General features: G+C 40.2%; 2 protein-coding genes across 2 annotated transcripts; both read right to left on the reverse strand.

The window, feature by feature from the left end:
• Window positions 1-243: 243 nt before the first annotated feature.
• On the reverse strand, window positions 244-41,193 carry LOC141009673 (neurotrypsin). Its single transcript, XM_073482366.1, has 14 exons — window positions 41,122-41,193; window positions 25,718-25,760; window positions 21,507-21,749; window positions 18,140-18,278; window positions 17,411-17,586; window positions 15,894-16,041; window positions 14,775-14,953; window positions 11,056-11,197; window positions 10,277-10,491; window positions 9,937-10,078; window positions 8,430-8,708; window positions 8,220-8,342; window positions 4,618-4,898; window positions 244-1,662 (listed from the first exon to the last, which is right to left on the reverse strand). Exons 1-14 carry the CDS (start codon window positions 41,191-41,193, stop codon window positions 1,343-1,345), a joined length of 2,502 nt encoding a protein of 833 aa, XP_073338467.1. The 3' UTR covers window positions 244-1,342.
• A 6,111-nt stretch (window positions 41,194-47,304) lies between these two features.
• Window positions 47,305-55,251, reverse strand: chchd1 (coiled-coil-helix-coiled-coil-helix domain containing 1). The gene is made up of 3 exons (XM_073482039.1): window positions 54,918-55,251; window positions 53,560-53,678; window positions 47,305-47,607 (listed from the first exon to the last, which is right to left on the reverse strand). Exons 1-3 carry the CDS (start codon window positions 55,054-55,056, stop codon window positions 47,497-47,499), a joined length of 369 nt encoding a protein of 122 aa, XP_073338140.1. The 5' UTR covers window positions 55,057-55,251; the 3' UTR covers window positions 47,305-47,496.
• Between the last annotated feature and the right edge of the window lie 16,838 nt (window positions 55,252-72,089).

Below are 72,089 nucleotides of genomic sequence, written 5' to 3' on the forward strand. Positions count from 1 at the left end.
TGGTTACATGTCACTATAAGTGGTCATTGACTTAAGTCATTAAGTAAAGCGAAAAAACATACGATTAAGACAATGCAAGAACTGCATGCCAAACTCTGTGACATGTATTTTTTTTAACAGGTACTAACATACAATGAATGAAAACAGTTATCTATTATACTAATGTTTATAATGCATTATAGACAATAGTTTATTAATGAGTTATGCTTATTGTTATAATATTAACAGTAATTGATTGTCATTATATTGATGGGTGCTCATAACTATGATTGTAGGGCACTATATGCACATTATAACGCATTATAAGTATGTTGATAATGCGTGAAAATGCATCATAGACATAGGCTTAGTAGTTACCCCACCACCACCACTGGTGTGTTGAGTCCATTTGGGGGATCCTTTACCATGCGTGGCTTCATTTCCCCCTTACACAACGAGCTCCTCCTGATTGAACTTACTTTTTCCAGGAATTTGCCTAAAAGACGTTCATTGGCAACAATGATGACCTTAATGGTTAGAATAATGATGAATAATGGACCTTTGGTTTTGGTTCAGAAATGTACACTTGGAATGTTAATAAGACAAATAAAATGTACAAATTCAGTATTATACATGACGCATCATTTGGCAAAGGCATTTGTTTTTTCCTCATTACTCTCATTCTTTCACTGGCTCTGACCTGCTGATTGTAAGGCATGCATTTTAGTGCAATGTCATTCAACTTTTCACAAGACTGGGTAAGTATAGCATTATTTAACTGTGCCATGTGCACCAAGAGGTCTTCATGGGTCCACTTCTTTACAGGTAGCGGGATCTCAGGTGTGTCAATGTGTTTTTGTCTATTCCAGTAGTATAGTATTTATACTGTTCTCCACCCACAGCACAGCTAACTTTGTAAGGGCAGATCAGTTCTAAATACCCTTTTGTGAATGTGGAATGAAAGAAGAAGCAGCCATTGAGCTGGTTAGATGAAGAGGTGCAAGAAACAGGCACATATTACAGTTTGGGCGAACATCAAATCTACAATAAATCATTGAAGTAAGAAACTCTTACCACTTCCTGTTTGCCCATCACTGGCTCTGATCAAAGTTCCTTGACGTATATAACAACTCAGGTGTCCCCTACTGTATGAGAATTTGGCATGAGTTCACTCTGTGTCACACCTAACATGCTACTTACAGTGATGTGGAAAAAAAAAGAAATGATCTTAAGAGCTCAGTGTAGAAGGCACCACACAGAAGCAGTGGCCAGCAGGCTTCAATCTTACACACTTCCTTTCACAAGTCCTGATGCCACTTAATAACATTGGTTTTCTAGAGTTATTAAGTCTTATTCTCCATCGTTAGTTCTTGTAGGGTTTGTTGATGACCTTGTCAATCCATCGCAGGAACCTGCTAACACGCGTGTACACTCCAGGGAAAGAGGGGTTACCACAACCATGACCCCAGGAGATGACTCCTGTCAGCACCCAGCGGCCCCCCTCCCCCTGGCAAACCAGTGGACCCCCACTGTCGCCCTGGCAACTGTCCACACGGTGGTGCTCTGACAGGCTCCCAGCACACAGCATGCGGCTGGTAAAACGATCACCGTATCTTTTCTTACACTTCCAGGCTGGAAGCAGGGGGACCCAGGCCTGGAGTAGAGTCCGGGAGTACTCTGAATCTGACAGCAGAAAGGAGACAGGACAAAGAAACAGTGAGGACAGTAATGTGAAAGCATTAAGTAGAAGATGTCCAATAGCAATAAAACCAATGAAGCAAATGCTTAAAAAAAAGTTGCAGCCTCCACGCACCAGCAAAGCCTACGGACAAAGAGTGTGGTCAAACCCCAGCAATCCAGTAACTGGGATTACTGATGTTTTTGTGGCTCAGGCTTTTATGACAGGTTAAAAGAATGTGCAATAAGTCAGAGAGACATATTAGATCACTCCACTGTCCACTTAAAATTACATTTAGATAGCAGACATAAAACGACACCATGGAGATTAAATATTAGTGCTAATTAACCCTGGGTTCAAGGATAAAATAAAAAATGAGCTAAAAGGAGGATAATGATGATGGGAATGTAAACCCAGTGATACTGTGGGACGCAGCCAAGGCAGTTCTGAGGGAAAAAATTATATTTAAAACTGCTAGAAAGGTAAAAGCCCAAAGACTCTTACACCTGCATAAACAACGTTTAGGTCTTGAACAACAAGATAGTAAAAATAAGGATCCACAATTACTCCAGCAAATGAGACCAATTAAACAAGAAATTGATAACATTTTATGTGATGAAGTGGAGAAAAAGCTTAGATTTACAAAACAGAGCTATTATGAGGCAGGCTCTAAAGCCTCTAAGAGAGGCCACCATCTCGGTACCAAGGGTAAGGACTTAAAAGAATGTGGGGCATACAGACTCATCAGTGTCCTGAATCAGGATTATAAAATATATGCAGCTATTTTAACAAAAAGAAAGGAAGGACATTATGCCCTTTTTGATCGATGGGGACCAATAAGGATTTATTCAATGTAGTCAGACTAAGGACAATATAAGGAGGACCCTACACACCACTGAATATATAAAAACGGAAAAACTTGGGTATTCCGTATGGATGCAGAAAAAGCGTTCAACTCAGTGGGGTGGGAGTTCCTCTATAAAGTATTGGCAAAAAAATTTGGTTTCCATTTGAAGTTCATTCAGAGCATTAAAACATTATATACACCGATCAGCCACAACTTTAAAACCACTGACAGGTGACGTGAATAACATTGATCATCTCAACACAATGCGATGTTCTGCTGGGAAACCTTGAGTGCTGTCATTCATGTGAATGCCACTTGACACGCACCACCCATCCAAACACTGTTGTGGACCAAGTACACCCCCTCATCACAACAACACTACTCGATGGCAGTGGCCCCCCAGCAGGACAATGTGCCCTGACACACTGCAAACACTGCTCAGGAACAGCTCGAGGAACACAATAAAGGGCCCAAGGTGTTGACCAGGCCTCCAAATTCCCCAGATCCCAATCTGATCGAGCATCTGTAAGATGTGGTAGAGCAGGTCTGATCCATGGAGGCCCCACCCCCCAACATACAGGACCCAGAGGATCCACTATAAAACGCCCTGGTGCCAGACACCACAGAAAAGAACATTTGTTTATTATTAGCGTACTTATTATAATCTCTCCAGTCCAATGTAAAAACTGACAATATTGTTGAAATATTATAGAATTGTACTTTATTTAATATGACAGTCAGTTGTTGACCATATACAAACATCGATACAACTACTAGGCTTCCTCAAAATACTATGTATGGGAGTGAATCACAAGTTAGACATTATGATGTTCTGGTCCTTTGCTTGAGGACATTTTCTTGAACTGGACCTTACTGAATTTTAATTGAATACTCATGCTTGATATGTACATCACTGGGACAAAAGGACACAGTGTTTTTTAGACAAGAAAGAACTTCATGTTTAACATTTGCCGAACTTTCAAGAAGGCCTAAATGGTCAAGAATTTGTTGCAGAAAGCATTTCAGAAAGTTAAATAAGTAAAATTTCTCCTAACTCAACAACTCACAAAACTGAGCAGTTTCTGGGGAGTCTGGGGACATTCTCAATGGGAAACACAGAAGTAGCCTATTTTATTGATGGTAAAGTAAACAATTTAACGTATTTACCATCAATACAATGCTGTCTTCATCAATGCTGTTTGAACACAAACAGCTGCTAAATGTTGTTTAGACCCAGAAGCAGACAGGCTGGTACAGCATCACCATTACAAAGCTGAGACTTTTAACAAGGAAAGGAACAACTTCATGTATTGCCTTTAATGCAGAATTTACAAGAGGGCACTAATGATTTAGAATTTGCTGGGGATATTGAGGTTACTAATTCAGAGGTTAAATCAGTTGAAACAGACAGTGTGTTCAGATACATCACACATCATATGTATTGCCGTCTTGTTGTTTCGCAAATGAAGTCAGTTGGCGTCCTGTTACCATGCAACCTTGTCAGGGACGCATCAGGATGCATTAGCGTTTACACTACAGAATACGTGTGGTCAAATGCGACCAAGAGCTGTCCACTTGTGCGTAGATCCCCCAAGATAGATGTTAATGGCAGGTATAAACCACCTCTCAGTGTCTTGTGGACATGTGGACAGGAGAAGGTGGCGATCGCACTGCCAACCCTGTGATCAGTGGATGACCAGCTCTACCTTCTGAACCACAGCTGCCCATAGCAGACATTGGACATGCTGCATAATAGGACACACAGTATACCACAGGTATATGTATTCTACTAGAGGTATATGTATGCTGATACTCAAACCCTTATTAAAGGGACAGTTCTCAAAAAACAGAGCATGTGTAGACTTACTTGGCCAATAAAGCCAAATCTGATTTTAACATTTAGAAATACTGAACCAATGAGAAATAGTATGGGGAAATATGGTGGTTGGTTAAATATTGAAAATGTAATGTTTCTGTCTGTGGTTGAAATCAGTGACTGACTTTTAAATGTTTTTTTTTCTGTATCTCTGTACTGGACATACAATAATGAAGCTGTTATCTGTTCATCTGACTCTGGGTTGAAAGCAAACTGGCATTTGAGCAGTGAGGTTACCTGTGATGCCCCAGCCAGTGATCACACAGGCAGCAGGCCTCTTCTCCCACTTGTTACCTGGCTCCGGCAGACACACTGCACCAGTGTGAGGATTAAATGCCACACAGTTACCCTCTGTGCCTTTGAGCCGCAGCAGGGCGATGTCGTACTCCCAGCCTTGATTGTGATACTTTCTGTGGATAACGATGCGTTCAGGGGACATGGTCCGTTCAAAATCATCCTGCTCCTCAGTGTGGTAGTCCCCCAGGCGCAACACATAGCGGGACGGGTCTCTGCCAAATCTGAAAGAGCAAAGGAAATGATGGTCTTAAAGGCATATTATGCAGGATTTGTCGGTTTCTGTGCAAACACATCATTTAAAGCTGCAGTAAGCAATTCTGGAGAAAGATAGTTTATTGCTGAGTCAAATGTCAACACTTGGGTTGGTAGCTCGGCAATGCCAAGTGTTAGTATTTGACGTCCTGAACACAACTAAATAATTAGAAAACAGAGGGGGCAGAGGGCAGGGTCTATGCAGACACCACCGTACACTTCTAGTGGCTCATTAGTGATGGTCGAGAGGGATTATTTTTGTCTGAATCTATACATTTTTGGGACAATCCTAAGTATAAGGTATGCCCAACGTTTTATGTAACATGCATTATTACATACAGTGGATGGCATCATTCAGCGATTTTAGGCTTTTTTTAGGGGTGCTCAAGTGCACTTATATTTAATGTCAGCACCCATTAAAAATTATGATTATTATACATTTTTATTTACTATATTCCCCACCGTCCTGAAAGAAAGAAAAAATATGTATTTATGTTATTAACCTCATTAACGAGAACTCTTTCAACACAGTATGAGAGTCTTTACTGTGTTTTGCTGTATTTTACTGTGGCACTCTTCTTTCTGTTATGTACTGCAGGTGTACAGCTGACACATTGTGGAGGTGGGTCTGGCTATGTGAGACTCCTGTGGACCGGGCTCCTCACACACACAGCGGACTGGACCCGGGGAGAGACAGGTGAAGTTAAGATGACTCAAGTTGATGACAACTAACTATGTTACGTCTTGTTACGTCTCATTACATGTCTCTGTTTCGTTCTGTTTAAGATCCGACATGAATTTGAGGCAGTAAAGACCTTGGCTATGCTAAAGCTATTTCAATTTCATATAGTCCCCTCCAAAACTATTGGAACAGCAAGGTCAATTCCTTTATTTTGGCTGTACACTGAAAACATTTGGTTTTGACATCAAAATATGAGTATGAGACAAGAGATCAGCATTTCAGCTTTCATTTCCAGGTATTTACATCTAGATCTGTTTAAAAAACTTGGAAGATAGCATCATTTGTTATGGAACACCACATTTCTAGGTGAGCAAAAGTATAGGAACAGGTAGACTTAAAATAGATTAGAGTGAATAATACTTAATATCTTGCTTGCAATAACTGCATCAAGCCTGCGACCCACTGACATCAACAAACCTTTGCATTCTTCTTTTGTGATGCTTTTCCAGGCTTTCACCACAGCCTCTTTCAGTTGTTGTTTCTTTTGGGGGGTTTCTCTCTTCAGTCTCCTCTTTAGCAGGTAAAATGCATGCTCAGTAGGGTTTAAGTCTGGAGATTGACTTGGCCAGTCGAAAACCTTCAACTTCTTACCCCTGATGAACTCCTTGGTTGTTTTGGTAGTGTGTCCTGGGTCGTTGTCTTGCTGCATGGTGAAGGATCTCCCGATCAGTTTGGTTCTATCTCTCTTTAAATTGACAGACAAAATGTTTCTGTAGAGTTCTGAGTTTCTTTTGCTGCTGCCATCATGTGTTACATCATCAATGAAGATCAATAGCCCATCCCAGAAGATGCCATGCAAGCACAAGCCATGATATTACCTCCACCTTGTTTCACAGATGAGCTTGTGCGTTTGGGATCATGAGCAGATTCTTTCTTTCTCCACACATTAGCCTTTCCATCACTTTGGTAAAGGTTCATCTTTGTCTCATCAGTCCATAAAACTTTGTCCCAGAACTTAGTTTTCTGCGGATGGTGGATTGAGATACCTTCACTCCTGCCCTCTGGAGGTTGTTGGTGATGTCACTGACAGTTGTTTTAGGGTTTTTCTTTACAGCTCTCACAATGTTTTGTCATCAACTGCTGATGTTTTCCTTCGTCTACCAGTTTGACATCTGGTCCAAATGGTTGTACTGGCTATGGCCAATGTTTGTGCAATAGCTCTGATTGAGTTTCCATCTTCTCTCAGCTTCAAAATTGCTTGCTTTTCTCCCATAGACAGCTCTTTGGTCTTCATGTTGGTTACACCTTGCAAAAGCAAAACTCAAAGTTGAAACTGAGAGTAGACATTCAGCGCTATTTATTGTTTGAATAATCAATGTAATAGGACACACCTCCAATAATTTGTTTTTTAACAGATGTAGATGTAAATACCTGGAAATGGATGCTGACATACTGAGCTCTTGTCTCATATTCATCTTTTGGTGTCAAACCCAAATGCTTTCAGTGTACAGCAAAAATAAAGGAACTGGCCTCGCTGTTCCAATAGTTTTGGAGGGGACTGTATATGACTCCAAAGAAATGTCTTTCATAGATGGCTATAGGTTACAATTTTTTTTTCTCTGTAAAACAGTCAAGCTCAGGTGAGAGTAAGAATTTGATGTCACCTGACTACATTGCCCAGGAAGAGAGAGAGGGAAAGAGGGGGAGAGGGGGAGAGAGAGAAGGAGAGAGCAAAAACCAGGTGAGAAAGTGGACAGGTAGTGAAAAACACATGATGCTGATTTGCCCACATTTATTTCAGTGGACTCCTCAATGATTTCACATGAAGTAGTGTAGTGTGTACGTTTTCAAATATGGAACCTTTTCTGACATTTATTTACGTCTTAAATACTCTGTTTGCTTTATTTGTTATCAGATTATAATTAACCTTCTAGCTGCATACAGTATGTTTGTGTGTGATTGTCAGTTCAAAAGGGAAAGCCGAAGATGGAAGACCCAGGTGACAAAGTGGACAGATAATGAAGATTTATATAGAGGGGGAAAAAAACAATCAATTAATAAAATGTTAAATGTGTGAGCACCCCTATAGGTCTTATTCTAGAATCACCCATTGATGGCATGCATAACCCACAAAGCAGTGTCACTGACAACTCTGGAGGGATTTAGTTTTGATAAATACAAAGTACACAATACTGGCCATACATGGTAAAGACACTGAATGTAACATAAATAAAGTGAGTACATTTGATTTCTAATTACTTATACATTTGAGTGACTCTTATACTTGACTTTTATATTTGGTTGTGTGAGAGAAATTTACCAGGAAAAATGTGAAGTTTCATAATAACATTTACAGGGTAAGGAGCGGCAAATTTTCAAAGTTTTCACCAGTTTGAGGATTGACCAGATTCACAAATCCTGCAAAAGGGTTGTTTATATTTTGAAAACATTGTGTGACCCATTATGTGGTTATATAAAAGAATTACATTATTTATAAATCATAGCAGGTAAAAGACAATGTGACATGAAAGTGACGGACACCTCCTATTTTTAAGCTGTAAATGTTTCTAATGACAATAAGTGACCATTAGAGGGAAGTGTCTCCTACCTCTTGAAGCAGTGTGCAGCAGTCACAACCCAGCAGGGGTTGATGATTGATCCTCCACACAGAGGATGGTTTCCTTTAGACTGCGACCTGAGCCACACAGACACCTGCCAGGGCCATTCACCCCTGAAATCACATCCACACAAGTCAGACAGTGAATCAAATTCTGCTCTTTGTAAGTGAGGAGGCAGAGTGTTGTGTGTGTATGCTGACCTCAGTGACTTATCTCCTCCTATAATCCTGCGTCGACGACGCTGGTTATTGAGTCTCAGGCCACAGGTCTGCATTGCCATGGCACCGTCTCCCACAGGATCTAGGGTGTAATCACAGATGACGCCTGCATCCTCACTGTGCCGACAGTCATGGCCATCTTGACCCACAGCCGGGCACTGGCCTAAGGATGTCTCGGTGCCCAAGCATCGAATGTTGTCCAGATGGATGGGACCTTGACCCTCCCCAAAGTATGCCATGGATCGAGCTTTAGCCACACCGCTGGGAGGACAGCACACAAACACACACAGTAACATTATTATTTGATCCTTTTTGTTTTATAAATGTACATATACATTTAAACTTTTTTTTTCAAATTCACAATACATGTATAGCCAATTTTGTCTGCTGTCACTGTTAAAAACTGGCCATCACAAAATGTTCTTCAGTTAAACCCAGTTTATTGTAGAAGCTATTATCATGGGTCCAGACTCATTTGAACACATTTGAACACATTTCCCCCTATACAGTAGGTTCTCTGTCCTACTGCATTAACTCCTACTGTAGAAATGTAGGTGTTATCTTTGACAACAAGCTTGTAATTTTGACCAACATGAGATATCTGTTGTCCAATCTTGCTTCCTGCGAAGAACAAGGAAACTGTCATCCGTACCTATCACATCCTGGTGAGATTACTGCAACTTGTTCTATTCCAGTCTGAGCCACAACCTACCCAAGCTTCAAGTGGTCCAGAATGAAGAAAAAGATTATAGAAAAGATTAAGATGCTAATGATCACTTTTGAGGCATGTATGTGTTTGGCACCTGTCTGTATCTCTGACCTGCTAACCCCGTAAGGACCTGAGTACAGCCTGAGACCTAGTTCCTAGGTAAAGTTTTTCATTTTCCCCATTTTAGATTAGCATGTTTGCATGCTAACATTTGCTAATTATCAATTAATACAGCATACAGATGATTGCCAATAGTTTTTCAGGTGCTTTGGTCATAATAAACCAAAGTTTTAGACAAATCAAAAATTTCACCACATGATGGCATTGATCATCAGTAGTGAGGTATTGATGGCAAGCCATCCAATAGCTCAATCCAGACAAAAAATATTAACCTGCAGTGGGAGCAGAAAGTCATTAGGGCGGATCATCTGGGAACCAAGAATGTTTGCACCTAATTTGAATTTCATTTAATTTCACGCAAATCCAAAAATGTCAACCTTCTGGTGGCACTAGATGAAAAGTAAGAGGTCATTGGGATCCATCCTCTGGGGATGATAATTGTCCGTACACAATTTCACGGAAATCGATACAGTAGTTGCCAAGATATTTCAGCCAGGCAACCAATCAACTGTCCTGAGGCTGAGCTCTAATCGACAGATTTCCAGGAAATTTTATGAATGCATTCATGTTGAGGATGAACCCTGTCCATTTTGGACACTCCATGGACTTTAATGTCACTCTCTGAGGCAAAAATATCTAAGAAGGTGTAATTATACTAACGTGAATCCCAGCTGTCTGCAAACTACAGCTGCACTGACATCATTCCAATCATCATCACACACACTTCCCCACTGGCCATTGAGGAAGACCTCCACTCTACCCTCCTTCCTGCTCTCTCCAGCAACCAAACGCACCAGAGGGCCTGCAAATAAACATGTCAGGAAAAATGTGTCATTATTGAGTTGTTGGTGAGTTATGGCATAAGATTCTCAGATGCTAGCAAGTATTGACATATACCGAGGTATGCTGGCCTTTACAAAGAAAACAAACAGAAATCTCATAAACTGGAAGAGTAACTATTTGCTTGGTTTCCTCAATAGCCACTAACGTGAGTGCTTACCAGGTGGAGGCGACAGGCCTTGTATGTCATTGGCAAAACCTCCCCTCTCACAGCGGACACCTATATCTTCACTGTGGGAGCAGTCATGCTGGCCCCACTCAGAGTGGGTGCAGGCCAGTAGAGTGGCTTCTGTTCCCTGACACTGCACCTCATCCAGTAGGATTGGCCCACAACCTTCTTCATACACCATGTCAGCAGCCACCTCTGCTCGGCCGCTGCAAACAAGGCATGAACATCTACTTTATGGACATTTGTTTTAATGACTTCAAGAGCAACATCACCAACACTCTGGTAAATCTGAGAAACGCCTCTGTGCAAATACCCATGTTTGCTGAATATGTATTTAGGATGCAAAATGACTGATCTATAACTAGAAGAATAATATAGCTTGAAGTTTAGTTTTGAACCCATCTCTGAGCAGAGAACGCCTTGGCATTCCCCAGACTAAGTTGAAGACTGGGGCTGGGGAGAAGGGCATCTGAAATACCTTGCTAACCTGCCACCATGGCCAGAACCCATATACAGACAGAACAACAGAAGGGTTGATATTCATAATTCTTAATGCCAGTATGGTGTTCAATCATTTTGGGGTTTAAAAAGGACTTCTTTTCTTTTCGCTTCATCGGGGAAAAGAAATCGTTATTGCTTGGTAAGAATGATCATTTGCAGACATGATGGCACATGGTTGTTGTAAAATTGATAGAAAATCACAGAGTACTACTTAAGCTCTTAAGGCACAGAGGTATTCTATAGTGACTCAGATTTAGTGAATCACTGACCTGAAGCCCAGCTGTCTACACACCACCTGGGCGTTGAGCTCGGTCCAGTTGTCATCACACACAGTGCCCCATTCTCCCTGGTGGTAAATCTCCACACGGCCCTCCCAGTGACTATCTGCTCCCACCAGACGAACTGCACCATCTACAGACACAGGAAAACACGAATACAGTATCAGATCATATACCCAGGGTATTGCATGGTGTTTGCGCTGTTTTTTAGCTCACTATAGATCCCAATAATATGTATGGCAGGATTCTCAGTCATCCAAGTCATAGGATAACTAGAAATTCTAAGTCAAAGACAACCAAACTTGCTGTCTATTCTTGAAGACTTTTCCCCCTCTCAAAAAGCCTCTTTACTTCTGACTGACTGGTGGGGATACCCAGGCATTAACCTCTGGAGGGCTGTTAACAGACAGCAGAATGCACAAACCTGCACACTAGGGTAAGGTGACTAGATTTCTAAATAAAAACTGGGGACATTTCCAGTTCGACAGTCAATATATAATTAAATATTCAATGTTATTATCTATGAAATGTAAAACGGGAATGGTATTTTGACCATGTTAACTGCTGTAATAAAACTATGGTGATTTAGTACGCTACTTAATGTATGAAAAGTAAAAGTATTGATGTTGCAGTTAACTGCTCCCTGTCATGGTTTTATTATTATATCTGATGTTTTTTGGATTAATATAACTGCGTCTTTGATGTGTATGTATCATTTTACTGTTGCAAAAGTTTAAAATTGAAGTACAAGTCAAAGTACAATATCTACCTCTGAGATGTAGTGAAGTAGAAGTAGAAAGCTTCACAAAATGGAAATAACAGAAATGTATACTTAAGTATAGTACTTGAATAAATATACTTACAAATGTAAAATTCCACTAATGACACACTGTGACAGAAAACAACTATATTACAGAAACACTACGGCTCAGACAGACCTGTCCAATTTGACATTCTTTGAAGTCTTTTTTTTTTTCCTTCTCACTCTCCACCCCTTCTTCTCCAGTCTTCAACAATAAAGGGTACACTAGATATAGCCTGGTACTTTAGATAAATACTATGGCTAACAGATATCCATGCTTGCCTCAGTTTTGTATTTTATCTCATTTATCAACATTGTTTGGAATAATTCATTTGCAGGCTCTGTAATCATATATTTACCTTCCCCCCTCTATCTCTTTCACTCTTCTTCCTATACTGCGTCTTCCTTCCTTTCCCTCAGCTCCATCTGACTTGAAAAAATGTTTGTGGTGATGTTGTGGATGCATTTCTGGTGAGTTTTCCCATAAAAATTATTATTTTTTTGTTTCATGAAATAGTGCAAGCAAGTAGTAGAAGAATCAATGAGAGTGATATAACGCTGCTGTAGAGAGCAGCCCCTCCTGTTAGCCTAAACAAGTACAATGTGATTGTGTGTCAAAAAAACGAACAGTTAGAAGAGCCACCGGTTAATGTCTCAAAGTATTATTTCACTTCACGGTCTGTTTTTAATGCAAAGTAAAAAACATGGACATTTTGTGGGATAAGATCCAGCCGGAGACAGGCCACCAGAAACAGGGACTGTCCCTGGAAAATGGGGAGGTCTGGTCACCCTACACCAGAGCCAAAAACATCCACTGAACAACAGTGGCGCCAACCGCTGGCTCAAGGCACAGTAGTCTCCCTACATATAAAGGACATCTTTGAAAATAACAATGTACACAATTTGTACTGACAAGACAGGGAAAGACTAAATGTATTCTATATCACCATATAACGATACTCCAAATCTAAGATGATATGTAGTAGGGATGTAACGGTATGAAAATTTCACACCTCGGTAATAGTGACCAAAATTATCACGGTTATCGGTATACCGCGGTATTTTTAAAATGTTGAAAAATGTTGAAAAAACACTGATACACTGATAAATTGAAATAATTTCACCAAGATTTATATTTAAATAGATTTATTATATATTAAAAGGGTTAAGGTATAAGCAGCCTGTTTTTGAAACGCGTCCTGTAATGTCTGCGTTACAGAGGTAGAATGAGATGTACTGGCAGTAGCACTCGATTGGCCAGCAGATCCTCTCTGTGAAAAAAATGAATAGAAAATGTCATTATTAATTATAACTGTCATTGTTACTTAATACTAAGGGTGCAACCAACAGATCACAAAACTCACAATCTAGATCATATCACTTTTGTGAGAAACAGGTTGGATAATCTTTTAGATCAAAACAAAAAGGATTATTGTTAAATTAATTATGAACACTATTTTGGCTCTTATCTCTATCTAGACACTTGTTATATTCACCATTTTATATTATTCTTTATATATAGTCTATTCTACAAATAATCCACAAGTATTATATATTTCTGATATTACTTATATATATATTGGCTGTCTGTCTCTGTCTGCTTGCTCGTCTGTTGTCAATGGACTCGGTCAATCTGATTGGTCTAAAGGCTGCTGAGCCACAGGTAGACGCTGCTCCGGTGAACGGAGCTGAGATGAAAGTCAGTCATCTGAGTCAGTTTGCATTCACTAACTCAGTCCACCCAGTACGTGTTTGTCTCAAATCCTCTTCCCTGCAGCTCTGCATCAATATCTGGGGAATTATTAGGTCGACTTTAAAAAGTGAAATCTACAATTAATAAGCAGTTCAGATAACGTGCCAAATCACGGATCAACTTCGTTCAGTTATACCACTATCTGGTCAGTTTACATTGGTGACAACAGCAAATTAGACAGAGAAAACTCGACATACACATACACACATCATTCACCTGAGCTTAAGGTTAATTTACCTTGCATTCGCTGAACAGCTGAGGGTGATGGTCGTGCAAATGAGTAAGTAAATTGGATGTGTTGCCGCCCCTCGCAACAACTTTCTTCTTGCAGCTCCTGCAGATAGGGCTGCCATCCTCGACCAGCTGTCCCTGAGCATTCTTATAATAACCAAAATACGCCCAGACTTCAGATTTGGTTCTCTTTGAAGGCGGAAAAATGCCTTGAGGGTTGCTACTATCACGTCCTCCCTCCGCCATGTCTTCTTCACTACATAACAAGTGCACGTTGCACGCTGCGCATGCGTAGGGAGACTTGGATAAAGTATCTCGCCAGTTTTCCACACCGTGGTTATCGACCGCGGCGGTTACCATGGTAATTAAAACTTAAACGGTAACCTTCACCGTCGGGAATTTTACCGTGGTTTACCGTGACACCGGTAACCGTTACATCCCTAATATGTAGTCTTGTTTTACCATAACGATATAATATTGATATACTGCCCAGCCCTATTTGACACTAAACAGGTCTGCAAGCTTAAGGCTCATGAGAGGCAGTTGGCAGTGCAGTTCTGACATCTCTTCCAAGGCAGTGACTCTTACATGACAGCCATGTTGCCTAATGACCTACATGTGACCTCACCAACTCTCAATGTGTAATTAACCCACAGAGGTCAAGGGACTGGGAATCCTTGCCAGTCAGTCAGAACAGAAAAGGATTTTTGGATGGTATGTCAAATGTTTTCAAGAATCTACAACAAGATCAATCACTTTTGATGTTGTACTTCTTGTCACTGTGATATCTGTTATAAGAGGATTCCTGCTCGCATATCATATTCATATAACCAAAGGTAAGTTGCTTCCAACAGGAATGATAACTGTGTTGTCTAATATGAGCGTGTGAGTTAGTGTTAGCGTTTTTCCCTCCTTGGCTCTGACCTGTGTAGGGGTTGCAGGACACGCCTGCATCTTCCATGTGGTCACAATTGTGCTGCTTCCAGATGTTACGAGGACACTCCTCCAGAGAGAGCTCATTGCCTGTACACTGAACTCCGTCCAGCCAGATGGGACCAACACCCTGGCCAAAGTGGGCCCAGGTCCACGCCTTGGCCACTCCCCTGTTGGTCAGAACAAACAAACACCACCTTGTATTTTTAGCACAAGGTCAAATACACCTAAGAAATGTCCATCTCACATTTCTGTTAATGACCTGAGGGAGAGTGATATTATTTTGCAATACAAAAAAACTAAATCTACAAGTGTCACAATGTATATTTTTAGGATGCAATATAGTTGTGCAATTGGATTGATGAATAATTTAAAAAGAGCAGAAGAATACATCCTGAGCTGTGTTACTGCTTGGGTTGGTGCAAAGAAAAGTAAGTAATAATCAAGGCAAATGAAGATGAAAGCCTTGAACAAGGCCAATAATAGAATGATATAGGCTTAAATATTTTAGGCTCCAGGATATAGGATAAAATATTTTTCTAATACATTAGAAGAGCAGAGGAGGTATTTGAGATATATAAGTTATTTAAAATGTTGGTGATTTGACATTTAGCCTAGTGAAACAGCATAAAGGATGATGTAAGTCTGGCAAATACACAGAAACATTGAAAACAATATTGTGCTCCTTACACACTGGTCTATTTCATGCTGAACAAGAGTGATTATTGCCAACCTCTTCAGAATTCCAAAAGCCTCAACCTTTACTAATGTAATAGCTTTATTGATATGGTCATTTTGGTTGTACTATATAATATAATTATCCACCAGAGTTCCAAATTGAATTGATCTACAAATGTATAGAATTCATTCTATTCATCTATTTGTAAAGTGCTCTCAGAGTAGTTTTGTTACAATATATTGATATTGATATATAAAGTTAATGATGTGTCTGTAGGCAGGTAGACTGTCTACATGCCTCCATACTTCTGTAATCATTTAGACTTTTAAACTGAGAGGGTTTTAGATCAGAAGATATGCCAATAAGGTGCCACAGCTGAGAGATGATCCTGATACTCTTTGTGAAGCAGTAGCACCGCAGTTGTTTCTTACCCCAGGTTCAACTGTCGGCACACCACCTCAGCATCAGCGTCATCCCACTGGTCATCGCAAATGGTTCCCCACCTGCCATCATGGTACACCTCGACACGGCCCTCAAACTCCTCCAGGCCTCCGACTAACCTCAAAGGGATGCCAATGCCTGAGAAACAAAAGGTAAAGCAACAAGTGAGCCAATAATAAACACATGGTCTTCTGCAGTGGTGGCTGTGTGCTCTTGGCCCTGTGTTTCCCTCAACCATTTATTTTAGTCAGCTGTATGTCAGAACAAAGACACTAATTGTAACTAGAGAAGGCTCTAAGGTTCTGAAGGTACTTGCGGTTATGAATGTTGGCTGTTGAAAAGCTGATGCAAAATGTGCATTGCTGGCTATAAAAACTTTGAATAATGCCAAGAAAATGTGAAATATACTTATCGGTTGCCATGGTGATGGTAACTATGTTGGTTGAAGTAATAGACAGAGAGAGTTGATTTAATAGTGATTTTAGCTGAGGTTCGCCTCACATTATAATGCTTCTCCCTCAAAAACAGTAGCTGCTATCACTACAATGATGATATGGTTGAAACTATTCTACAACAGGCTACTGAGCACAGTAGTTAGATTAGTTAAGAGAAGTGGATGTGTTTGCTTGACTCTACTGATGCAGCAGTTGGTCAACACTCCTGTAATTAAAGGCCCACCAAGCCAAAAGTTTGGGTCTGATTGCTTCTGGAGGCACATTGTTGCGACTAGCACAGTTTTTCCTACAAGCTGATGGTTAAATGACATAGGTGAAGTGAGCATTGTGGGCATGAGAGCGAGTTGAAGATGATGTTGAAGAAGGTTTTTGTATTTTTTTTTTACAGCTCCTCCCCACTGTGTTAGTTGAGTCCTCCACTCTGGCTGTCAACATTCATCCACATACACACCAATGTAAAATTCTGAAAATGCCTGAAAAATTATGAATATTTGAACTGTGACTGTGCAAAAAGTATAAATGTTATAAAAAAGTTGAATTGATGTGAGAAAGTACTAATCTTTGCGAACATTTCAAAGATGTGAATGCATGAAGGACTAGCTTGAGTTTGAAAATGAGTGAGTTTTAAGTGATTTCTTATTGACTTCCATTATAACTAAGATATGACTATGCTTCAAAGAAAGTTGATAAGTTGATTCAAATATGTTGAAAAATGTGGTACAAGTTACATGGCAAAAAAACATGCAGAAGAATGATAAAGAAGTCCGTCCTGAGAAAAACACATGTTGTGAATGCCTCCAGCATTCACAACCAATAATCATCACTATTGTGTACTTGTGGATATAATCTGTGCTAAGTTCTGAGGGGATGCAGATGTGTGTGGCAGTTGGGATCTTTCCACTCTCTTGAAATAAACAACCCATGCAAATAAGACAAGATGTGTAACATTTATCCAGTGTTTTTGTGTGTCTATCATTTATCCACAATAACAATACTACTATTCATTAGTGTTGTATTTTGTTATATTATATGAGGTGGCACTCTGGCCTCACCTTCAGGTTCAGCACAAACCACTCCTGCTTCGTTGCCATGGTTGCAGTCACCGTTGACAAACTTCCTGCTCCGGCACTCTAGTAGGGATTTCTCATTACCACGGCAACCCAGACGCTCATAGTGGAAGACAGAACCTGGGCCGAAGTAGGAATGCTGCAGAGCTGTACCAATCTCACTGCATGGAGAGCAGATACACAGTGAGGCTCTCTTCTTTTGAAGCACACATGCAGGCTCCTGTCCTCAAGGCAAAGATCATACAATATGTGACATTAAAAGAGAAATGTAACTGAGTGCTCTGGAGTAAAACCATGTTATTTAGGACAGGACATATAGGAGGACGAGTAGGCAACAATTACTGCCAGTAGCTAAGATCCCAACCTGTGGTGAAATATTAGTTGGCCTGAGTTAAGCCTATACAGAACACTGTGTGTGTATGCTAGATAAAGGTACCTTACAACAATGTGTAGCTTTTCTAGCTAGTGCTAGCTGGTTAATGCTAGTTAGCTACAAAGTGCTCGGAAGCTAACAGGGGCACTTCAGAATTTAGTTGGGGCCAATGCCCCTGATCTGCTCATGCTGCAAACTAAAACAGCAACAAAATTGAAGAAAGTCAGCTTTTTTTGTAGCTTTGTGTGCAGTGAATTCATCCTTCTTCAAAACTATTGTTTCGACTAATCCTCTCCACATGTGTATTGTTGGCATTATGTAGTCTGTTAGTCTGCCCTCACCCAAGTCCGAGCTGTCTGCATATGACGCTGGCATCACGGTTGGTCCAATGTGTCTCACATACTGCCCCCCATTGGCCGTTCAGGTAGACCTCCAGACGCCCACTGTTGCCTGATGACTCTCCCACCACTCTGGCAGCACCTGCAAATGACATAGAGGCATTCCCACAGGTTAACCTGTTGCAATCCATGGCAACATGAGTAGATAGAGATACTTTTTTAATTTGGCACCTTTTGAGAATCGTTGGTCATTGGTGACATGATTGGGGGAACTTCACTCATGAATTCATGTGACTTGTTAAAAAAGCATGCATTATCCAAGCAACAAGCCACCTTAACTTGACATCTAAAGGTAAGGATGGTTTATTATCTTAATTCAACATTGTTAAGTTATTTCTTCAGTTGTTGTATTTTTTGTCATATTTTAGGGCATTGATATTGGATCTTATTATCACTGACATATACAGGTGTTTTCTACAATGGATTTGATATTGGCATTGTTTTATTAACAAGGTGTTGCAGCTATGGATGTGATGCATAATATGGATGACTTGTGCTGTCAGTGTTGTTGTATGTTTTAAACTGAGTATTTTCGTACTGTTGACTCAGTAGTGTTGGGACCCACAGATGAAGTCGTTCACTGTGGATTTCAAAGTGGGCTCTGAACTGAACTCAGTTTCCCAGAATTCCCCAGCCTTCACACCTAGGTGCAAATTCAGCTTTGAGCTACTATTGGTCAGGGTGACAGACCCCCCTCTGACCAGATAGTCAAAACTCCAGCTCCTTCCTTTGTTCCCTCTCTTCTCTCTTTTCCAAGGGCTTCTCCACTTCTCTCCCCACGGGGCTGCCTGCCCTCAAGTTCTCTTCTCCTGGATTCTTCTGGGCCTAACAGCTACTGAGAGCTACAAGCTACATTCCCAGCAGGCCCAAAGAACTTCTCTTCACTGCAGCGACACGAGGTCCTGCTAGTATTCCAGATCAGTTAGCACCAGCAGCTGCGACGCAAAGCTTTCCAGCTAACTCCACAATCTGAGGAACACCAAGCAAGTTAGCAACGAGCTGCTATCCCTGCAAAGGAAAGGAGCGACCAGGTTCCTCCATCTGCTGTCTTTCATCAGACCTGGCATCACGTCACACACACACACACACTCCTTCAGCCTGGAGCATATCACACCCATATGTGATATCAGTGAGCGCATGATGGGAGAACCACCATTGTTTCTTTGTTCTGCCAGACACACACACACACACACACACACACACGCCTGTATATAGTATATGTTAGTTAGATTGTGTGTTTTCATCTTTGTGTTAAATAAAAGACTTTTGAACCTACAAGCTGTCTATTTTATATTGTACAAGAGTGAATGCTGCCAAACTCTACTCTGTCAAGAGCTCCAAAATCACAAATCACAAAATCCTTCGACCATTACAGCTGTTATGGTAATTTTGGTTGTAGTTATAAGCTGATTATGCCCTTTGATGTGCCATTATGCATTTCTATCCCATTGTGAATATCTACTCTGACCTCATAAGCAGTGATGCTGGTAATCTGACCACTTTTTTCAGTAACGAGTAATCTAAGGCGTTAATATTTCTGAACCAGTAATCAGATTAAAGTTACTTATTCAAGTCACCGTGCGTTACTATTATTTTTGTCATTTTCCTTAGTAAAAATATATATTTTTGCTTTCTTCTTCCGTCTCGGGGAGTGATGTCACGTATGCGACAAGTCACGTTTTTAGCATGAGGACAACTCACGTGTAACACCACGCAGCAACACAAACACATCAACAATGGAGGGAGGTGAGAGATGCACGTTTTCGAGCTGGAAATACATTCATTATTTTGAGTTTGTGTCAGCTAAAGATGAGAATATTAAGGTTCGTTGTACACTCTGTGCTGGCGACAGTACTATCAAGCTTCAAAAACATGACGTCAAATTTGAAGAAACATTTGGAGTCGCAGCACAGCACAGTTAAGTTTACAGACCCACCAGGTGGTGTTAAGCAGAGAGCTGCGAGCAAAGCCACGGCCTCGACTTCTGCAGGAGGTCCCCCACCTCCCAAACAACAGAAGCTGGACTTCGGTGCAAAACAAGTAAGTGGGGGAGAGTTGAAGAAGTTGGTCGGGCGGTATGTTGTAGAGGAAATGCTGCCCTTAAACACGGTTGACTCGAAAGTAACTTGTAATCTAACTTAGTTACTTTTAAAAACAAGTAATCAGTAAAGTAACTAAGTTACTTTTTAAAGGAGTAATCAGTAATCAGTCATCAGATTACTTTTTCAAGGTAACTGTGGCAACACTGCTCATAAGAACCCCCATTACATTTCCTTAAATTGCATATTTTGAAGACCATTTAATTTTGTCTTTTTTAATTTTTTAAAATTTTATCAGAGCCCTTCAGTCCTCACCATATTTCGACACAAAGTAACATCCTTGCTGGAGTGGCAGTGGATTGTATCTGACAAGTTACAAAAGTGGCAAGTTATAAAAATATGGTTGAGCTTTTCTGTTCTTTCTTTTGGATAGCCGGTCTGGCCGTGCATGCATGTTGGTGCATGTGAGCCCCCTCTCTTCAGAACAATTGGTCTGCCATTTACAGACACAGCAAGCAGGGTTGTGTGTGTTCTCACTTATGCCATATACTTCTGGGGACAAACACCAGCATCACAACATGAAAATGCATGACAGTAGGACTACCTTACCTTCAACACTTCATGAGTAGTCCAATTTCGGAGGAAAAAAGAGGACTGTGAATTTTATCACTCATTTTATTTACATTAGAGCCTAGAATCTTTTCATTTGATTCTGAATTGTGAAGCACTTTCTAAAGTCTGTTTAAATAGGAGCTCTGAGATTAATCATTGATCACCCTTCTCACAATTAAAAATGATGACTAGGATATACCATGATGGTTTACAGCACTGGTTCTCCAACACAAGGTTGACCCCCGGATGACCGGGATAAAAATACGAGTAAAATAAAGTTAAATGAAAACGATTTATGTCAGGAAAATAAACAACTTTCAACTTTACTTGGATCAGATTTTAATAGTTGCTTTCCTATAAACAAGAAAACAATGTGGCATGGGTGACATGATAGAAAAAGTTTGAGAACCTCTGGTATTCAGCTATATTTGATGAATAAGTGGTAGGCTAAAAACAGACATACCTTTGCATAATGGCCGTAAGAACTGACTTTTCAAGCAAAACCGAATTGCACTTTTTATAAAGCAGAATCAGCCATACACACAGCTTTATAAATCTAATTAATAAAATAATGCATATACATATTTTACACACAGTTTTAGTTATTGACCTACACACAGTTTAATGTATCTGGCCCCTGTTGCCCTCCCTTAGCTCACCCTGACGGCAGTCGCAGTATGCCCAGCCGATGGCACCGGAGCTCTGCCGGAAGAAGCACCAGGGGTTGGCCTCTTGGTCTGGATTTCGGCAGAAGCTGTGGTCCCCCAGGCCTCGGCCTGGGTACTGCTGCATGTAGTCTGGGAAGTCTGTCCACTTGAGGCAGGGGGAGCCTGAGTCCGTGTGGGAAACTGAGCCATTATAGTAGCCCTGGTCTGTAAAGCCTTCAGAACAGGAGGGCAGAGCTGCAGACACAGACCATCACTCAGTCAGTTTTACAGTCTTTCTTTCCTAAATGACATTACATGAAGAACAACAAAACTGAGTTTTTAGATATAAGTAAGAATAATTAAAAACAAAGACAAGACCAAATCTAGTAAGATGCATGTCTGCTGTATGTTTGTTATTAATTTAGTCAGTTATGTAACACACATTTTATAATCTAAATGTCACTCAATGAATAATTGAGTGGAGCCGATTCATATCATAAATACATTTTTAATATCTCACATTATTTTATCTTTGTTATAAATATCCTTAAAAGACCCAATTGCCACTATACAGTACATTAAAGGTAATAAATATTGTTAAATTTGTTACAGTAGTAAATACGATTATGAGGTATTCTTATAATTGAGTATTTTCTTTTTATACTACTTTTCACCTTTACTCCACTACATCTATTTCTAAGCTGTTGTTACTAGACATTTTGCAGATTACAATTTTACATATCGTATATTACGCTTTTGTGCAATATGTCCCTGTTGTTTCTTTCTGTCTCATCTGCTCTCTGCTACCTTCTGGCAGAGGTTCCCTTTCCCCTGCCTGCTCCAGGTATCAGATCTACTCTCAGCTTCTGTAACACTTCTTACTGATTCATGGATTCCGTATTTCTTCAGGAGCTGCTGCTCTGCTGCCCAATCTCTGTTTGCCACATCTTTTTAAAAGCCTGCTGTGTATTCTGTTTCCAACTCTTCATTCTCTTTCCCTGTGTTGTAGAGTCAGTTATTTCCGTTAGCAGGTTGACTCTAGAAAAAAGAAGATTTGTTTGGTCTCAGTTATTAAGAAAATGAGCAGGTAAGAGTGGGGTACCCCTTTCCGCTGATCGTAAGTTCTGTTCCTGTTAAACACACTAGTTGTGGTGGGCGCCTCCCTTTTTTTTTTTTTTTTTTTGTTTACAGTGCACCTCTGCCAGCTGCCACATTACAATGCTGATTGTGTGTTTATGTACCAATCACCAATAGTAATACAATATACTGTATTATATACAATAATCAAACCTTCTCAATGGGTTCATTGTGCACAATGAGACTTTCACTTTTCATACTCGAAGCACATTTTGGTGATAATACTTATACTTGATACTTAGTTAAAAAGTTTAAATGGGCATGTGGTTGGTCAGAGGTGATCTTCAACACATTATGAACACTTAAAAACAGCATTCGATTTTGTTTGACACGAGGAGCTTACTGATAGTTTTCACACTTCATCAGTGGGTCAGAAGGAGCTTCACAACTCTTCCTCTGGTTATGGGATCATTTAGTGACGGGTAAAAACAAGTTATATGAAGCCTGAGTACATTCATCTGGTGGGCAGATGGTGGTTTAACAAGACAGTGCTGTGGCACGCACACACACACACACACACACACACACACACACACACACACACACACACACACACACACACGCACACACGCACACACACACACACCAAGGGTGTTTTCACCTTATTGGCCCATCTACAGAAATGTTGATTAATGTGTGTTGTCCTTATGAATGAATAAATGAAAAGAAGCAAGAACGACCCTGATCTACTCATAACCCTGCAGTCAGCTACTCAACAGTGGCACATGTAGGTTCTTGCCAACACAGCTGCCAAGCATAAAATACTCAATACTCATCTATTTTCCAGTGGGAGTATCTGACAGGTCTGAAGTCAGACCTTTGTTTCCAGACCAGTGAATCTTCACTGCCATAGGGCATGAAGCATGCAAATTAGGAAATCTACACAGATTGTACTGCTTTAACTGTGACTGTGAGGCACAGAATGAAACCACACTGGTTTACTGTATATATAGACATGCTGTGACTGGAGGGGAGAGAGGAGGGAGAGGAGGTGACGAGACAGGGAGGGCTGGAAAGAACAACAGGCGAGCATACAGGCCATACTGTAGACTGCAAACTAGATTAGAGTATCCGCTAAGGGTAAAGGATATTAGTTATTATGACATGACCGGTGGGAGGAAGGATATGAACAGAAACAGTCTGACCTTAAAAGACGTGGTACATGGTAAAATGATTCACCCTAGCCTTGGACTTTCTGAAGATTTAATTTTTCACAGCATTCAATAACCGTAGATGTTGTTGTTATTGGACGCTGATTCACAGAAAAAAACAGTGTGTGTTTCTCCCTATTGGACAGTTAAGATAACATTGCATCAGAGCACGACAAATAGTTGTGTGTGTAAATAATTTGATATTGTGGTTGTTGTCGTCCTGTTACCACAGGTTAGCCAGGTTAGCATTTTCTAATGCGAACTGCAAAGGAACTAACGTAGCAATGTACTGTCTGTCTACTGGCTGGAAAATTGGCTGGCTTGTTGTTTAATAATTACTTTGTCAGCTAACGTTACTAAGCAGTAAACGCCAGAGCAGCGTAGCTATGTTACCACTGAAATGTCTTAATTACAGCAATTGATAGCTTAGCTAGCTACTCCTATTGGTGGTGGATGAGCATGTGCGTCACACAGCATTATTATTTTGACTACAAATGTCATTTTATTTTAAGGGTATGTGGTGAGGGGTGCTTCACTATGTCACAGGCGTACCTGAATGGGCTCTTGACAGACGTCAACATCCACCTCTGGATGTGGCAAGTTACAAGAAAGACTACATGATATCTGGTTCTGCAGCAAATGAGGCACTCACAGATTATTCTCAACAGACTCTTGCTGAAGGATGTTGAGAAGTTTCTGACCTTTCAGTAAGACTAAACACTGTTATCTTGTCTACTAGAGTATGTGTCAGTTTTTAGTATGTACGATAGGTGAATGTGGAAATAGCCACTGGCCAGTGCATGTCAACCAGAAAGGCGAAGTTTCGTAAGTGGTACATGTGAAAACATATTTTATTGTTTGTTTGCCTGAGGAATAATAAGGGGGGTTCAACAAGTTCCCTAGAGAATGATGCCACCACTGATGTGGAAATACTTTGGTAGAATCTCTCTCTACATGAATTAAAAACCACACAGTAAATTGTCAACCACCTGCCTACAGTCCTATCTGGTCTAGCACAAGGAGCCACAGTGTTTGATTATAGTACATGCAGCAATATAGTATTCTCCATTTCTGTGGGTTATATGCCACTGATTTCTTTTTTCTGCCAGTATATGACACACATGCTTATACTTCATAGATTTCTGTGTATGTATAGTCATGTAATGAATTTACCTTCTGGTTCACTTGCTATTTGAGTAGGTTCTAATTTTTGCTCTCTCTCTCTCTCTCTCTCTCTCTCTCTCTCTCTCTCTGTCCCTCTCTCCATTAAGGAAATGACTTCAGCTACATGACAGACAATGGGAGCAAGACAGTTCTTCAGAGTATGGCTTAGAGAGTTCTTTGTTATAAATAACTTTTGACAAACATGTAAAAAAAACAGTTTTATTTATATATAAAACTGTTTTTTTACAGACCAGACCAGCCCCTGGTGTGACGTATACACTGACGTGTCCACGTCTGCCATCTTGCCTTGTGTGATCTCCACAAGCTCACGTCCACCATCTTGTCTCTCTCGCTCTCCCCCCCCCCCCCCCACAGACTCTCTCTCACACAACACACGCACACCCTTGCACACACTTACACTGCTAAATAAACTCTACAGTTTTATACTGTACAGAGCAGTTGTCTGCGATCATTTATGCATATGTGTTGTAGTAACAGCTGGTTGTGACAGTCAGTTCTCTAATTCATTTCCTTCACTGTTCTTTTAATGTTAAATATTTTTATAAATATTTACATTTTAGAGTGAATATTTTTTAGACTGTTTTCCCATTTGGCTATTGGTCCCTGATTCCAGGGTGGTGACCCATAATTATTCATTTATATTATCATTATAATAATTACTTTTAGTACTCATTTTAGTAAGGTTCATGTAGCGTTACAATTTCCCCCAAAACAGACACACATGAATAAAGACTTTAAGATAAGCCTTACCTGCACTCTGCACAATTTTCACTAAGTATCCACCTTCATTGACCTGTGGAAGATAAGCAACATCACGGAACAAATACAGAGTTCAAAGTCAGTTATCAAACAACAAACACATACAGTATATACTGTGTACAATGTTTTTAGACTAATATGATAAAAATGTCCTTGTCGTTAAATGTGTTGTAGAGCTAATTATTCCAGCTTGTCCTAGTATGTTCATCATGAACCAGGTAAGTTAGAAGTGTATTAGGTCTAAGAACCAACGAAGCCTGGATGCGAGGTAGTGACACAAATAGGATTACATTAAAGGAAGGGGAGAGAGAGAGAGAGAGAGAGAGAGAGAGAGAGAGAGAGAGAGAGATGCTTTGGCAACATTGTTGTAAAACTTTCATGCCAATAAAGCCCCTTTGAATTTAAAAAATTGAATTGAATTGAGAGAGACAGACAAAGAGAGAGAGAGAGAGAGAAAACACAATAATACTTGTGGTGACTATTCAAAAAACAAAACTTGTCACCTGTGGTGGTTTGGGATGGTTCGTTCTTGACTCGACTCCAGAGCGAATAAAAAAGAAAAGTTGTAAAAGTAATATCTTTGGGTGAGGTTCCCGTTTATTTGAACAAAAAGGATAAGGTAAATTGACAGAACAAAAAGAGATTCTACTGTTTCTCTGGCTGCCGTGTAAAAACTGTGTGTGTCTTCCACCACCACTCCACTCAAACTAATCAACACTTCTGATCAACAACAGCTGGGGCAAGGTTTGGGGTAAAAGAAAGTAACTGAAATATACTTCCCCTAGTGGAAAAACAAATACCTGCACAACATAAAAAATGGCTCCTACACACCGGCCCCATAATTGTGTTGGTGTGCACTTACAATTATATAAACATATTTCAAAAAGGAGCCAAAAAGGATGTGTATGTGTGTGCAAATCTTCTTCTTCTTTCTTTAGAAGTAAATGTCCATAAATCAAATCTTCTTTCTTTAGAAGTCAATCCATATTTCAGTCTTTAATAACAATCTTTATGTCTCCAACAGCATGCAGAGTTTTGTGACAGGTCTCTCCAGAAAGCCTGTCTTGGTCTTCAGCTGAACTGACCGGACAACACCTCTCCTGTCTGGAAAGGTTTTGGTCACTTTACCCATTAGCCATGAACTTCTTGGAGCAGAAGGGTCCATGATAATAACAATGTCGTCCACAGAAAAATTCCTTCGTGGCTTTGTCCACTTTTGTCTTTCTTGGAGCAGTGGAAGGTACTCTCTTACCCACCGCTTCCAAAATAAGTCTGACAGGTACTGTACCTGTCTCCATCTTCGTTTGATGTATACATCACTATCATCAAACAGTCCAGGAGGAAGAAGAGGTTTGGCCTTCAGCAGAAGAATGTGGTTGGGTGTAAGTGTTTCCAGGTCATTAGGGTCATCGGATAGTTTGGTTATTGGGCGACTGTTGAGAATGGCTTCAATTTCACAAAGGATAGTGCAAAAGCTTTCATCATCCATAGTTTGCTGTTTGACAATGGAATACAGCACCTTTCTTATGAGGCGAATAATCCGCTCCCATGTTCCGCCATAGTGAGATGCAGCAGGAGGGTTGAATGTCCATGCTATTCCTCTTTTTGCCAAAGCACTTTGAATTTTGTTGTGATCCAGGGCTTTAAGAGCTTCCCTTAACTCTCTTTCAGCTCCAACAAAATTGGTGCCGTTGTCTGACCTGAGGTTGTAGACTTGCCCACGTCGACACATGAACCGTCGGATGGCATTTATGCATGAATCTGTTGTTAGTGAGTGGGCTGCTTCAAGGTGTACTGCCCGACTAGTCATGCATGTGAAGATTACACCATACCTTTTGACCATGCTGCGACCTCTTTTGATGTCAATAGGGCCGAAATAATCCACACCTGCATTAGTAAATGGTGGTAAATCTGGCAGGAGTCTTTCAGCTGGAAGGTCAGACATTTTTTGTTCTCCAACTCTGCCTTGAAGACGACGACAGGTAACACAATCAGCAATGATTTTTCTGCAGGCTGAGTTTGCATTTGTTATCCAGTAGGTTTTTCGAAGTGTAGATATCATGTGATTGCGTCCAGCGTGACCCACTTGCTTGTGAATGTGTTGTAAGATAAGTTTGGATATGTGTTGATCTTTAGACAGAATTATTGGATGTTTTACTGTCTCAGGCATGGATGCTTTTCTCAGACGACCTCCTACTCTCAACAGCCCATCTTGGAGTATGGGATCCAACCTGTAGATGTCACTGTTGGTTGGCACAGATAATGCGCCTTTCTCCAAGAGAGAGATTTCCCTGTGAAATCTTTGCTGTTGGCAGAGGCGTGCAATTTCCAGTTCTGCAGTATGTAAGTCATCCCGTGTCAATGATTGAACATTCATATTTGCTTTGTGTTGCTGATGTCCTTTATTGCATGCTTTACCGTTTTTCCTTAGCTGTTGAAGCAGATCTTTAAACTTCAAAAACCAGGCGACTGAAGTTTTGAGTTTTTCCCAGTCTGAAAAGTAGGTCAGAAGCTTGTTCATGGTATTGGATGCATCATCAACAACACAAGCATTAACTGTGAGGTCTTGTTTAACCTCAGGGTCATCCAAGGTGACGGCAGGTTTGTTTACCTCCTGTTTTGGCCATGTTCTTTCCTCAGTCAGCAGAAACTCTGGTCCTTTGAGCCATCGTTCACATTTCAGAAAATCATCAGCTGACAGTCCTTTTGAAGCCTCATCAGCGGGGTTCTGCTTAGAGCCAATGTACCTCCACTGGGCCACCTCTGTGGCTTCTCTTATGACAGCCACTCTGTTCGCCACAAATGTGTGGAATCTCTTTGTTTCACTTGAAATGTAATTAAGCACAGTCGTGCTATCGGTCCAGAACACTGACTGGTCCAATTCCAGTTGCAGCTCCTTTGTAATCATCTTATCCAGTCTGACAGCTAATACAGCAGCAGTGAGTTCAAGCCTTGGTATTGTGGTTTGTTTCATGGGAGTGACTCTGGATTTTCCAATCATGAAAGCAATGTTAACTTCATCAGAGATGCCTTTCAATCTCAGATAAGAAACAGCGCCATATCCGTGTTCACTAGCATCTGAGAAGTGATGCAGCTGTGCATTGCTTACCTTTCCAAAGTTCTTTGGCTTGATGCACCGTTCCACCTTTAACAGTGACAATTTGTGCAGATTTATCAGCCACTGTGTCCACTTCTGCAGAAAGGTTGGTGGTATTGTGTCATCCCAACCAATTTTTCTTTTGCACAGCTCTTGCAGCATCAGCTTGGGAGGCAGTGTGAACGGTGACAAGAAACCAAGAGGGTCATAGATAGAATTAACCACTGACAAGATTCCACGGCGGGTACATGGACGACTTTCCAGTGCAATCTTGAACATGAACATGTCTGATTCCGCACACCAGTGCAATCCAAGAGCTCTTTCAACAGGTAAATTGTCTTTATCCAAATTGAGTTCTTTGGTTGCTTTGGAACGATTTTCTTCAGGGATGCTTGCAATAACTGCTCGACTGTTGCTCATCCACTTTGAGAGCCGAAAGCCTCCTTTGGCACATGCAGCAGTGAGATCTTGTACCATTTGCAAAGCTTCCTCTTCTGATGACACAGACTTTAAACAATCGTCCACGTAAAAGTTTTGCTTGATGGTCTTTAATACTTCGTCACTGTACTGAGCCGTGTTGTCATCAGCAACTCTTTTCAAGGCATAATTGGCGCAGCTCGGTGATGAAGTTGCTCCAAAAATATGAACCTTCATTCTGAAGTCCACCACAGGTTGTGTCACATCTCCATTATGCCACCACAAAAATCGAAGGAAATCAACGTGTTTCTGAGACACATGAACCTGGTGAAACATAGCCTGCACATCGGTCATGATGGCAACTGCTTCTTGTCTAAATCTGAGAAGAACGCCAAAAAGGGAATTTGTGAGATCAGGACCTTGCAACAGCTGGCTGTTCAAAGATGTGCCCTTGAAACTTGCTCCACAGTCAAATACAACTCTCAATGTTTTCTTTTTGGGATGATAAACCCCATGATGTGGTATGTACCAGATTTTACCTTCAGTTCCATTCAGTTGCTGTTGAGGCACCTGCTCCGCATAACCATTTTTGATGACATCATTTAGGAAGTGCACATACTCCTGATGATATTCTGTGTTCCTCTGAAACTTTCTTTTCAAACTCATGACTCGCTGTTCAGCAATGCATCGATTGTTTGGCATTATGACATTATCAACTTTAAAGGGTAAATCAACACAATAGTGGTTGTTTTCAAGGCGAATTGTTTTTTCCATTATGTGAAGAAATCTCATGTCTTCTCTTGATATTAAAGCGTCATCACATGACCTTTCATTGAAGTCCTGGTTGTATTGCGTGATTAACAACTGTTCCACTTTATCAATGGAGATCTTATTGACAGTGACAGTAGGGCAGCCATTCTTCCCTGCATCACTTCCACTTCCTTTAAGTGGGCCGTTCACCACCCACCCCAATAGGGTCCGAACAGCATAGGGTCCGTCATTACAGCTGTTAATAATTTCCCACGGTTCCAAAAGCTTTGAGGCATTTGTGCCAATCAACAAATCCACTCCAACTTCAAGCTCGGGAACTTTAATCTTTTCCAGGTAAGGCCATTTTCTCAGATCCTTTTCTGTTACAATATTGTGTCTTGTAACCGGCATGGTTTGCTGAGTGTAAACCTCAGGTAGGTCTAGAAACCTGTTCTCATCATAACCAGCTACTTCCAGTCCAGTCAGAACATGAGTCTTTACAGTATGTGCTTGTCCCATTGTTCGCAGGAAGATGTGTGTTTGGATGCTGTCCATGTTCAGCTGTCTCATCAGGCGTTCTGTACAAAAGGTAGCTGAGCTTCCTGGGTCAAGAAAAGCGTAAGTGGTCAAAATTTTGTCTCCATTCTTAGCCTTTACTTGTACAGGTACAATTGAGAGAACACATTTCTGCGTACCGGCCCCAGTGCGAGCACAGGTCTGCTGAGGGACAACCGTGTTGCTTGATTGCTCAAATGCTCTGAATTTAGCTGGGTTGTGAAGCATTGTGGGATGTCTGAAGTTACATACATCACACGTTAGACGTTTCTTGCAGCTTTTGCTGATATGACCTGGTTTTAGACAACCAAAACAAACACCACTTTGCCTTAAAAGATCAAGTTTCTCACGATGCACTTTGTTCTTAAGATGTACACAATCTTCTATTGCGTGATCCTCTTTACATATGCAACATGATGTGGTCTTGCTTTTTGATAGAGACAAGGCATGGATGAGCGGTGTTTGTGCAGACTTTATACCTGCTGAAGTGCTTACAGCTGCCACAGTTGCTGGATTTTTATTCCTGGGTGAAAATCTTGTGGGAGCTTTTCCTTTAAATGTAGCAGTTTGTGTGTCTTGCAAGTTACCAAAGACAGGATCAGAGAGAATTTTGATCTGATGTTCCAGAAAGTTGACCAAATCAGAGAACAAAACTCTACTTCCACGTCTCTCCTGTAGGTCACAAACAGCTGCTCTCCATCTTTCTCTTAATTTGTAGGGCAGTTTCATCACAAGCTGTTTCAGGTTTGATGGTACATTCATTTCTGCCATATACTGTAGACTTTCCATCATGTTACAACATCCTCTCAAAAACAACATGTATGTTTGAAGAGAACCAACATCTTCAGCTTTTATTGGTGGCCAACTTAAAGCCTTTTCCATGTAAGCAGCCCCAATCTTCATTTCATTGCCAAAGTGTTCCTTTAACAAGTATTTGGCTCTGTGATAGCCTTGATCATTTGACATGTGATAGCAGCTTCTGATCAATTCTCTAGGTTGCCCCCTGGTGTGTTGTTCCAGGTAGTACAAGCAGTCCTGGAGATTATTGACTTTTCTTTCAACTCCCTGTTCAAATGCCATGATAAAAGATCCATACTGTAGAGGGTCACCATCAAATATGGGTATTGCTCGAGGTGGAAGAGATGCTGAGTGTTGTTGTTGAACCAGCTGAGCAGTGATTTCTGTTTGTCGCTGCATAATGTTGCCAATGTCCTGTATTTTATTTTCATTTGTGTTCATTTGTGGCGTGGTACAAACATTGCTTGACCTGTGACCTTGCAGTGAGTTGAAGACAGTTGTGTTGCCTCCTGGTGCTCTTGGTAGGAATTGCATAGGTTGTATTGAAGTGAAGGTTTCTGTAGGCTGTGTTTGTACATACTTTCTTTCTTTAGGGCGTGCATCCTGAAGGTGTGAAGGTGGTTGCTGTGAGAGTGGTTGTTGCACTGTTTCAAACTTTGACCTCTGTGACATTTCCATTTTTGATTTTGTGGCTTTATCGAAATATGAATTCATTCCATCAGATGGTGTAGAGCCACTTCCCACCATACTGCTTTCCAGTATGGCTATTTTAGCTGTAGCAGCAGCTAGTTGGGTTTCCATTTCCAGTTGTTCCTTTTGTCTTTTTAATCGTTCCTGTTCTGCATGCAGTTTCTCCTCCTGAGCCTCCAGTGCATGTTTTTTCTCCAAAGCAGCCATGTGTTGGATCAATGCTGCCTTTTCAGCCTTTGCTCGTAAGCATGCAGAACTTGTGATGGAAGATTTGGATGAAGATTTAGACTTAGATGAGACCCGTGTTTTTCCAGGGGGGAGAACATTTGAAATACTGTCATTGGGTTGAATCTCATCCTCCTGGTCAGCATTTAATTGAATCTCATCCTCCTGTATTACAGACTGTTTGTCACAATGTTCTGGTGCATCCTTCAACCATTTATACACATCACACATGAATTTCTCATTTGCTTTAAACTTCTGTTCAAACCATGTTTGCTGCCTTTTGTATTCTTCTTCAGGCAGTGGCATTTCCATCAATGCACCATGAGTTTCAGCAGCAGCTTCACACAGTTTGTTAAACTCATTTAAAAGGGTTTCAACACTGCACAAAGTATCACTTGTTATTTTGTCACATAACAGATTATTGATCTGCAACTTGATTTTGGATGCTTGATTCAAGGTTAACTTCCGGTTCCTTTGCAGGTTTGCAATTAGCAGTGAAACACCTTTTGCAGTTAATTTTCTTCCTCTTTTTTCAACATCACTTTTTACAGCACGCTCCTCAATTCTTGCAACATCACCTTTAGCAGTTGGAACATCACTTTTTGCAACACGCTCCTCAAGAACATTTTCAACATCAGCATTTTCATCCATTTCCACACTGTAAATATGTCAACTTGTGACGTCAGCAGCAGAACAATTGCAGTCATTCACAGGTGCTGATTATTTCCTCCTTTTTCCAATTAACTTTCATTTCATCAACATCCATGACATCCAGTTCCACAATCCAATGCATCAAGACTGTCCAGTTCCATTAAATCACTCAAACAGGCTCAGTTTCTTCAATCATGCAGTTTTATTGTCTGCTGCGTCCTTTACCTTTCTCCTCTGGCTCTGTCTGATGAACAGGAGGGAGGGGTTGCAAGCTCCATGGCCTCCTCTTGATCCAAGCAGCAGCAGCCTCTTTCCAACAATGCTGTTTCCTTCATCCAGGGCAAAGCTCTTTACTTGTCCTCCATCCAGGGCAAACAGTTTTTACTTGTGTGGTGACTATTCAAAAAACAAAACTTGTCACCTGTGGTGGTTTGGGATGGTTCGTTCTTGACTCGACTCCAGAGCGAATAAAAAAGAAAAGTTGTAAAAGTAATATCTTTGGGTGAGGTTCCCGTTTATTTGAACAAAAAGGATAAGGTAAATTGACAGAACAAAAAGAGATTCTACTGTTTCTCTGGCTGCCGTGTAAAAACTGTGTGTGTCTTCCACCACCACTCCACTCAAACTAATCAACACTTCTGATCAACAACAGCTGGGGCAAGGTTTGGGGTAAAAGAAAGTAACTGAAATATACTTCCCCTAGTGGAAAAACAAATACCTGCACAACATAAAAAATGGCTCCTACAATACTAACAATTGTACTAGAATATTATCAAAATAAAAAAAATGATACAATAATTACAATGATATTGAGGATAGTTAATATGATGCAACAACAATAACATAGTAAAGTAAAAATAATATGATAACACTATCAACTGTGTGTAATGCAACAGATATGAGATATTGAGCTACCAGAGGGGCGAGCAAAAATATATGGTGCATGTTCATTGTAGATGGTGGACAGCCAATGTCCACCAATGGTTGGCAATGGTTTAGGGCTATGGAGAGTATTTTATGATATGTCTTGTTTAGGTTGATGTTGATGTTGGATGTGTCTCCTAGTTAGCACAGTGCAGGGGACAGTGGGATGTGGCAGCCTAGGAGGAGATAGAGGTTGTCAGTGACAGAATTGTGCGATTGGTGTGCAGTCGCACGTAGCACGCATGTACAGTGCCTAAAAAAAGTATTCACCCCCTTAATTGTTTTCCCATTTTATTGCTTTTATAAATGGAATCATGGTCAACATACAAAAAATATACAAAACAAAAAATTTACAAAAACATCTTCAATGTCAAAGTGAAAAAAGATTTCTCCAAAATAATTAAAAATATATAATGTAAAATAGGTGATTGCATAAGTATTCACCCCCTTTAAATTAACTAACCTTATTCAACAGAGGTCCAGCCAATTGGCAGTCTCAAAATTAGTGAAATGGAGATGACCTGAGTGCAGTGAATGTGTCTCAAGTGATTGTAGTATAACGACACCTGTGTCTGAAGGTCCAGTCACTGTTAATCAGTATTCCTGGCTACAATTACACCATGGAGACAAAACAACACTCCAAGCAACTCTGTGAAAAGGTTATTGAAAAGTATAAGTCAGGGGATGGATACAAAAACATTTCCAAGTCACTAAACTTCCCCCAGATTTCAGTTAAATCCATCATTTAGAAATGGATGGAATATGGCACATGTGTAAATCTGCCTAGAGCAGGCCATCCTCACAAACTGAGTGACTGTGCAAGAGGGAGACTAGTGAGGGAGGCCACCAAGACACCTATGAATACTCTGAAGGAGTTAAAAGCTTCAGCAGCTGAGATTGGAGAGACTCTGCATACAACAACTTTTGCCTGGGTTCTTCACCGGTCAAAGATTTATGGGAGAGAGTCAAAGAGAAAGCCACTGTTGAAGAAAGCTAATTAAATCTCAACTCGAGTTCACCCAAAGGCATGTTGGAGACTCCAAGGTCAACTGGAAGAAGGTTCTTTGGTCTGATGAGACCAAAATGGAGCTTTTTGGCCATCAGACTAGATGCCATGTTTGGCAGACACCAAACACTGCACATCACTACAAACACACCATCCCCATCGTGAAGCATGGTGGTGGTGGCAGCATCATGGTGTGGTGATGCTTCTCAGCAGCAGGCCCTGGAGGGCTTGTAAAGGTAGAGGGTAAAATGAATGCAGCATAATGTAGGGAAATCCTGGAGGACAACCTGATTAAGTCTGCAAGAGAACTATGACTTGGGAGAAGATTTATTTTCCAGCAAGACAATGACCCGAAGCGTACAGCAAAAGCCACACAGAAATGGTTTAAAGACAATAAGGTGAATGTTCTTGAGTGTCTGAGTCAAAGTCCAGACCTCAATCCATTTGAGAATTTGTGGCTGGACTTGAAAAGGGCTGTTCATGTCCGATCCCCGTGCAACCTGACAGAGCTTGAGCAGTTTTGCAAAGAAGAATTAAATAATAATAATAATAAAATTGCAGTGTCCAGATGTGCAAGCCTGATTGAGACCTATCCACAAAGACTCTATGCTTTGATTGAGGTCAAAGGTGCATCTACAAAATACTGACTTGAAAGGGTTGAATACTTATATAATCACTTATTCTAAGTAATATATTTTTAATTAATTGACATTGCTTTGTAGAAATCTGTTTTCACTTTCTCATTGAGGAGGTTTTTGTGTTAATTTTCTGTTTATTTAATATTTTTTGTATGTTGACCATGATTCCATTATAAAAGCAATAAAACGGGGAAACAATTAAGGGGGTGAATAGTTTTTATAGGCACTGTAGCTGTGGTGTTTTGTGTGCAGTGTGAGTAGATTTCTAAATCTATATAAACCCATTTGAAATATCCTTTTCCCAGTGTAGTGTACTGTAGTGTATATGGAGAAGATGTTTTTGCAGATTTGGATCCAGAAGTCGGCATCTGGGTGATGTGCAGATCTTGTTACCATTATTTATTGAAGGAAAGATTTGGGATAGATTTTTTTAGATTTTATTTTTACTTGTGATCTTGATTAAGTCTTAAATCAGTGGTTAAGTGATTTAACATTGAGTTTGGTCTGAATAGAGGATTTTACTTGGAGAAATTCTAAAAACTGATTCTCCCTGTTGTCGTACTTCTGGACCAAATTGGGGAATGAGATTGGAGTGTTGTTATGGAAGACATGCCTAAGGTGTGTGATACCTTTATTAATCCATGATGTGAATGTAACAGATCAACCTGTGTGTTGAATCAAATGTGTATATAATTACACAAAATCTGTTACTGCCTGACAAGAAAATGCCTCCAAATCCAATATGTGTAGACTGTGTGTGTGTGTTCACTGTAAAATGTTTTTACTACGTACTGCCCTTTTGTACAATTCTCCTGTGGGAGAGGAGCTGGAGTGGACAGTATTATTTACATGGAGGTTCTGCTTGTTACTCATTCTGTCAGAATAAACGGAGATCATCTCCAAAGAGGTCCCGGTGTCACAGCATCATTCAAACCAACACAACGCAGAAGCACACCGGTCACATGAAGTTTAGTGGTTTTTTAATCCAATGAGAAGCCAGATCGGAATGTGTTTGGGCGGTGAGAGTGTGGTGTTTCTACCAGGCTGTTAGAGTTGTAGCTATGGTAGGGTTTTTGAAACAAGGGTGTTGTGTGATTGGGCGGCTTATGAATGGCATGGAAGAAATATGTATTTCGTTGCATAATGTTTGTTCTATGTCTATCCAGAAGGACTCCAGAAGATGGTAATGAAGGTGAAGGATTTTGCAGGTAAAGTAGAATGTCATCATCATAAAGGCTAATCTTATGGTGTATGTTTTTTGTTCGGATTCCTGTGATGTTTATTTCTTGTTGGATGGCTGCTGTAAGCGGTTCAGTAAAGATGGCGAATAATTGATTTTTTTTTTCTGCTATTAATCTATTGTGTCCACAGGAGACAGTGTATTCCAAAAAGTCTTTGTAGAACTCAGCAGGGAAGCCATCAGGTCCTGGTGATTTATTGTTGGGCATGAGTTTGAGTGCATTGTGAGTTCTGTTATTGTAAGTGGTTTCTCAAGTGCATTTCCAATTCTAATCAGGGAGTCAGAAAGATTAGAGAAAGAGTTGAAAAAGGTGTGAAAAAGGATTAATTATCATTATTTGGACCGTAGAGACACAACATGTGTTTGGGTTGTTGTGAATCGTGATATTTATTATGATAAATTGTCCGTCAGGCTCTGAAATGGTTTTGATTCTGCAACGGATCATTAAGTCCATTAACCATACCTTTCAGATGTCTGCCATAACACTGTGACGTGGACATTTGTTCACAGTGTTTTTGAGTCTGATGTGGTGAACTGTGTCCTGAGATTTTTTTAGATGAGTGGTCATGAAATCCTTAAACTGCTGGTTATCATCATGCATTTGCTCTTGGATAATGGTAAAATCAAGAGTGTCTCTCATGCTGCATGATTGTAGATCTTAAATGGTTTCTTTCATGTCCTTGTTCTCTTTCGTAATGGATGCAAGCTGGGTCATGAGTGAGGTGACGGACTGTTGCAGAGATTTGCTTTTCTTTGTTTAGTGTGGAGGGTTTTTCCTGGCTTAACTCAAGGCTTTTGCTTAGCTGGAGGAATTCCTTGTGAAGTACATTGACTAGAGCTGTCATGGCATCTAAAGCAGAGATGTTGTTGTTGATGATATCAAATTATCACTGACCTCAGAGCAGCTTGATTTGTCTGGGGAGATATGGAAGTAGTCTGATAGTCAAGATTGCTTTAAAGTTAGTGTCGAAGTGGATCAGTCCCCGTCATGGTCTTTATTCATGTCATTCATGGTGCAGAATCGGTGATAGCATTCATCGATGTAGTCCATGGGGTCGTACAGATCGGATAGTTATTCTTTCATATGGATATGGTAGAAAACAGGGGGTTAAGGAAAAATTAGGAGTAGCTTTATTTTCCACGTTTGTTTCTGAACTTTCAGTGACTATGCCTGGGCATGTGATAAAGATAAAACACATGAATGTGTGTTTTATTTTAATTCACGAAAGTAGTATGGCACAGAGTATGACATACTGCACAGGTGTCATCAGATTTAAGGCAGGTTAATAGCATGAATGTGTTAAACACACAATATGTAATTTCTGCCGCTAGCAAAAGATTTTTGCTTGTGTGGGGAGGACTGGGCAAAGTGGGAGGCAGAGCTGCTGCTCAGCTGCTCAGAGGCATTCAGCTTTGGAGGAGAGAGTCGGATGCAGTGCCAGACCTTCTGGAGAAATAAACATCAGAGTCTGCTCTGATCCGGAGCCATTTGCAGATGGAAGGAGAGCTCAGAGATGACTTTTTAACTGATTTATCTTCACTCTTATTTATCAACCCTGCAGCAGCAATTTGCAGAGGTGACCTCCAGTGTCAGGTGATTATGTACTGTATTGCTGTCTTCCAACTGGAGCTGGAGGGAAAATGTATTTTATTTCATGAACGTAACATTACACAGAGGAGAGGGGAAAAAGAAGAGAGAACTAGAGTCTCTAGTGAGGGCTGAGTTCAGTGAGAGTTGAGATGAACTCAAACACCGTCTGTGTTTGAGTGCCATTGCTCGCTTACGGCTAATGTACAGTAGTAGTCTGGCTCTCTTAAAAAAAGTTAACACTTGTGCAAGTAACGCAGTCGAAAATTTGGCTCACTGGTAGTGAACAGACCATTAAACAACCATCACTGCTGATGAAAATCTATCTATGTGACTCAGGCAGAAATGTTCCCAGACACGGTTACGTCTTAATTTTTATTCAGGTTATGTTTAGTCTTGTTTTTCAACTTCCTACATCACTCTCTGACTCTCTCAGAGTGACATGTGACCAAATGACACAAACCATTGTCTTGAGTAAACTTGTTGATTTTTCTGGGTTTGAACATTGTTGGAACATTTTGGGATAATGCAAGTACACAACTCAACAAAATATATAGCAGAGGTCTAGTTAATGCAGAAATGTTACATATTATATCTTTAAGTGCAGTAACATATATTCTGCCTGCAGAGGCATTCTGCCTTTCACATGCTTATAGTAGCTAATAGTAGCACAAATGCGCCAGAAACAGGGAACAACACCAGTAAAAGTAAACACAAGCAAGCAGTAGGCAGCATGGAGGCCACTGACAATGTTATGTTGGTCACTGGTGTGTACATTTACATACAGTATTTGATTTACGCGCCACCACCGGATGTTGTTAACGCGTCATCACTTTCCGCGGCATGAAATATGCCAGAATTTAGTGTGTTCGCCTGGGTCTTACTTTTAATTCAACGCCGAGGCGAGCCAAAGTTGTAAAACCCTGTGTCGACTGCAGAGTAAATTGGCCCGGGTGTAAATGCCAAGTGTACACATTCCCAATGCACACAAAAGCCAGATATTAGCGGGTTTAAGTGGGATTTTTGACCAGTGGAAAAGGGGTATAAGACAGTGCTTAGGGCCACCAGAGAACAGCCTAATTTAAGTCTTATGTCCATTTGTTGCCTCATGGCAAGAAGGTCCTGGGTTCGAGACGTGGCTGGGGCAGAGCCTCTCTGCGCGGAGTTTGCATGTTGTCTATGTGGGGTCTCTCTAGGTACTCCAGCTTCCTCCCACAATCCAAAGACAAGTTAGGTTAATTGGTTGCCCTAGAATTCCACTGGTTGATGCCTGTTGCGAAACGGCTCCGCTGCAGTTATGCTCTGTGCTCCCTTGTCCGTCAACACCCACCAGTTCCATTTTGAGTGCGCCAGACTGAGGAGTTCCTGCAGTAATTACAGAATCACACGCAATCGCAATTATACATGTATGTGTTATGCACACAACAACTAACGGACAAAAGGTTAGTGTTCCCAACCGAAGGATTAGAAGAAGGGTTGACTTGCTTGGATTCGTCTCTTTTTTGAGATTTTTGTGCTGGCGTCAACACGGAGTGTTTTATTATAAAAATGATCTGGTGTCTGACTTCCTGTCTGCTCTTTGCTGAATTCCGCTGAATTGAAGAGCTGTGCCCCGGCATCTGACAAAAAGAGAAGACTTGCGTATCTGCTATGGAAGGGTCCGGACCACCACAGCTACAACGGAGTAACTGTCAGCTCCACTGATGGATGAAATTTTGTGTTCTTTGAGATTTGTGGTGGTCAGGAATTGTTTTAGTTAACCATGTTAATGTAATTTATTTTACATTTTTGGATTTTAACACAGTTTGTGGGTTCTGAAATCAGTTCAAGTCCCTCTGAAGCACTTGAACCAGCCGTACGTGACAGAGCTATTAAACTCTGGTTTCCCTTCTCACTTATCTGCAGTGATGTGATATGAATAAAAAAAAGTATAGACTTTGACCTGCTGATAATATGAAGTAGTCAGACCAGCTGCCAATGGAAGAATGAGTGACTAAACAGGTTGTGATATTTGGACATTTTTGTCATGTTTTCTCTGCAGTCCAGCACATTGGATCTGAACCAAGACAATGAGCTTGAAGTGCTAAATCTCAGCTTTAGTCTGAGGCAGTTTAAATGGTTATTGGGTAAAATAATAAGCCCTGACATTTTCCACAAAACAGTAGAAGTGAACACCCTCAGACAACTTCAAGCTGACAGTAAACCCTGCAAAATATTTAAAGATTGCATTGTACAGACACAGACACAGAAAGCATTTGTAGCCTAATTTATTCATTAATGTTGTGTCTTTACACACAAAAGACTGAACATACTTAACAATCAGGAGACAGCTGAGAATGTTGGGTCATCTGAAGCAAGACGACTTAGTCAAATATCTACTTGTGGGTTTTTTCAGTGTGTGTATGTATATGGTTGTCTGGCAGTCAGATCTGTATGACTTGTAGTATAATCAACATCTGCTAGAGCTTTAAAAAACAAAACTATAATTTAAAAACTCTATTTGGAAGAATTTGGAATTCTATTTTGGATCACATCACCAGATAATGATTAGCTTATTATCATTTGTGGTAAAAACGTTGCTACCTGAGCCTGGCTCAAGACAAGAAAGTGCTGCCTCAACTTTCTGCTAAATACCCAGTGGAGGAAGCAGTAGGCTACAGATTCGCAGAATAACGTGATATATTTGTGTGGAATTAAATCAGATGGTCGCACATGTCCTCCCTTACACATAACGTGCCAAATCCCGCTCCAGGCTAAATGACACATCGTAAACATCAGCTCTATAGGCTGAGAGCGGCTGGCAGCAGCCTGCTTACCTCTGCAGACACACACAGGGCCAGTAACAGACAGCAGGGGACGAACCCGGGCACGACTTTCCTCCGGTCCATCCTGCTGAAGGAACCATCTCCTCCACACCTTCCACACACACCTTCAGCAGCTCACCCCGCCTTCTGATAATCCTTCTCCGACCGATAAGAAATGGACGGGAAAACACAGTCAGACACACCGGCTGTGGTCCGCACTCAACTCAACTCCAGACATCCAACCCGATCCAGACCGAGCTATAAATGACGCGCTGTTGGTGAGGGGAGCGCATACCAAAATGTCTCTCTCTCTCTCTCGCTCTCTCTCTCTCTCTCTCTCTCTCTCTCTCTCTCTCTCACACACACACACACACACACACACACACACACACACACACACACACACACACACACACACACACACACACACAACAAAGTGCCGCGGTAAGGCATCGCGTCTTGGTTTCCCCTTTCAAATCAAAGGCTTTATAGGCTATCTAACATGAACACTCTGTGAATAATTAATTAGCAGACTTTAAGATAGTCTTACAATAGTGAGATTGCAACAGTGTATCTTATCTTATATAATATAGCTGGAATATGAATCAGCCGGCGCGCTAGAGTACAGAAAAGCAGAGCTGTCAACAGCAGAAGTTATGGCTGACAAAACCAAGGATACTTACTTGCTGAGCATGGTGTGTGTGTGTGTGTGTGTGTGTGTGTGTGTGTGTGTGTGTGTATCACTGGTTAAACTACTATTTTTTGAGTGAAATGTTGAATCTTTTGTCCGGGAGTTTCAGAATATTTTAGTGTTTGGTTTTTCACTCTTTTGCTTTCATGAAGGCATGCACTTGAGCTGGCATGGATTCCACAAACCTGCTGACTCATGTTATCCCAGCATGATTTAACAGTGTTCCAGAAAGCTTCTTGTGATGTCATAGGATACTTGGCTTTCTCAGTCTTCAAGTGTCCCAATAAATGTTCAAAGGGGTTGAGGTCAGATGACTGTAGACGAAAGTCGGTGACAGTCAGGACTCCTTGGTCTCCAAGTAGTTCTGTCAATATATATAAACATATATATATACATATATACATACACAGACACACACACACACACACACACATCTGCACAGAACTGACTCCACCCTGACCAAGAAGTACCACTCTCTTCTTCAGAGACATGTTGCACCCTCTGGTTTGCATCTTTGTTTTTCGGTTTTGCAGTTACCTATCCTCTTCCTCCTCTCTACATCACCACATGATAGCCAATAAATCGCCAGACAACAGCAAACAGGAGGATCCTCTTCTCTGTGTGTTCCCTGAGCAGACAGGACCGTCTCTGTATGGCGTTCTCTGTCTCTGATTGAATAAAGTGGGGCAGGGATACCACAAAATGTTTTTCCTCTTTTACATCATGAGCAGGGGGAGGAGAGAGATGGGTTACTGACCAAACACTCTAAAACAGTGATTACTTTTGGAATATAGCGCTATTTAACACCTATTTTGCTTACAGCAGTATTTAATGAATTCTCACTGCTGCCAAGGGACATGCTGGCCTTTGAAAATATGATAGGTATCTTATTAAGAAGGGTGTGTTGTTTGGAGCATTCCAGTGAAGTTACAATGGAGGCTCTGAAAACAACAGCAGTGGAAGTCAACATCAAGTCAATATAACACTGACCACAGATCAAGCAGAGATAGCAGGGCAAGGCCAAATAAAAGAGCCTGATAGGCTGGATTTCAATTGTTGACTTTTGAGGCACAGATTGTTTATCTTGGCAACCTCTCACAAACACAGCTGATTATAAAGCTTGATCTTGTTCATATCATCAGAACAGGGTTCCTCTTGGAGCAGAGGCCTCAGATGCTTTTTGACTCCGGAGATGGTTGTCGAAGATAGCAACATTTTCACAGATCCCACTGAACAACGCTGTTGAGGAATTTCTATGACTGCATCCCAACAAGGCATCAACAGGGGGCCCAACGATAACAAAAAACACCTTAAGGCTCTAAGATGGTTTTCAAAGACAGTCATGGAATAGCTTTGTGTCTTGTTAACTGATCAGTTTGGAGGGTCTGTATCAAGATAAATTAACTTGTACTGAACAACAACTTTATGAAGCACAGAACTTATTTGATGCCATGTTTCCACTACATGTTAACCTCAGCTTAACTCAACTCTATTTGCTCCTTTTTGGTTTTCCATTGCCAGCAGTTGTGAATAATACCTGGTACTTTCTTTGGTATAACCTTGGTCGAGGTTCCAAGCAACTTATTCCAGATTTTAAAAATGGCAGCCCGTAAAACCACGCCATTGTCAGCTGATAAAAGTGCAGATGTTTAAACATATAGGAAACCCAGGCTGTGTCAGTAGGTATGGATGTGGCAAAAAAACCAAACAATTCTAGGCATGTGGAGTGAGACTGTACTCCAACATATGAAATGCTGATTAAAGAGTTGGTGAATGTGCTGCAATAAGAACGTTTGAGATTCTCTCATAGGAACAATATCCAGGTATTTGACAAAATTTGGTGCACAATATTGGAGCGCTTTAAAAAAGGGGGGGTCAGTAGGGGAGTGGTGACGTGGCTGTGTGTATGTATTACATATTGCTAATGGTAAATCATTAGTTTCATATTTTTCTTACTATCTGTATATGTGCATTCGCAGCAGAGCTGTTCAAATGATGTACTGAGTGTTTATATACAGTATTTAAAATGCTTAAATAAAGTTTAAAAAAGTGCAGATGTTACTTCGGCTGCCAATGAAAGGATGTCAGAAGGAAAGGACAGGTGACATCACAACAGCTTCCCCCTGGTGTCACTAAATCGTCTAAATACAAAAAGCACATTGAGTTAAGTTGAGCCAAGTCGTACAGTACAGTGGAAACAGTGTTAATGCAATATCAATACTGAACTGTGGCTACAGTGTGTCTACAGACCGACAATGTTTATTACACCATACAATACTAAATTGTTGACAGATTCGTTTTGTATTCTTAAGATTTGTATGTGTTTTTGTCCTGATTAGTTGTGACTAATAAATGGACTTTGGTCTAAATGGGTGAAGTGGTAGAATTAGACATAAAGAGATATTATCCGTTTGATAAATTAGTTAAAAATGTAATATGTAACACTTTTGCATTAAAATGTCTACAAACAACTACACCTTAGGCTTAGGGAACATTTAGGCTAATTGGGCAAGTAGCTTATAAGATACCTGCAACAGTGTTGCAACAGCATTCTCCGAAACAACTGAAGTAGATGGGGACTTGTTTTAAAACATTAAAAATACAACTGAAAGAAAACATCAAATGGCTCCATACAGCTTGATGGCATAATCCAAGCCTCCGGAACCCTTGAGATCCCAAAGTGTTTTGAAATAGTGTTATATTCACCCTTTTTTAAGCCAAAATGTTCAAGTGTCGCTTCTGATACCCCTAGACTACATTTGGACATAACATCTGGGCATCTGTTTAATTGTCTACCCTTGGGTTAGATAGGTAATTGTTTGTATAACTAAGGAGGTATCAAAACCTATTCTAGTTGGTATCAGCCTGAAGACATGAGTATGTAACAGCTGTGTGAGTGATTGCTGCTGGCTGTGGAGGAGGTTCCTCTGTAGTCGACATGTTTGGGAGGAAGTGATAAGCAGGGTGGGGAAATGGTTCTGTATAATGACGGGCAGATAAACAGGGACACTGCGAAAATACCACATCCTGACAATGGTTGGTGCAGACATAGCACAAAATCCTTCCTGTCCTGCAGACAAAACATGAAACCAAAGCCACACTTGGAGCATCATTAACAGAATGTCAATATTTCTGCAAGAAATAAACTAACTGGAAGAAAACACGGGGTGAAACCAGGAAGCCTAGGAAATAAAATGGAGCTAGCTATCAAAAAAAGGAGACATCAAAGGAAAAATCCAACTTAAACATGCTTGTTTTTCTAGCCCGATGAGGAGAGTGATATGAACTTTAGGTATGCTGTTTTCATCAGGTAAATATAGTAGACTCTTTCAAAAATTAAACTTACAACAACTCTGTGGATTTCAATCTAGTTGGATGTTATATTTTGTCACCTTATGATGAAGCATATGAAATGAAATTAATTTGTATATACATGGAGATGTTGACGTCTTCATTGCTGCTTCTGCTCTCAAAATTGCATATCAGCCACAGATGATTTAAAGAAACACATAAAGAAGCAAATGTGTTATTGCTAACTCTTTGGTTGCATTTTCCAATATCCACAGATACAGGTTTGTCATAAATCATGTTTTGAAATATATATATTTCTCGGGCATGAAAAAAATATGATTGATCATATATGGGAGTAGACCATAGACTGGCATGTGCGTGGCAAAGGAAAGCTGGCTCAGTCAGGTCAACATATAGATTTACTGTCACAGTGCCAGTGCTGGAAGAAATATTCAGGTATTTTACCTTAGCACTGATCCAGCCTAATCAGTATACATACATTAAATATCTCTTAACCAAAGTACTATTCCGTTAGAAGGTCTAACCCTGAAGGCAACCTATGCTGCCCGGCCAAAAAAAGTCACACATTCTAATATTTCATTTTTAATATGCTTATGCAATGTCAAAATATTTATTCCTGTCCAGACTTGCATTTATTTTTTTTGCCAAGATCTTGTATTGACAATGCGAGAGTCTGGCTGCTGCCTCTTCTCCACCACATCCCAAAGAGTCTCATTGGGGTTCAGGTCTGGACTCTGGTGGCCAATCCATGTGTGAAAATGATGTCTCATGCTCCCTGAACCACTCTTTCACAATTTGAGCCCGTTGAATCGTGGCACTGTCATCTTGGAGTATGCCCGTGCCATCAGGGAAGAAAAAATCCATTGATGGAAAAACCTGGTCATTCAGTATTTTCAGGTAGTCAGCTGAACTCATTTTTAAAGTTGCTGAACCTAGACCTGACCAACTGAATCTACCCCAGATCATAACACTGCCCCCACAGGCTTGTACGGTAGGCACTAGGCATGATGTCTGCATCACTTCATCCGCTTCTCTTCTTACCCTGATGAACCCATCACTCTGGAACAGGGTAAATCTGGACTCATCAGACCACATGACCTTTTTCCATTGCTCCAGAGTCTTATCTTTATGCTTCCTGGGAAATTGAAGCCTTATTTCCCGATTAGCCTCACTGATAAGTGGTTTTCTTCAGGCTACACAGCTGTTTAGTCCCAGTCCCTTGAGTTCTCTTCACATTGTGTGTGTGAGATGTTCTTGCTTTCACTATTAAACATAGCCGTGAGTTCTACTGTTTTTTACCATTTGATTTCAGCAAACTTTTAAGTGATATCTGATCACGATCATTCAAGATTTTTTTCCAATCACATTTGGTCAGAAGATGATGGTTCACCACTATCCCTCCAGGTTTTAATAATGCGTTGGACAGTTCTTAACCCAATTTTAGTAGTTTCAGTAATCTCCTTAGTTGTTTTCTTTGCTTGATGTAGGCCAATAGTTTGACCCTTCTGAAACAGAGCTGACCAATCAGACCAGAGTGAGCTTTTGTGAAGGGGAGTCTTACAGAGACAGAGGCTAAAATGGAGCATTCAGACGGAGGGTGAATAGAGGTGCTGCAGCAATGGATATGAGTATGAGAAAAATAATGTGTTTTTTAAACGCTAAAGTACAATAATATTCGTCACTTTAAAGTGTACAGACTCAAAATCTGCCTGAATTAGTGTGTAGAGTGGAACTGAGACATATAGAAAGAAACTGATGAACAAAAAACAGTTTGAACCCATTTCAACCACACTGAGCTTTGCTTACTGGTAACTGGTAACGCTATCTGTCAGATAGGCTTATTTCATTAACATCAATTTGAGCTTCCACAGGAATGACCAAGCATCCAAGTGTTCAGTGATAATGGTAAGCTTCCGGCCAGGAGCCATGAAACCCAAGAAGAAGAATTCCATCGTGTCCACTAATAACATCTCTGCACTGAATGAGACCACTCTGCTAAATTGGATTGAGACAAAATGGCAGCATTTTTTTTTTTTTTTTATCAGGGCCAATTCAGGACACAGTGTGTTGTGAATACAAAGGCTGTACTATAACAGCAGCAATATGAAATGATTGAATGACCTTTGGCAACCTGATGGTACAAACTGAAGTGTTAGTGCAGTGTGTTTGCGTTGAAATCACCCTTTTCAGTGTTCTGCTCATTGCTCTATTTATTTAGGAAAAGTATACGGTATGCTGTTCATACAATCAGAATCATACATTTATTGATAACTCTTGTCAACAGCTCAACATAAATAAACACAGCTCCAACAGTCAGTCCAGTGGCCTCTTATTAGTCTGCACATTTCCAGTCTGCATAACTTATTCATTAAAATGTTGGTTGTTTAGATCTCAGTGCGCAGGTTGGGGAATCTCTTCAGCAGCGTTGTGGCTTGTTTTGGGTGCAGACGTCCTCCCTGCATCTTGGTTTGTTCCGACTTATTCTTCATAGCAGCCTGTGAAAGAGGACAATGATTTGTTACCAGCGCCAGTGTTCAACATAGTTGAAGTTATCAAACACATTACTAAGAAAAGCAATATCACTAAAATAATTGAAACTGGTCTGTAGTGTTTATGCAAAGCTTCATTTTACTTTTAGATCAGTCTGATGCAAGTTACAACATTTCGAAATATTCAAAGTCTGACTTATTTTAAGCCTTTGTAGTTTGCTACCCTACCCCCTGGCCATGTTTCTATGTATCGGTGTGAATCTTTGGCGATTTCATGATTTGATTTGATTTTGATTTTTGGCTGTCCGATTGATTCAATAATGAATGATCAATGATCAATTTCTGAATAAAAAGAATCTGAATTTAACTGATTTTGATTAATCGTTTTTATATTGAATGATTTAGATTCATTTAAGTACTAATAATGACAATCAGAGAGACAGTAAATGAACAAAGTCTGCAGATCAAAATAAGACATTTTTACTCCATGACAGAAAATTATAGACACTTATTTTATTGTAACATTTCATTTTTCAAAAAAAAAAAAAGAGCAAACTTGCAGGAGGCTACTATTATAAATATGCACAATATATTATGCAAGTCAGTTGTCTATATTTTATTTGGTCAATATCATATGTCGACTGAGTGCTTGAGACATTTTGACCGGTTAAACAAGTGAAGGGATTTCCATTTCCTCTAAAAAAATATGGGATGAAAAGTTTTGGTGTAATTAAAACTAAACAGAACAGACTGATTCAAAATTCAACATTACTTTATTTGTCCCAGGGGAAATTTAGTGGACATAAAGGCTGCCACATAAAAAATACATACACTTTCTCAAAGTAGGTCCAGGTACCCCCAGGGGTTCTTCAGGTGGTCCCCAGCAAAGTGAGGAATTGTTTACTTTCATTAATATTAATGACCAGAAGTTAGCCTCATGAGAGCATGTATAAGAGTTAGTATTCTGATCATGGGCTTCACTCTGTCCACTGTTATCTAAGAGTTCCGGACGCTTATGGAACTCTGGACTAAATCATATCTAACAACAAATATCGTTTTAGATGAGGGTCGCTGAGACAAAGTCATATCATGTGCGGGGTCCCTGACCTATTACTTATCTATTCGGGGGTCCTTGACATGAAAAGTTTGAGAACCACTGCTTTAAAAATGCTGACAGTAGACAGTGACATGTAGCAACACTTTAAATATGCTGACACCTATGTCTGTTACTGCATCAAGTGTATGTATTTTTTATATGGCAGCCTTTATGTCCACTAAATTTCCCTAGGGACAAATAAAGCAAGCTTGAATTTTTAATCAGTCTGTTGTGTTTAGTATTAATTATACCGGTACTCTTCATCCCATATTCCCAGAGGAAATGGAAATCCCTTCACTTGTTTAACCGGTCAAAATGTCTCAAGCAATTAGTCCTTAAATGATATTGATCAAACAAGATATGGAGAGCTGACTTGCATAATATATTGTGCATATTTATAAGAAGCCTCCTGCAAGTTTACTTCTTTTTTTTTTTTTTACCATGAAATGTTATTGTTTACAATAAAATAAGTCATAGAGTATATTACTTTACTGCTAAAAGAAAAGAAAGCAGACTCACTGCCAGTTGCAGTGTCTTATTTTGATTTGCAGACTTCGTATATTTTTTGTCTCAATGATTGTCATTATTATTTCTTAAATAAATATACGTTAAATCATCATCTGTTTTCCTTCACCATAATTTGACCGTTTAAGAAGGGACCACAAGTTCTCAATAGGGTTTAGGTCAGGTGAGGAAGGGGGCCATGTCATTATTCTTTCATCTTTAAGGCCTTTACTGGCTAGCCACGCAGTGGAGTACTTCGATGCATGCGATGGAGCATTGTCCTGCATAAAAATCATGGTCTTCTTGAAAGATGCAGACTTTTTCCAGTACCACTGCTTGAAGAAAGTGTCCTCTAAAAACTGGCAGTAGGTTTGGGAGATGAGTTTGAGTCCATCTTCAACCCAAAAAGGTCCAACTAGCTCATCTTTAATAATACCAGCACATACCAGTGCCCCACATCCACCTTGCTGGCGTCTAAGTCGAAGTGGAGCTCTGTGCCCATTACTGATCCAGCCACGGGCCCATCCATCTGGTTCGTCAAGAGTCACTCTCATCTCATCACTCCATAAAATCTTTGAAAAATCTGTCTTCAGATATTTCTTGGCCCAGTCTTGACGTTTCAACTTATGTGTCTCATTCAGTGGTGGTCGGGTTTCAGCCTTCCTTATCATGGCCATGTCTCTGAGTACTGAACACCTTGTACTTCTGGGCACTCCAGGTAGGTTGCAGTTGTGGAATATGACAGCACTGGAGGATAAGGGGTTCCTGGTAGCTTCATGTTTGATTCTTCTCAAATCTTTGGCAGTAAATTTGCGTCTTTTTTTCTCAACACGTTTCTTTCGACCCTGTTGACTATTTGCAACAAAACATTTGATGGTTCTGTGATCACGCCCCAATATCTTAGTAATTTCAAGAGTGCTGCATCCCTCTGAAAGACTTTTTACAATTTTTGACTTTTCAGAGTCAGTTAAATCTCTTTTTTGGCCCATTTTGCCTGAGGAAAAGAAGCTGCCTAATAATTATGCACACATTTAAATAGGGTGTTGATCTCCTTAGGCCACACTCTCCCTCATTACACAAATACACACCTCCTGATATGCTTAAATCCAATAAGCATTCCAGTTTATACAGCTTGGAGTTGGAAAATATGCATAATAATAATGGAATGGTCAAAATACTGACTTGCCTAATAATTGTGCACACAGAGTATATATGTCTGTGCTTGCATCCGCTGCCTTGTTTGAAGATGAACTTAAAGATAACTCTAGCATGTGCAAGCTGTCAAATGTCCTGGTGCAGCGTTACCCTCGCAGCTTAGTTCTACCTTTTTCATTCTGTCAACATCACGCTACTAATTAACATTCAGAAAACTGATTTTTGATATTTTGCTAAATTTTGAATCAGGGCAGATTTCTGTGGTTAGTAACACATGCTGCCCAGCGCCAGCAAAAGACAATTACATTAATTAAAAAACATGGATCAAAATTAGTGGTTTGTTAACAATGTTGTGAAGCAAGTAATGAGACGGAAAATACCTGTAACCTGTGTGAACAGCAGTGTGAACGTTTTCGTTTGCCCATAGAAGCTAACCTGACAGTGACAGAGGAGTTAGCAGAAGTACTTCGCTCTGCCACATTAATGCATGTTTTTCTTCCAAAAGTAAAGCTTTGTCATATGCAACAGCATAAAACATAGTGAATCACTTAAAATTTTAAATCAATACTACAAGTTTTTTAACTGCACAGGTACCATCATAAAATGTTAGCAGTTACCGTATTGACATTTCTATAAAACATGTCATATCACATTCACATTACATGCCTATGATCAGGCTTTCGTATTGGGAGGTTGAAGAGATAGTGGTGAAGTTACAGGTGAGAAGGCTGGCAAGCCAGTGAACACAGTTTTAGACTGTGATTCAACATCTGTAAATGTGAAACCACTGTATATTTTTAAGGAAACCTCAGGACATTTCCAACTGTGTTTGTGGCAACAAAAGCTGGATATTTTTAACCATTACTCAGGACATCTCCAGCCGTGTTTGTTGTGTCCAAAACAGGTGTGCCTATTTTAAACCAGAAATGGACTTTTCCTAACCTTAACCGAGTGTTTTTGTGCCTAAACCTAACCAGATCATAAGCACAGCTTTGTCACAACATAAAATTGCTAATTCAAAGCTGGGGTTGGTAAGATGGAAAAATTGTCAAGCCCAGGCTAGATTTTGAAAGTACTCAGCCAGTAAATCCCGTCCCCTTCACTCAGGCCTCTCTCCAAAGCCATTCCCCCCAAACCATGAACGTGCACTGTCCGACAACTGCTGAATACCACAGACAGAATCCAAGTCCTCACGAGCAGAGGGAAGAAGAGTGTATCAGTGCATCGTTTTCATCTTAACATCCAAATACAAGTAACTACCTCATGTCTCATTCACCTGTAAGTTAACACCTAATATTATCATATTGAACGTAAACACCCAACATAGCTATTGCTAGTACTGATAGCTGTCAGGCTAACTTTGTTAGCATTCAGAAATTGTTTGGAAAGTGTACTTTGATGTTGCAACTTATTGCTGCTTAGCTAGCTGCAGCTGGCTATGGTAACGTTAGATATGGCAAAGCTGAAACATCAAGATTAGTGGTGGGCCTGCCACACGTTTTTTTTGTTCCCCTTAGTGATTCACAGACGGACGTGAATATTGTATTGGACTCATGATGATAAGATGTTTAGCATGTTAGAGCTTCCACGATGAGAGCATCGTTGACTGATGACGAGGACACGCCAGAGCAAAGCACATCATCAGGTCAGAGAGGATGACAGGAGGGCAACCAGCAGTGTGCAAGGTGGTGGAGGCAGAAGGCAAGGACGTGGGAGAAGAGACAGGTCAAGGAGCAGGAGTTATTTTATTCTTTCCAATATCTCTTTATTATTGTCTCTATTTTTTGAGACTTACTCTTGTGCTGCTACTTATTTCCCTCTGTACTGTGTTACCTGCAAATTTCTCCTAGGGGGGATCAATAAAGGAACATCTTTACCTTTATCTTATGCTCGTCTGCTAACTCACTCTACAGTCATGTTCATCCAAGAGCAGAAAGAACTGTCTTGGACAATAGTGTGTTAATTTTAATACTCGATTTCATTTCATTGAGCCTGTTCAAAGATATCAATGTATCAATACATCCACGTGTGTAATGCTTATTAGTTGCCACTCATAACATTTCATACTGAATTAATATTTTTTATCATACATTTTCTTTAAAGAAAGGCTGAACTCTCTTCACATAGAGAATACACAGAATAGCAAGAAGATAACCTAGAGCTAGAGTCTACTGGAGTCTTCACCGCTTGACGCCCACGAGGGGGGCCACCAGCCCCTGTCCGGACTTCAGCTACATGCTGGCAATAAGAGCATGCGCTGGACTTCCAGGCCAGAGGCCTGCTGAACCTTTCTGTTCTGACTGCACAAGGTCAAGAATGAAGAAACTAAAACTGCCTGCACAAATTTCCAAAGGGTGCATGAAATGGAAAGAGAGAGATGCAGGGCCCCAAGCCAGCAAAGGAGGATCGCTACAACGCCTCCTTCCTCTTCATCCTCATCAAACATAACCTAACAAACTTTCCAAGGGTTGTATAATATGGTTGATGGTTTACAGGTTCAACAAGTGTAGGCTAGGAAAAGAAAACATGAAGTCCAAACTTATATTTCCTGGGTTTTTTTCAGTTACTCTCAGTACTCTCAGCTTTGAAGGATGCAAGCACAGTCAGTTTTAAGGTTCCTCCATTCACGTTCTACTGTGTTGCCGAACACGGCTCCATTTACACCTGGTCCAACCCCCGAACCTCTTTGTCGCCATAGTCTAGTTCATGTTTTGTTACCGTTATGTCTTTGTCTTGAGATAAGCAAATAAATGTTTGATTATAATGTTGTTGTTTATGGTTTCTGTACATTTTACAGTTCAGTCACTGAATGCATTCCGATTTTGCTAATGGTTTACTTAAATTACAATTAATTATTTCCACTGAATTAATGTGCGTGTTAATAGACCCACTCTTACCTGATCAGCAAGATCAGCAACTGTTATTGTACTGACTATGATGTCATATCGCTGGTCAGGAGATTAACAACAGTCCGCATAATAACCTCTATTAACAGCATATTAATACTAATATTTGGAGCAATAGTTATATGTAAGGTATAATTATTTCATCCATATCACAAAGACCTACAACGTACAAAATTATTTTGTGTATTTTAATTAAATGTGATATATATCTCAGTGTGCATTTTAAATTGAACATACATGTCGTTTTAAAGCAGAAAGCAGTTCAGCTGTTGGTTGTATTGCTGTGTGTGGACATACCTGAGCCTTCTCAACACATATGTAGAAAGTGCTCACTTCATTTGAGCACTGACCATCCACAAAGTTGTTCTGCTTCCAACAGGCCATCAGGACTGACATCTCTGTGATACAGGTGGCCTCTGTGGAGAAAAATGTTCATGTTTACCATTTGTGATGATGACACCCGCTGTTGTTACTCAGCAGTGTCTTTGAATCACCATTGCATTTCACTGCTGGGCAGGATGTTGATTAGAGCCCCATGGTGACACCTGGGCCTGGTGTTCCCAGCCTATAAAAGCCTGGTCCTTAGGCCACGTCTCCGTCTGCCGGTTCGCTTTTCCCACCCCTTCTGCATTCCTCCGCTATCTGCACTAGATTCAACTTCTCTACTCTTTAATTCTCAGACTCATTTCTATCCCATTGCACTCCTCAGATTTTTAACACTTTGCCCTGAATGAGGCTCATGCAGTCATAATGTGTAGCAGAAAGGACAATTAAACCTCACTGTAAATAAAAGTTCCATTTAGTTAGACCCAACATGCAATCACTGGTCAAGCCACATCATGTTTGATTGTCATCAAGCCCAAACTGACACACAGAGGGCTGTTCACTTTCAACTTCTTTTGCAGCCCATACAGGAGGTCCCACAGTCCCCTTCACTTATGCTCATGTGTCAGCCACCAATACACACTGAACCATTTTCTCATGTATATCAAATACATTGACCCCCTCCCCGATGTACGTCCAATGATAATCACAAGAGTAAACTTTCAAAAAGAAAAACCAGTGATGTTTTTCTGCCATCTGTTTGGTAATTAAACAAGAAAATAAAAAGAGCATTGACCTTTTCACATGCTGCTTTCCTATCAGCGAAATCATCCTCACAATACTGAAATCTCTTTCCTCGTTGTTTCTTTGAACTGCCATGACTTCCTAATATGTACATGTTGATCAAAGGCTTTCAGAATATGACCAGGGCACTGGACAAAGCCATATGAACACCAGCTCTTCACACTAGTTTTTGTGAGGACATCCTAAGAGTTGACAGACCAAACCAATAAACCACCATATTCTATTTATGAATAAAAGATATAAAGTTATTTATACCTTGTAAAATTGTATCCATATTGCTCACCCTTGAGCAGGTACGATGCCACATCCCATATTTGTTGAACTCATTTAATGTATAGTGTGTACTGTTCATTATGTATCGCGAAATGTCTCCAGTTGCACGTTGTGTTGTTGACGCGTTAATGTTTCCTGTGTCTCTACTGCTGACCTTATGGGAGTCATTCTTCATAAAATGCTTCAGTCTGAATGAGCAGCTACAATCAGCAAAGCTCGCTGAGGCCAAACGGCCGCACAGTTTCTATTCATACCTCCTTTCTTCAGCTTGCGGTTAGCTACAGCATCTCTCAGAGCCAGAGTCCTGTTGGGTTTGAGCACTGGTTTCCCGTTCTGTCTGCTGAGCAGTCTGCTGACCTTCTCCTGGAACTGGATGCCTCCCTGTGCCGCCATTTCACTTCATGAAGTCTCCTCTGCGCCTCGCTAACTCTGCCCGAGCACCGCGGAGAGCGGATCCTACACAGCTCTAAAATATGAAATCTCTATGAACGAACTGAGAGTAAAAACAGCGAACAGTCTTCAGTTCAATTCCCTATTCCCTCACAGTGCTGAACAGTGTAGCGCCATGTTCTGCCGTAAGAAGCCACTAACTGTCGTAAAATGCACGTAAAGCCGTTTGTTCCACAGGCGTACACCAGCCACTGCCACATTCAGGTGAACACCGACGTTAAAATGGACTCCATAACAATATACTGCCATTTTGCTTCAAGAATGTATTACAAAATATGATTTAACATTTTGATAATACTTTGGTGATGTATATTACTGATTAGAAATATATTGCTTAACAAATATTTTGCATTTAGATATTGTTTTTTATTTATTTATTTTTTTCACAATGCATGAAAATAGAAATAATTGGTATATTTATCAAATTTCCAGACCAGATATCATTTGATATATTCAATAAAACATTGCATTACTTTAATACATATATTTTTAATACATATGAAGATGACACTAATTTTAACATCAAGCCTGGGTCAACTCTTCATATGAGTGTAACATGTGGCCTAATTACAAGGTGAAAATATTCTCATAATACTGTTTATTTGACACAAATAATGAAAAAAATACAATATTATATTTGATATACATATATGTAACATGTATTTCTGTTGCAAAAGGGACTAATAATCATAATAACAACACAAGTCATTCATAAATCACTACTGTGACTGGCTGGCAATTGACTAGTGCTGGCCCTGCCTCCTGCTGACATATCAAAGACACATATTTAGCGGTATCCAAAATCTGACTCAGAGCCACAATGGAATGTAAATCTACAATTGGATATGAAAATGTTTTATTTTTTTCTGCTTTAGACATGTTATGATAGTTCAGTATGACTAGTTACAATTGAGTGAGATAACCTTTGATGACTCTTTTTGTCTCAGCAATATTAATTCACCCCAAGACAAAACTCTCTTCCTTAATTTCTCCACTTTAATGAATTCTAATAATACATTAATAGATACATTTACAAGTAGAAGAGTGAGTGATCTCTGCTATATGTAAACGGGGACACATGATCGCCAAATCAGAGAAAAAATGTATGGGAATTTGTCATTTAAGGATCTAAATTATACAGAATATATGAGCCAACTGATATATTTGTCTGGGCAGAATTATATTTGTGTATGTTATGTGTTTGTTTAAAAAAATAATGGAAGATAACATATTGAGATTTATTTTTTAACTCTCAAAGGTCCTATTTGTAAGAATAGTTGATATTTGGGGTGGTGACCCCAAATGAAACTTGCATTTGACCGTGATGTTGTCCTTGTCCTTTTCCCCCTAAAATTCAAAATAATGGGAATAATTCCACAAAGTTAATGTTGCCCTCTCTGCCATCTCGCTACATTGAATTAGCTATCTACGCATGCACATTGACACAACTGTAGGTTTATCTTCCGTTGGCAGGAGAGAAACAGAAACAGTGGAAATGCTTCAGGGATTTTCTTTTATTTTTGTGAAAGAAAGCATTTTTTTCCAGTAACAGATTATGTTTATGAAAAACTAACTAAATAACTGATTACTTGAATTGCAGAACTAATGTGTTACATTAATCGTGACAGCAAAAAAGTAATCCAAGTACTCTAACAGATTACTTTGTAACAAGTTACCCCCAACGCTGGAGATAGACAGTGATAAAGAAAGGTTAGTTTCCAGTGTGAAATGGCCTCTGTACTGTGTTCTTCTGGCACTTGGCCTATGGCTACATGACATTCAGGGAGAATGCAGGGCAAGTCTTAACATCAGTCTCTTTCTGAGGGCATGTTCAGTGCGAATGCAGCGTAAGCATGTATTAGAGTTGGTATCATGACAAATGAGATCAGGTTCAGCTTTATAAAATCAGCCTTCAGAGGAGACACCAAACCCACACACTGACACTGTTGCTCACATTTCAGACTTTACCAGTTGAAACAGATATGTAAAGTAACAATACTCACTTCATGTTAGGACACACCTGGAGTAATTAACTGTAAAGGTCACAGTCAGCTTAGCTGTTGGATTGACTGTACAGAAATAATCAAAAAGGCCTCTCTGTGTCACTGCTGTAGATCAATGGCTTCCAAATTGTTGCCACTAAAAACCACTGCTACAGATGAGGTGCAGTTCAACGAAGACACTAAATATTAAACATATTAAATTGATATTTGCTGTACCTCTGTTTCGCCAGTGTTCACTGTTTTACTTAACTGTTTTACTTAACTGTGTCCAGTGGCGTTAAACATAGAGTGGGACAAGTTCCACGCACTTTTTAAAATGACTAGTTTTGACTTTTCCCACTTTATCCATGCCAATGTCCAATGTCCATACTACGCTTTTACTGCTATCTTGCACTGAAGCAGATTGACACAGAGCACACACACGTATGACACATAACTGCAATGCAAACGTTAACTAGTCATGAAGGGCCGGTGCCAGGCAACTGAGTGAACAGAGTTGATGTCGTAATGTATACAAGTGGCCTACGCTGCAGTGAGCATTTATACATGTACGCTGGTGTATCTGTGGTGCGGTGGTTTGCCACTGGGCTGCTGGTTGAGGGGCAGCCTGTTCTTCAGAAATCCAGCCTGTCCACTCTCTCTCCCCTACAGACACTACAGTGGCAAATAGTGGCTCCAGGAGAGATGTGTAACCCAAGAAGAGCAGCCGATGGGGGTGGTGTGTTTACGGGGGAAAGACTACAGGTCACAATCCCCGGTATTAGCACCGCCGCTAAGCATCAGAGGAGTAGCTAATTAGATTAGTAGATTATAGCAAGTCGACCAATCACAACGCAAGGCAATTCAACATTGAATGGACAGAGAAATATGTGTTTATTGCTGTTGGTGCGAAGCCTGTGTGCTTAATCTGCAACAAGTGTCTCTCGGTGTGTACAGAGTATAATTTGACAAGGCATTTCAAGACAACCCATGCTAACTTTGACGCCACTTTCCCGCCGGGCTCTGCTGCTTGGAGCCAAAAGATTTTGGGACTAACATCTTGTTATGAGCAAAGAGGCACCCTTTTTTCGGGCCTGTATGGAGCAAGAGAGAGCAACATCAGCATTGTTACGAGTGGCATGGGTATTGGGCAAAAAGAAAAAGGTTTTTACAGACTCTGTTGAGTGTATGTTGGCATCAATCGAGGAGGTGGTTTCAGATGAGTATAAATGATCAGATCATGCAAATTCCAATATCTGACAAATCAACCATGAGGAGAGTCGAGGCCCTTGCATTGGATGTTTTTGAGACGCTTTTGGACAAACTCAGGAAGGCTGAGGTGATGTCTTTAGCCGCGGACAAATCAACGGACAACAGCAGTGTTGCACAGCTTTGCCTCCATGTTCGATTCTTTGATAGGGAATGCTTTTGGGAGGATCTGCTTGGACTAATTCCTTTGGAGGGATACACCACTGGTGAGATTTTACTCACCAAAATTGCTTCATTTTTGAGGAGAAAAAGTTGGATTTGGAGTGTGTCAACATGTTGGTGATGGATGGTGTGTCCTCGATGGCAGGCACGGAACAGGGGCTGGCCGGTAGGATGGTGGCTGTGGCTCCACAGCTGAGATCCGTATATTGCCTTATCCACCAAAGCCTCTTGTGTGCCAAGCTAAGTGGTGAGTTAAAACAGACCATGGACTCATAGTGCACAAAAGAGTGCAACATCATCAATGTCTTCCAGTAGAGTCTAAAAAAATAAACGTGAAACTATTTAGTGAGCTCTGTAAAGGACAGATACAGAGACAACACTAAGACCGACCCATTTCACATTGTCATCTGATAACTTGGTATTATGAAAATATCAATTATAGCCACTTTAAACGCAGAATATGTCATTTCTGACCATAGGAGTCTCTCTATCCAGTTCTTGACACAACAACACATCATCTTCAATGTTGTGTGGGGGGAACCTGGCAGAACGGGGGGCAGGGCCGCTGCTCAGAGCTGCTCAGAGCTGACGTCAGTCATTATGAGTCCTTCTCAACTGATGCCAACAGGTACCGCTGGTAGAGGTAGGAGAAGCTGGTTTGTCTCAGCCAGCAGCAGAGTTTACAAGTGTTTGACAAATTTTGAGATACTGGTACGTGACAAACTAAGCTAAACAGTTACTACATACAGACAGCTTTCGTTTAAGCATACCACTACATTGATACATTTCACTCTTAGCCGAGCTATCACACTGTGCTGCAGACAGAGCAGGTTAAAATGTCGCTCTCTACCTGATTACATATCCATGCTCCGTGTGTGGATGATCTCAGCAGACGAGAGGTGACAACAAAGTGACACCAAATTACACCAAAATGTTAAAAAGTACTGATAAAAGAAGTGTCAACGTCTGAGTTTATCACTTCTACTGTATTTCATAATTTAGCCCATTTAAAACCGCAAGCATGTTGTGCAAAAGGAATAATCCTTGCTAACTACACTGTGCTGTATAGTTAACCTGGATTAAACAAAGCTGAATGAAGAGGCTTTTTCATAATCAAATGATTCGAGTTACTCAAGTAATAACTGGCATAACTTAATCATGTCATATTTAGTCCTGTCTCACTTTCTGACTCTCTCCCAGAAGTTATGGTGACAGGCAAACAAATGAAACGCAACTATACCTTGAAAAAGTTGTTTTAAGACATTTTAATGCAGAATTCTTATATATCAAGTAAAAAAAAAAAAAGATTTTGTTAGTTCAAATGTTCTCTGAAAAAACCTTTTTTCCATATATAATTTATTTTCTTTTTTAACTAAGCACACACGCACACACACACACACACACACACACACACACACACACACACACACACACACACACACACACACACAATTACTTTATGTCTTCAAGTTTCCAGAGGTGGACACATTGGCACATTCCTGCCAATGTCTACGTGGAAGGTGTGGTATTTTCTGTGTCTCTGCATGTTCTTCATCTGGAGCAAATTTGCTGCACAACAGCTGTGTCTGCACTGGGAGAAATATGGGCTTGATTCTGTGCCAGTGTCAGTTCATCCACAGTGATCTAACACTTCAATCTCAATCCTCACACCCAGGGGCGAGTACAGCACACACAACAAATTAAGCTAATTTCTTTTTCTCACTACAAGTTGTATGAGCATGTGGAGATATTCCATGTATACCAAAGCTTTTATTTTGATAACGTCAACAACACTGGAAAACAGAGGACGACAGAAGCCTGAGTTGAACCTTTAACCTTCCAGACCCCTGAAACACACACACACACACACACACACAATAGAAGTAGTCTTAAAGAATCTTTTGTGAGAATTCAAGTGGACTGATAAATCACGCTGACAGTTTTTGAACATTCTTTTGGAAGTGCTGATGAAGCAGTTGAACCTTTATGGTTAACCCTCCTGCAGACAAATACACACAGTCACACATCACTGCACTAAAAATGCACACAAACACAGCATTACCAAAAACTGAAACACACACTGAAAATAACCACAGATGAGGGTTTTTCCAGGTGAGAGGAGAGAAAAGAGTCACACAAATGACTTTCAACTTTCATTACCATCTGAGTACAGTTTCTTTTCTTAGTTTAACATGCACAAGTGAATTCTATTTTAATCTCAGTATATTCTATCACAGTTATAAACTTATCCACAAAACTAGTTTCGGATGAGTCAGGTTCAAACACATTCAAGATATGTCTGTATAATTATGACATAGTTTTGATAATCTTCATGTAAACAAGGAAAATGATTGTGCCTACCAATGTGTCTGACTGTCACTGCAGAACTATTTTTCTCCTCTCACCACAGAGCACAAAATACAAGCAGACACAGCTCCAAGCTTGTTGTACAGTGATAAGGGGGATGGCAAATAATTTCTGGCTGGCTGGAGTCTAGTAATCAGAAATAGACAGTGAGTTGGGAGAGTAATCATTTTAATCAGCACATTAACACTTAACCTCAGTCCTATGGAGTTCCACAGGTGACAAACTACTGTAATGGGCTTTCTGACTCCAATGTAGAGTTGCATGCACACACACAAAAAAATACACAGCTTGAAGAGGTATTCAGATACTTGTATGTGTTGATTCTGGTGACCCATGTGGATAAAAGAGGTATGAGCACCACCACCTCCTGTCATGAAGATCTTAGGTATGTCTCGTTTCTCTTAATTGACGTTTCCTCGCTCCTCGCTCGTTCCTGTCCGCCGTCTTGCAGGCTGTCCCAATGCTCTTATTTGTGCTCCGAGGAGCGAGGAGGGATCTCTGAGGAGCAATGGGCCTTCATGGAAGTCTTTCAGCGGCAGATACTTAGTTATTGATTGGACACTGCAGCGGATCAGACTGATCTGATTTATTACAACATCACTGGAGTTTCATACCGGAGTGGAGACAGATAACAGATTAAACTCAAGTGTGTCACCATCAAGTTTTAGATTTTGATTGTTTTCTGATTCACCACCAAGTTGAATGTGTCAGCCTGACTGTAGGAGAACAAAAGGACCACAAACAACTTTCTTCATTTATGGGAAAAATGTTCTTTTCATGGTTTTAAACACGTCACACTGATCATTCCTGAGCATTGGGTTTCATATGTTACATCATTTCAATTTTCCCTGAAACATTTAGCCTAAAGATAGCTTCCAGTGTTCAAAGCATACCATAATCACATTCTGGGTTATTAAATGATGATTTCACAATCAGAATATTACTGAATACAGAGGCAGATAATGAATAAATACATAAACGCATTCTGTGAGTTGAAATGGTTCCTGTGCCTCTGAGCAGACACAGTACACAGTATAAATACACAGTACACAGTATAAATACACAGTACACAGTATAATACACAGTACACAGTATAAATACACAGTACACAGTATAAATACACAGTGCACAGTATAAATACACAGTACACAGTATAAATACAGACTGTATTGTTCTTGTTAGCTTGTTCTTCATGTGCAGTGAAGAAACAGGTTAAAATGAGTTAAAATGTGTTGTTAAACAGGTAACGGGCAGAAAATCACAGGCGCTGTTTGAACTTGGTTGTGGGTTCACAAAAGAAATCAGGAGGAGGTTTAATGTGTATAACAGAAGCTTTGTTTGCACGAAATGAATAATCAGGATATCAGCAGGCGCATCACATCCTGACATGTCCAATGAGTGATAAAACTGTGAGAATGAAACAGGAACTGAACTCACACAAACCACAAAACCAGACAGCAAAGCAGTTGCAGGTCCAGCTGTTTCTCCAGAGATCAGCCTTTGAAAAAATGAAGTGATCATCCAGCAAAACTGTTTGTCGTCTCTTTAAGATATTTAAATGAATATAGAGGACAGGATTGGTTATAATGTAGGACACAGACAGCAGCTGAAATAATGCAGAGTACTAACTAACTAAGAAATCATATCTTTATTTTAAGCCATCCGTGGATCAAGTTCATCACAGTCTAATTTCCAAGTGTAGATCTAAACTATATTCACTATAACTTTAATCACGTAAATGTCGAACTGATTACATTATTATTTTACATTAATTGAGACAGTTTGAAACTTTATTCTTTTATTAAAGCACGTCATAGATAAATTGCACAAAAAAGCTCAATGCACAAAAAGTTGCTGGCACATTTAATGGTGAATACGTCGAGATGCAAGTCCCACAACTGAGAAAATCTATTTTTTGCCCGGGCTTGCTGAAAGCCACAGAGGCAGAGGCTGTAACAATCTAACAACTGGTCCAGTTTTTTAATCATATAGTAAAGGTCCAGTGTGCAGGATTTAGTGGCATCTCACAGTGAGGTTGCAGAATGCAACCAATGAAATACTCCTCGCCTCACCTTCCCTTAAGATGGCAGCTAAAAACGCGAAAATTCAAAAGGCCTTCTCTAGAGCCAGTGTTTGGTTTGTCCGCTTTGGGCTACTGTAGAAACATGGCGGTGCAACATGGCAGACTCTGTGAAAGAGTACCTGCTCCCTCTGCAGGTATAGAAGGCTCATTCTAAGGTAACGAGAACACAACAAATCACGACATTATGGACATTATATAGAGTTTCTGCCAACATTGTATTCCATTTCTGCTAAAAGATCTCCCTAAATCCTACACACTGGGTCTGTAAACTTACTTATCTACCTATAAGCTACAAGCATAGAAGTGCAGCACCTGTACACCTTTTTATAGCTATTTACTGTTTAACATGAACAGATGAGAACATGTGTTGTCATTTTACTGCTGTATTGTCTGATGTACAAATATCTGAGTACAGTTTTCATGGACATTATGAAAGAGCACCAACTGTTGCCAGATGCAGACAATGAGGTGATCCATCACTGCTCTTGTGTTGCCATGTAGCTGTTTGTTGTGACTGGCTGATAATGGGAGAAAATCAACCTTAAAAGGTTTTTGGCATAAATGTAAATGTTACAGTACTGTTTTTGACATGCTGTACTTCATGAGTGCAGAATGTGTATTGTTTCTTTAAGTGATATGTTTATTAAGAACATGCAAATGAATGCCCTAAAATTCAGAGGCATTTACAGTATTATCAGTGATACTGAAAGTAATGGTTTTGCAGCCTCTCTATGGATTTCTAAGGTTGTCAATATTGATATTTGAGAGTTAAAAATATCTCATGACAATTTAGCCGCCAATATTGGTTGTTTGTTTTTTAACATAAATCGATTACAAAAATATTTTTTATGGGATCCCTGACATTAACTGACTGACTAATGACTAATATCTTTTGGAAGAATGCTGTCAATACCTCCAGTAGAGTTCTATACAGTTCGAACAGAATCAAACGAGGAGCACTGGTACTGTTCTGCAGGCTTGTGCTAGAACACCTTACGCACTATATCAGTTGGTCTCTAGTGCTAAATATGAGAAGGCTCCTCTAAACGTGTTGAATTATTGATGCATTAACCAGCCAGCAGAATTTTAATGTTGCAGGTCCAGCTGGTTCAACAGCACCAACAGTCTTGATTACACATTTTCTTTCAGATAGCTGAAAGTGACATTGTCTGAATGATGTCACCAAATCTTTCTCCTGCTCTCCCGGTTTTGGATCTGCTTAATGTTGAGAACAGACTTAGCCAGGAGATTGAGGAATGCCTTTCAGCATCCCAGCTTCCCAGCAGGTTTGTGTGTCTGCTTCTTCAGCTGTAGCATGAACTTTGACCCCTTATGTCTTGTTTGCCTTCAGTGTTGCAGAGTCTGACTCTGGCCCAGAGAGCCCTCTGCAGATCTGCATATAGAGGCCAGGTCGGGTCAATGCTGCTTTTTTGGATCTGACTTCTCCTGAAGAGGCCAGATAAGCCTCTGATGCTGCAATCAAAGATCTTAGAGAAAGATCTGTCTGTCTCCAACAATAGCAACTGTTTCATTTCATCATTTTAATCCCCCTGTTTTGACAATTATTGCCCATTCTCACTGCAGCAATAAAACCTAGAGCAACGTGTCATTCTTTTTTACAGCTTCTGCTTTTGTTTCCGCTTTTTTTCTATCTGCATTGAGTACGAGTTCCTGAAACTAAGTGGGCACTGCTCAGGAGAGGATACAAATCCACTTTCAGGAATAGTGAGCAGCAGGGCCGTTTCTGTCTTTTTGGGGGCCCTATGCAAGATGCTGTTTGGGGGCCCCTATTTTGTCAAACTGCGATGGATAGATTCTTAACCCTTTTAGGTGATCCACAAAGATGCAACAATCTATTACATTTTAAGAGGAAAACAGGCTAGAGTTGTGAAAACCTCTCTCAAATATCAAAAAATCAAACATCTTAAGTTGACCCACCCAAGCAAGTTGAACTGATAGAAAATGATAATACAAGGTAAACAATGGGGATCCTCTATATGTCAATAAATGAAACTGATGCAGTGTTCCTCAAAAATGTTTATTTTAAATTGTAAAAAGAAGGTTCTTAAACATTAAACAATAAACAATAAAAACACAATGAGCCAGCATCCATATTAATATGCAAACAAAAACTAAAAACTAACAAGAATAACACTACTGTTGAGGTAGTAAGGAACCTTTCACATGTAACACAAGCCCTTCAGGACCAACACAATAAACCAGCATATATTTTAAAGTGCAACAATGAAAACAAGCCAACAATAAAAAGAATACTTATGTTGTAGTTTTAAAGGAATTAATCTGATCTACCCTAAGCCCCTCCTCAAAACTTCTGCTTCCTGGCTTTTGTAGAAGCAAAGACATCAATTATGTCATCATATGAGAGCTGCTTGCCAATCTCATAATTGATGCTGACTATGGCAAGACCGGTGAGGCGATCCTGTCCCATGGATGACCTTAGGTAGGTCTTGGTAGGTCTCTTTGAGAAGCTCCTCTCTGCTGAGGCCACAGTCACAGGAAGAGTGCAGGCGATTCGCAGGGCAATCCACAGATTAGGATACAGTTCCTTCAAATGTCAAAATGAGAGAAGTTGTAGTGCAGTCATGTATTCAGATGGCAAGCTCGGCAAGTTGCGTATTTCCACAGCCAGCTCCTTTCCATCATGTCACCTTCATCTCCAGTGCTTGAGACGCTCAAACAAATTTATCCACCTTTTTACAGGCATTTCTTTCACATTGGTTCTATTGCATGGACCTATTACTACTGGACAGAGCCCTCGAGGCAGAGCCCCATTCATTCCTCTGAAAGCTGCTCAGTGGCGCATGAAGCCGAAAACGCTCAACTTTTTAAACGTTTTACAGACCCTTCTTTCACAATGTTAGCTTATGGGAAAAAGTCTTTTTGGGCCGCAGTGCATCACGTGATGATGTAATTACAGGGTTTGGCCACTACAAAAACTGGCTTCAGAGCATGGCGCTCCTCCTGGGGCCCTGGTCTATTGGTGTTTTCTCTTCTGTTACAGCTGTTTCCGGCACATTTGTGACGTGAGATGTGACGTCAGTGACGTACAACGTAACGCTTCAGATAAAAAGGCTGCCTTGCCAGCAGGAAGAGGGAATGGGGTCACAAGGCAATTTTTAGCAGGTGTACCCACGTTTAAAAAACCAGGCACTTTCTTGCCCATACCCCAGAGCAACCGGAGCAAACACGAACATTCAGCCTCACTGCAGCCACAATACCTTCACATAATAAATGTTAGTTTAAACTTCAGCATTATTACTGGAATAATTAATATTACTTATTACTATTAATATGGTCCCATTCCCTTAGGTGCGCCACACAAGCACGACTGTCATTCTCTCTCCTTTGACACTTGCACACTGGAGCGACACTGGAGAGAAACCAACAAAGAGAGATTAGATTTATACTTAAGTCATAAGTCATTCCCAGAAGATAGTAAGGCACGTTGCTTTGCAAAAATTTAGAAGCCTTTAATAAAGGCTTACTCGTTTCAACTCACAGTCTTCATCAAGGCATATAAACTTGAATTAAAATGAAAAAGCCTTCAATAAATGGGCTTAGTGCCTACACTTTTCAACTAACAGTCAGCTCATTTGAAGTGACATAGAGGTGGAGCCTGAATTTTTGGTTCAAGTCGAGTTGTCTTGATTGCACCACTAAGTCCAAGCTTTAACTAGCCTTGCTTATGGCCTGTTTTCATGCAGAATATGATAACTGAATCAAGAATTGAGTCGCACTGTCTTGTAATTTAATTTTGTGTAAGAAGGCTACTTCAAAAAAAGTCAGATTGGTGGACTTTGCACATCATAGCTACATAACCAGTAAGGTTGATTTGTTGGTGTGTCAAAAATGTGTTCAAATTTCACAGTTACGTCTGTTTGTTCTCGTAGCCATGACTCGAACTCTTTAATTTTCCCCCAAATATGACAATTTTAAGCCTTTGAGACAATAGTTTAACATTTTCCATCCAGCAACGCTGCTGCTTTGTCAGTATCCACTCTTGATGGTATGTACAAAGCAGACATAACAAAGTGAGTTTCTGACAAAAGTAGAATGGACAGCATTAGATAACCAGATGTTTCAAGTTAGGCAAGCAAGAACAGTAGAATTTTAAAGCAAAGTAAAGAGTAAAGAGTCCCTGGGATTGCACCATACGGTTTCTTTTTCTATCCTTTTAAATCGTTTTTAGAAGGCTCGTATTCCAGGCTGTTTGAGAGATGTACAAATATGACAAAGTTCTAACACACAGCTGGGACTGATTACTTGTCATACAAAAAGAGGAGCCTATCATTATTGTTGTCCTCTGATGAAGGCTTGTTGCCAAAATGCATCAACATAAGAAACGCAGTGATAGACTGAGGCCATATTGATTTTTTGTGTAGGTGCCATCCTAGTTCATAAGTATTTGTTGTTGTCTGAAGGTCCTTCAGTAGCACAGGACTGACTGATTTTCGGTCTATATTCACACTGTCTGCCAACCATACCACGTGGCATTTAGAAACAGGCCAAAACTGATGTTTACACTATGGGCACTATATGGGTTAAAATGTTTCATGGATTGAAGGAGGGCCTGATACTTAAGGGCTTAGCATACATTTCCTGTGTGGGCTGACAGTATGAGTCAGCTATGTTGCATAAAGAGAGAGCTCCCTGCTGTGTGTGAGTGTGCGGTTGTGTATGGCTGCCTGACTTTTAGAGCTGAATAATTAATGAGGGCACAGGGTCTTCTGAAAGCAACAGCTGGTATAGTGCAGAAAGGGAAAGGAGGGAGTCTTTGTGTGTGTGTGTGTGTGTGTGTGTGTTTGTGTGTGCGCGTGTGTGTCTGTGTGTGTCTGTGTGTTGGCGCTGGTGCAAATTGTCGCCCTGCCCCCTTGTTGAGAGCTGGTCCACAACCACAGCTGTTAGTAGCAGCCTGATGATGAGCTGAGCAGTCTGAGTTGGTGACACGTCAGGACTGAGAGCTCAGCCTAACACCTCTACTAAGACAGAAGACTGTATTATTACCAGTGATACAATACAATCAAACAGGCTACACTCTGCTTTCTAAGTTATAAGAATACTGAATGTATTGAAATCTGTCTTGAGGAAATACAAAATTGGACCTAAATGCAGACAAAACAGGCATGTTGATTTCAGTGATTTATTGATGGAAGGTAGGCTTGGTCCAGGTTACAGGCTGGACACACTGCCCCCTTTTGGCTGAAAACAGCCCCTCTAATTTGACTGGCGGTAATTGCAAATTTTGGGTTGTCTGCAAATTTAATAGCATAAAATAAGAATACCGTATGGGTTTTTAGCTATTAGGAGCCCAGATCTGAGGGCAAGACATGAAAACAATGATGACATCATTGTTTTCATGACATGATGTTATGTTGTTGTTGGTCATTATTATATAGAAAAAATTAAAGAAATAGTGGTAATAGTGTAAATAGACGACGAATTTGACACACACAACTACCATGAAAGCGCTCGCCTGCCTCGAGACCCGCCAATAGCAACATTCAACTGCAATAGCCAGGTTTCAACCTGTAGAGGGCAGTCGCTATGCATATTTATAATACAATATGTAGAATTCGAATACTTTGCACTAAATGTAGAGCTATGGACCTGAATCAATCAACAACACTACTACACACCCATATAGATTGTTTTTAGCTGAAAAAAGTGGCATTTGTTTTAAGTTCCTCTTTAATATGCAAAGTCTTTTTCCGGGATCAATACGAGTCTCAAATACTAATTTCACTTCAGCAGTGAATGCTAGTTTGAGAAGATTGAGACATTTTGGCTTGGGGAGCATTTTCTTCAAGCTTAACAAGGATCTCTGTCTATCACAATCAGTTACAGTATAACAATATTAGGGCAAGCAGCACACATCTGACTGAATCAAACGCATACAAAATCTCACTAGATGAGCTATTGTAGCTAATTGCACTGGGAACTGCTCTGGAAGGCTAACCAAATTAGCTGCCCCATCTGGAATAGATGGATAGGTACAAAAAACAAAACAAAAATAAGTAAGTGAACCATGAGTAAGATTTTTTTTCTTTTGTGAATATACTGGTTTTGCGGTCTAGCTTGAACTTTTAGACTTTTTCTGGATACAATTGACAGGAATTGAAATTTAAATGGGAGCAAGAATGGATAAACAGAGCACATATAGAAAGAAACCAAGATACACAGAATGATATTGGACAGCATCCAGTCCTTTTGGGGAAGAAAGTTGTAGCCAAAGAGAGGTGAGGGACAGCTTGGTGAAAAAGCATCAGACTATCTGTGGCTGTCTGACAGACTGAATTGATTATCCAGACAAGAACATTAGCTAATGAATCACGTGTCTGTCTGGAGAATACAGACAGGTTTTTCTCTTGAGAAATCACCATCATCCCTCTTCACACACCAACACAATACTGCATCACTACCACTTCTTATTAGAGAAAAAACATGAGCTGTCCACATTCATGTGCAGATATAAGCAGCCATGAGGGAACACGTTTTCTTCTTAGACTGATGGAGTGATCTTGCATAAAATAAAATATTTTCCCTCTGCGTTCTACCTCTGTGTCCAGTTAAAGAATGACAAAGCTGTTTTTTATAATCCAGTGCATTAATGTCAATTATGCTGGTGTATGACAAAGAGGAGCTGCCTTAATACTAATGACTTGAGATACCTGCTGAGTCCCTGATAAATTACAGCAGGAGGTGATGTGTTCAGTGACTTTTCTTAAACACTGACAGAAACTACTTTGGCATTTGACATTTTGCCAGGTGCTCTGTTTAAAGAAATGTTCTATTTGTTTTCTTTCCAGAAGTTAGGTGAGAAAATCAAAAGCACTTGTGTGTTATGCTTGTTAAGTACTTTGTTAAGTACTTTAAGTACATAACAAATACTTTGCTTGTACTTGTATGACTGGAATCAGGGTGTGTGGATAGCGTAGCTAAATATTTGTTTAATCTGTACACAAAGAGAAATGCAAAAACAATAGTGTGTGGGTTTATGAGAAATTGTATGCTGGAACTATTTCTTGGCAAACAAGACTTGATGCAGTGACTGGTGTGCAGTATCTTATAATCACAGCAAAGTTGCCAGGTTTACCATGTGCCTGAACAGAGACCTGTGCTCAGTGACTTAATTAGGCAATTTGTGTTCTAGCAAGAGACACTGCACAGAAGACTGGGTGGATGGCTATATGAATCGAAGAGATAGATCTTGTTATAAGAAGAGCTAGATCATAAACACACATTTTTCTAATGTTTTCTCATAAAAATTACAGCTGCAGTATTCTGCACCATGTGAAGACTTTTAGTTTACTAGCATGGGTTGGCCTGACAACAATAATTAAGTCTGGATAAAAAAAAAAAAAAAAGGTATGAATTCAGCTCTGCATCAGTCATGGCTAGAAAAGGCTGAATTATAGCGTTGTTGTGTTGGTGAAAAAAACTGGCCTTGGTCATGTGTGCTCATCAAAAAAGAGGGTAGAAACAAACATAACACTGACATTCCTGGATGTCAAACTTTAAGGAATCATTAAGTTGTTGAGAGTTTAACTGGTGCTTGATCAAATTGGTGTAGGAGCAGGAAATTAAGTGACATCTGTGTTTCAAAGCAGGCCTCTAATTTAATCATTTGGGATTCATTATCTGCCAATACAGGCACATACAGCTGAGTATCATCAGTGTAGAGGTGGAAATTGATTCCATGGTGTATAATTTGGCCAAAAGGTGAAACATAAAGAAATAAAAGCATAGGGCTAAGAACAGAGCCCTGAGCCACTACATATTCAACATCAGACACTTGGTGTAGTATTATAGAGAAACACAATGTGTTCGATTTTAAGCATGCAAGAGCCTGGCCAGAGATGCCAAATTGATTTTCCAGTCCAGTGAGCAGATTGAAAAGGTTTTGAGACAACATAATTTATAATAATTTAAAAAGCTAAACTTTAAATCTAAAAGACATTTTTTCTTTTGGTGCCACTCCTTAAAAGGCTCAATGCATAAAGTAATTAACCTTATGTCTGCAATAACCACTGCATTTTTGTAACTTCTAGTTGTAAACTCCTGGGATTATCAGTTGAATTGTGACACAGGTGCTTCAATCAAGAGGCCAGAACAGTCAGTCTGGGTCAACTGCCATAACTGGAAATTTTATCAGAACATATAGTATTCTACCTGTGAAAATAAAACAAACCCACACATCAGGAAAAGAAATCCACAGTTCAGTTGGAGAATAAAGTGTGTTATGCTAGTTGCAGCCTGTATCGGTACTGGCAGTACAATGCTTACAAACCAGCCCCAACCTACATAAAAATATAAACAAAAAATATGTATATCTACAGGAAATGCCAAATGTCAACTACTAGAATAATGAACAAATGCCTCTTCAGGGGATAATCAAACTGAAATGTGCTTTTATAAGCTAAAATAATAAAATAAAGAAATAAAATGGGAAAAACTGGAGGTGTATAGGGGCTAGGGTTTCAAGGGGTTCAGTTAGGATAAACCAAAGATAAACAAACAAAAACAAAACCTGCAGGCGTCTGGCTATTTGGAAGGCAAGCAACACTTGCACAAATAAGGACAGCCCTGTAGCAGGTAGCCTAGTTGACTGGTGACTTCGATGGTCACTCAACAGGGCTGAAGAATAAACATAATTTCCCTCAACTAGAACGAAATGGGGCTGCAAAGAAATCTTAATGGGGGCCTTAACAGACCAGAGTTTCTGGCTGGCAATCTATCGGGAGGTCTGCAGTGTCATAGACAGATTCAGGGCATCGTTACACCCTGATTGGCTGGGAGGTGAATGCCTCAAGCTGCTTCCACTCATTAATTAGGAGTCACTCTCCTCATCCCAGGTGATCTGAATCCACTGCAATCAATCCAGAGGGATTTGAAATTCAGCTCAAAACAAAAAAAATGACTGCTACAAGCAAGTTCTGGTAAACTTAACCAACACTTACTCAAGTAACATCACTTGAGGACATTATAAAACTTCAAACAGCTCAATCTGGGGACACAACTTTTTTCAGATATATAGTCATATTTTCCATCGCCTGTAAACAGGCTTTGATGTGTAAAATCAGTTAAGACATGTA

The sequence above is a fragment of the Pagrus major genome, chromosome 15 (genome assembly GCF_040436345.1).
Source record: "Pagrus major chromosome 15, Pma_NU_1.0".
In the NCBI taxonomy this organism is placed as follows: Eukaryota; Metazoa; Chordata; class Actinopteri; order Spariformes; family Sparidae; genus Pagrus; species Pagrus major.

Bases quoted from the DNA above. Each gene is read 5' to 3' on its own strand.
- chchd1 (XM_073482039.1), bottom strand. From the start codon at position 55,056: ATGGCGGCACAGGGAGGCATCCAGTTCCAGGAGAAGGTCAGCAGACTG. The intron at 53,679-54,917 runs GTATGAATAGAA...TTTTCTCCACAG, and splicing joins CCGCAAGCTGAAGAAAGGAG to AGGCCACCTGTATCACAGAG. The intron at 47,608-53,559 runs GTATGTCCACAC...CCTCTTTCACAG, and splicing joins TATGTGTTGAGAAGGCTCAG to GCTGCTATGAAGAATAAGTC.
- LOC141009673 (XM_073482366.1), bottom strand. From the start codon at position 41,193: ATGGACCGGAGGAAAGTCGTGCCCGGGTTCGTCCCCTGCTGTCTGTTA. The intron at 18,279-21,506 runs GTGAGCTAAGGG...TGTCATTTGCAG, and splicing joins ATACTGCGACTGCCGTCAGG to GTGCTGCCAGAGTGGTGGGA. The intron at 8,343-8,429 runs GTCAGCATACAC...ATGTGATTTCAG, and splicing joins GGAGGAGATAAGTCACTGAG to GGGTGAATGGCCCTGGCAGG.